This window comes from Pinus tabuliformis, chromosome 2_2, assembly GCF_031772625.1.
Source record: "Pinus tabuliformis cultivar Carrire ecotype Pingquan chromosome 2_2, CPIR1, whole genome shotgun sequence".
Classification (NCBI taxonomy): domain Eukaryota; kingdom Viridiplantae; phylum Streptophyta; class Pinopsida; order Pinales; family Pinaceae; genus Pinus; species Pinus tabuliformis.
This window is the reverse complement of record NC_142300.1, coordinates 931128819-931200907: the sequence shown is the minus strand read 5'-3', so window position 1 is coordinate 931200907 and position 72089 is coordinate 931128819. Positions and strand designations below refer to the sequence as shown.

General features: G+C 38.1%; 2 protein-coding genes across 2 annotated transcripts; both read right to left on the bottom strand.

The window, feature by feature from the left end:
* Positions 1–3161: 3161 nt before the first annotated feature.
* On the bottom strand, positions 3162–3650 carry LOC149196186 (uncharacterized). The gene has a single exon (XM_089408211.1). The coding sequence runs from the start codon at positions 3648–3650 to the stop codon at positions 3162–3164; it is 489 nt and encodes a 162-aa protein (XP_089264337.1).
* A 35350-nt stretch (positions 3651–39000) lies between these two features.
* On the bottom strand, positions 39001–40494 carry LOC149196185 (methyltransferase FGSG_00040-like). The gene has a single exon (XM_089408210.1). It carries the CDS (start codon positions 40492–40494, stop codon positions 39001–39003), a length of 1494 nt encoding a protein of 497 aa, XP_089264336.1.
* Positions 40495–72089: the final 31595 nt, after the last annotated feature.

The following is a 72089-nucleotide window of genomic DNA, read 5'->3' as shown; positions in this document are numbered from 1 at the left end:
TTCTGCTCTTCTCTTGCATCGTTGAGAAGTCTTCTCAACCAGATAGCTTCACATGTGGCTGCACACAATGCTTGGTACTCAGCTTCACATGAAGATAGAGCTACAGTGCTCTGCTTTTTGCTGCTCCATGCTATGACCCCGGATCCAATGTTGAATGCATAACCTGTGATAGATCTTCGATCATCCAAGTTACCTGCCCAATCGGAATCTAAAAAACCTGCTAGAATAACATCAGAAGTGTCAATGTACAAAATGCTATAATTACTAGTACCACTAAGATACCTCAACACACTTTTTGCTACGACCCAGTGACTTTCGAGTGGTTTTGACATGAATTGGCTCAACACACTAACAGAATATGCCAAATCTGGTTTGGTTGTAGTCAGATATATCAAACTGCCAACTAGCTGTCTGTACATGGTAGCATCCACCTGTTTAGTACCATCATCACTGCTTAACTTTAAGTTCTGCTGTAATGGTGTTGCTGCTGATCTGCACTGCTCCATTCTGAACCTTTCCAACAAGCTTCTGGCATACTTCCCTTGAGTAAGAAAAGTTTGTCCAGAGTCTCCCCACACCTCCAATCCCAAGCAATAATGAAGGTTTCCGAGATCTTTCATCTCAAACACTTGTGACATCTGTTGTTTGATTTCTTTGATCAGATTGTTAGCATTCCCTGTTATGATCATATCATCTACATACAAAGAAATCAAAATAATTTGCCTCTGTTTATTAAACTTGGTATACAGATTTGGATCATTCAAGCTTCTATGAAAGCCATGCTGAACAAAAAATGAGTCAATTTTCTCATACCACGACCTAGGTGCCTGTTTTAAACCATAAAGTGCCTTTTTCAATTTACACACAAGATGTTCCTGCCCCTTTTTCACAAAACCTTCAGGCTGTACTAAATAAATTTCTTCCTTCAAGTCTCCATTCAGAAATGCAGACTTAACATCTAGCTGGTGTAGCTGCCATTTGTGTTTTTTTGCTAAGGAAATTAGCATTCTAATGGTGTTTAATTTGGCTACAGGAGCAAAGGTGTCATCGAAATCTATTCCCTCTTTCTGTGAGTAACCCTTTGCTACCAGTCTAGCTTTAAGTTTCTCTATACTCCCATCTGCATTTATTTTTGGTTTATACAGCCATTTACATCCTATGGGGGTTTTACCTTCAGGCAATTCAACCAAATCCCAAGTATGGTTTCTGTTTATTGACTCTATTTCCTCATACATTGCAGCCCTCCATGCATCGGATTTATTAGCTTCCTCATAATTTGCAGGTTCTACAATGTTTAAGATCTTTGACATTAATGCATAGCCTTTCAATTTAGATGATAATTGAGTCTTCCTACCTGATCTCCTTGGTAGGGGAATTACCTCAATTCTATCTATTTCAGCCTTTTTTGGGCTTGCATCTTCATTGATTACATTGTCTGTTACTTCTTCTTCTTGTTTCTCCTCCTGCTCTTCATCTTCCTCACTGTTTTCTTCCAATAGCAATGGAATGTGCCAATCACTGTTAGAGTCATTCTTTCCTTCTTCAACCTGTTCATGAAATATGACATCTCTGCTTGCAAAAACCTTGTGAGTCACAGGATTAAATAACTTATATTCCTTGAACTCAGTGCCATATCCAAGAAATATACATTTCAGGGCTTTAGGATCTAACTTCTTCCTATCTACCTTAGGTATATGAGCATAAGCTTTTGACCCAAATATTCTTAAATGACTCACTGCTGGTTTGAATCCAAACAATGCTTCAAAAGGGGTTTTGAAGCCTAGACATCTAGTAGGACTCCTATTCTTTAAATATACAGCAGTGTTAATAGCTTCTGCCCAAAGACCATTTGATAGACCCTTACCTTGAAGCATGCTCCTTGCGCACTCCACAAGGGTTCTGTTCTTTCGTTTTGCCACTCCATTCTGTTGTGGAGTGTGAGGCACTGTAAACTATTGCACAATCCCATGATGCTTGCAGAAATCCATGAACTCTCCCAACTTGTATTCTCCCCCTTGATCTGAGCGGAGAATTTTTATCCTTTTTCTTGTCTGGTTTTCTACCATGGATTTAAACTCTTTAAAATACTGAAAAGCTTGACTCTTTTTACTCAGAAAGTATACCCATGAAAATCTAGTGCAATCATCTGTAAATAAGAGAAAGTAATATGCTCCTCCTAATGACCTGGTTTGCATGGGTCCACAGATGTCTGTATGCACCAGTTCTAAAATATCTCTTTCCTTTCTTTTAACATGCAAAGGGAACTCTTCTCTATGCATTTTCCCTAATGCACATCCATCACAATCTAGCTTAACATTATGGAAAACAGGGAGTCCATCGACCATACCTTTTCTCTGAAGTAGGATGAGGTCTTGCAGATTAAGATGGCCGAATCTCTGATGCCAGAGATTTTCGGCTGTCGATCCAGCTGCAACCATTGCCTGCTGTGGCATACTCTTCACATCTAGTCTGTACAGGTTCCCCACATGCACTCCTGTTGCAACTGTTTCCATCTGGCTATCCTTAATGACACAATTAGTCTTAAAGAATTGAACTTGCATGTCTTGATCAGTAATCATTGAGACAAAGACCAAATTTTTCTTAATTCCTAGAACATACAATACATTTTTAAGATGTCTAATGTCACCGCTAGGTAATTTTACAGGAATGTCACCATGTCCTTTGATCTCATGTCCACTATCATCTCCTAAATAGATTTTCGACCCACATGAAGTTTCTTCAAGAAATTCAAACCAATCCTTCTTACCAGTCATATGTGAGGATGCGCCCGAGTCAACATACCATATGTCGTCCTCATCTCCATTTAAAGCTGAAAGAGCACAATCGACTATAAACAGTCGAAGTTCGTGGCTATGATCCTCCTCTTCATTAACGAAGTAACTCTTATGTTTTCTCTGTTTGTTTCTTCCTTCATCTGCCTGCCTCTTATAACAATCTCTAATCTCATGTCCAGGTTTCCCACAGTAAAAACATTTCTTGATGGGAAAATTATTAGCAGACATACCTTTAAACAGTCTCTTTTGAAATGTGTTGGCTCCTTTCTGCTGTTGCTGTTGCGGTTGCTGATGCTACTTCCCTTTAAACTGTCTCCTTTTTTCCATCAGAGCAAGGTCATTGCTCTGTGATTTCAAATTTTGTCGTCACTCTTCTTCCTGTATCAGAATCCCTGTCAACTCTTCAAATGAAGGGGCTTTCTCCCTTGCTGACAGCCCTGTGATGAATGTCTGATAATCATCAGTCATTCCGTTCAACGTGATCGTGACCAGATCTGAATCGGAAACTTTCTCTTCGATATCTCCCAATCTGTCCTTCAGGTCTTTGACTCTAGCAATGAATCCAGCAGCGGATTCATTCTCCTCCATCTTCAATGCAAACAGCTTGCCTTTGAGTGACAAGACACGGTTTGTATTCTGCGTCTGGTATAGGTTTTTGATCGTCGTCCAAATGTCAGTGGCCGATTTACAGTCTCTAATATGTGGGATAACATTGTCCTTGACAGACATCTTCAATATGACCTTTGCTTTTGTCTCCCTTTTATCCCAATCTTGTTCTTGTGTGGCTGATCCTGATCTCAGCTCACTTCCTGTAACGATCGACCACGCATTTGCACTTTCAAGTAAAGTCTGCATCTTGAATTTCCAGTTGTTGAAATTCGATCCATCGAGTTTGCCAGACTCGTGGAGATACGATTCTAGACTGTTATTCATATTAGATTGATAAAATTTCTGATCCTCTGATGAATAAGTCTATCGAACTGAACACTTTCAGGATACTAAAAAAAAATCACCACATACCAGATCCGAACCTCTGTTTTGCTGAAAAAAAAAATTATCTTCAATGAGCCACCACCGGGCAAGTCCGATCTGCTGCCACCGAACAGATCCGGAACTCCAATGCGCCACCACCGGGCAAATCCAATCTGCTGCCACCGAACAGATCCGAAACTCCAATACGCCACCACCGGGCAAGTCCGATCTGCTGCCACTGAACAGATCCGGAACTCCAATGTGCCACCACCGGGCAAGTCCGATCTGCTGCCACCGAGTAGATCAGGAACTCCAATACGCCACCACCAGGCTACTCCGCTCTGCTGCCACCGAACAGAGCCGGAAATTCAAAGTGCCACCACCGGGCAACTCCGATCTGCAAAAATTGCAGATTTTTCAAAGAGAAAGAGGTTGGCGCTCCTTCGACAGCGAAATGTCCGTGCCAGAAACAAAATCGACGCGTCTCACGAAATTGGCGCGATTAATCCTTGATTTTCCGTGCCAATTGTACTTTCTGGCGCGCTGGCATGCTTATCACCCTCAAAACCGCGCCAACTGGCGCGTCTGTTCCTTAAAAAATCGCGCCAGCTCTTCCTTCCGCACAAAAATGGTGCGACTGTTCGCGACGAAACTGCGCCAACACTTTCTTGCGCTCAGAGATGATCAGTCATCTGAGACCTGTCTTCAGGTGTTACTATAGTCCACCTGATTCTACAAATGCTGCCACTACAATTCTGTAATCAATGATGCATCCTAAAAAAAATAATTAAGGTTATCCCTACTCTGTGCTCTGATATCAGATTTGAATTAAAAAGGAGTTACAGCTCACATGTGAGTACTGCACCTAGAGACTGTACTCAAACAAAAAGAAATCTCTCTGTACACTCTACTTCACATCAAATGAGCAATTACATCATTAAGTACATTACTAGAACTCAGGAAGTTGCAACCAAACTCCTAAACTCTAGGAACAAATCCTAAACTAAGGAGATACACGACAACTTATGTAACCATCTCTCCATTAATACAAAATAATATTAATTGTTTTCAACTTGATGTTGGTCCAATAATAGTCCAGAAAGGAGACAAATGATGGCTTTCTAAACACCCTCGGGTGGAGGGCAAGTCCTGGACAACCCTGGACCAACCTGCCCGGCGTTGTCAAGGGGGAAAGAATAAGAGATATTAACAAGTAATTTTTTTTTTTAAATGAAATACTCTAATTGCTATACCAGCAAAGACAACCAATACATCTATTCAAGAAATCTCATGAGAAATGAATTTTACTTCTTGTTGCTACCATTACCTTTTTAACCGAGAAGAATAGTAGGAAAAATAATTATTTTCTCTCTAAGACTATGTCTATAAGCATCACATGTCGAACTACAAGACTAAAAACTATTGTATATAACCTTAGTCGGCACTCTAGGTTGAGAAAAGGAATACTCTGAAAGATTGTGCACTTGTCTTAACCGATATAAGTCGAGAGAAGCCCCTTCAAATCATTCCAGTAATCCTTCGAGAAAATTGTAATTGGATATTGCTTTGCTTCAACAATTCCAACAATACAAGCACTAAGAAATGCATACATCTACGGAGCACTTCTTTTCTTATAATAGATAGAGTGGTGATGAATAATAGGTACAAGAAATATTTAATGACAATTTGAAATGCTCAGCCAAGAAACCTTGCTCTTATTCCTCCACGTTACAATCCTACATGGAGTGTGGAGTAATATAGCATAAAAAATCATATTTAACGACATGGTGATGAACAACAATAAATATATAATGACAATTTGAAATGCTCAGCCAATAAACCTTGCTCTTATTCCTTGACGTTGCCATATATTCCTCCATGTTTTAGCATGCAAAACGTTGCAAACGAACCATAACATGCACAATAAATATTAGTATTGAAAACAGGTACAATAAAAGAACCATTACTCATACTAAAAAGCAATATATGGAACACAAAATATGTATATTAATATTAAATTAATCTTAGTATTGAAAACATTAGTATTATATTCCAAATTTAAATATAGAATTAAAAGTCATAAAATAAATTTAAATATTAAAAGCTAAAAATAACACCTTAATTAATCTCAACAAATAATTATAAATACAAAAATTAAAATAAAAAACTATATACTATCAATATAATTTATATTTAAATACATGATCAATTTTCATGAATTTAGTTGTGAAATGGAAATGTTGTATAAGTAATAAAAATCAAATTAAGAAGCATAACTACATTATATAAATTTCAAAATTCAAAATTATAATTAGTCCAATAAAAATTAGAATATTACATTTTTTTCACATTTATTACAATGTTTTACAAATTTTGCATAGTACTGCACTTGTAGTTTTAACGTTATAAATACTGAATGAAAAAATGAATTTATTTGGATAAAAAATTGCTTTGTTCGGGATATCTCTCTACAAATGATTATTAGGAACATGAAAGGTTGAAATTGATGGAACACCTGTTATTTGGAATTGGAGACATGTTATCAATGTTTTGAAATTGATAATAATCTTTTTCCGAAATACACCTTTCCACTACTATGACAAGTGTAACGTTTTGTAGTCTTCCCATTCTCATTAATCTTGATAGGTGTCAATTAACAAATGGCATGGTAAATTTTTAATCAAGCTTTGTAAAAAATTAATTTAAACAAGGTTGAATCATGTGATTTAGATATGCAGGGAAGTTAGTGGTGTGAATGTCGTCCATTGATATTGTGGAAACGATGAGAATATAATGGCATCTTTAAATTTAAACCGTCAGATCAATTTTTTTAATTAGTAAAATGATTAAAGTGCCCAATTCAAATAGGAGGGACGTCTATCGGTGTAATAAGTGACATTTTTCAGTAGAAACATTAAAACTGTAAGCCGGAAATTTCCTATAAATTTTTTCAAATAATGTTCTTATAAAATTTTGATATAAATTTTTGAATGGGAGGAATTATATCGGTTTTAAGGGAATTTTATAGGAACTCCTCGTGATGGTATCATCCTGAAACAATCGACTAAGCCCATGAGAGAATAAATAACATGAAAGTAAAGAAGACGTAAATGAATAGGAATGTTTTTTAAGAGTTACAATGAGAACTATTTAAAGATTTGAGATGAAAATCTTGTTTATATACAATATTTTTATTGAGTCTAGAGGCTTATTTTACACCTTGGTGTGAACGCGATGTGTAAGTATGTCTGTCTTTCTTAAAATAAAAATAAAATATTTTATAAATAGAAAAACAATGTCGACTATAACAAAAAAGGAGGAAAATATGTTATGCATATTTAATTAGTTGTCGATATGACCTAATATAATTTCATGTAAAGTAATTAGAAGTTTAAAAGAAATATGTGAGTAAAATTTTTAAAACATGATATCAACATCATATATATCTATATATAGAAAAGAAATGTTAAAAGAAAATATTTAATGTTGTATAGAATAAAATATCTAATGTGGGTTATGAATGAAATATTTTAATATCAATTAATATTGACGTATACATAGAAATATATTAATAACAAAAACAAAACTAGTTTAATGTGTGCTAATAAAATGACCCAATGCATATGTTATATAATCTCTATAACATTCAAAAATACAATTTAAAAAATAAAAAAATACACATTTTTTTTTTGCACTCTAAAATAAGTTTGCACCTAAACAAATTTGATTTCTCTTGGCTCATGTTAGATCTGTGATTAAGATGGGTCTATGCTGGTAATAGAGCAATCCACACTTCTACTAAGAAGGCTTCATTTGAAACTTGTTTTGGACATATTTCACCTTCACCATTGGATATTGCATATTGACAACATGAATGAGAAAGGTAAGAACATACAAAAGATACTTAAAGGGCAGAAAAATTTGTTGAAAGGGTAATGTAGATATGTTTATCACTACAGGAGACACTATAGAAATCACATGAAAAAAATAGAGCTAGGCATGATCAATACAAAACAAAGAAGTTGTTCAAGGTGGAAGATAATGTGATTACAATTGAACAAGGAGAGGCTATAGGGTCCTAGTAACAAAATCAATGCTCTACAATATGGTTCCTTTGAAATACTAGAGAAGGTGTGACATAAAACCTATAAACTGTCTAACCCCATACATGCACATTTAATCAATGATAAATTTAAAAAATATGAAACTCTATTAGTTTTCCACGCTAGATGAAAAAGAAAAACAAGTCATACCTCCTATAGAGGATTTAACACCTGATGCTCAGGTAGAGTTAACAGAGGATACAATTTTTTATAATATGTCTTGAAAAATAATATGGATAGCATCACCTTTGGCAAATTAGTTTAAAAGGATAACCTCTTAGCAAGGCTAAATGGTACATCTCATTCAATAGAATCTTTTTGGGACCAAAAGCCTCCAAAAATGGACAACTACGATCTAGATTGGATCACTTTATTATTTTTCATCCGTATTGATGCTTTCAAAGTGGAAAAAGTGTAGGAACCAGTGCACATGACCATTTTTTCGTACTGGTCACAGTTTAGCAATTTGGGATCTAAAAGCTTTTGGAAGTAGTTTGAGGCGTCAAATGGTTTTTTTATCTATAAATTTTCTATTGACGCATACACCCTCTATCACTATTTACACAAAGATGTATTTCCAATAATGTAACAATCGTCTCAATTGGAGTCCACATGCAAAAATTATACAACCCAAAAGTTGATCTTCGTAGTTTTATTACCACGATTCAAGAGGATGCCACATCAATGCTTATTATTCATGGAAAAATGGTTAGTGACATGATCATGATGAAATAAACTCTAAAAGTGTTGATATTGTAACTCTAGTTAATGGTTGAAAGAATTAAATTTAACCACTAGTAGGTTATTTGCCTATGATATAACCAAGTCAATAGGAGGAAAAAGGGTTCCTATAGATGAATATTTTAGTCGAGACTAGATAGAGAGAGGGAGAGCACAAATAGAGAGAGTTTATACCACTTCTTTGTACTTGCATCAATTTTCATTCAAAGAAAAAAAATTACAGAAAAGCCTCACTTTCAAGCTATATTTCTTCCATAAAGTTTTCTCAGGTCATATCTTTTGTTATTATGGTTGTGACTGATTGTATTTTTATCATTTATCTATTTTTTGTGAATTTTGCGTATTACGTGTATAAAAATAGTAACTTAATTAGCCCTAAAGTTTAAGGAAAATAACTCTCATAAATATCATATTTCAGTATAAATTTATCATATTGTTATAACAAATTATCGAATAAAATATCTACAATAATTTACATTCTTACAAAATTGAGATTTATTTTCAGTTATAATATTAAAAAAAAATATGATTAATCTTTTAAAAAATTGAGATGTATTTTCCATCCTTTATGATAACAATAAAAATTATGATTAATGGAAAATTGAGACGTATTTTCCATCCTTTATGATAACAATAAAAATAATGGTTAATCTTTTAAAATTTTCAGATATATTTTTCATCATAACCATAAAAATTATGGTTAATGGAAAATGAGGACCATGCATATCAAAGTGCATCAACTCTAACATTTAAATTGTAGGAATTTACAGGGTAAGTTCCTCAGAAAGAATACCAAAAGGACACCGCTCACAACCAGATCACAGATCAATACACCAGTATTTTTGACGTGGTTAAAACCCTCAAAGAGGGAAACAGTCCACGGTCTGTCCCAACGTGGGTACTACAGGCAATTTATTAATCAAAGAATGAAAATTTACATAAGCTTCTCTCATGCACGGATTACCCGAACAATGACCCTCCATGCGCTTTAAATAGAACTCATGGACCAATCGGGTGTCAAGCCACGGATCAAGTGTCGGTAATACCGAGGAGAGAATGAACCGTCGGATCACTACATATCGTGACCGTCGGATTGTAAGTTACAAAATGTACAACGGTAAAGAAACACACTTTACCTAACTCTATACTAGACCAAGTTGAACTTAACTATTTCCTATGTGTCGGAATATCCTAACATCCCCCCTTAAGAACAACTTGGGATAGGATTGAAGGATTTACAAATATGACACAATAGGAGAAGGAAGGAGGCACTAGAGCCTATCCCCCCTTAGTGACAACTTCCTGAACTCCAAGCATATATCGAAGTTTAGTGAACTTCGCCTCTGTGAGAGCCTTTGTGAAGATGTCTGCAACCTGATCATCTGTTGAACAATATTGCACTTCAAGAACATGGTCATGAATGAGCTTTCTGATGAAGTGCATGTGTAGTTCAATGTGTTTGCTACGCTGATGCTGGACTGGATCTTTGCATAGCTGAATGGCACTTTGATTATCACACCAAAGTGTGGTTGGATGCTGCTGCTCAAAGCCAAACTCTGATAGGATCTGACGAAGCCACAAGGCTTCCTTACTAGCTTCCACGGCACCACGATACTCTGCTTCTGCTGACGAAAGAGAAATGGCAGCCTGTTTCTTACAAGCCCATGTAATAGGTCCTGAACCAAGAGTGAAGACATAACCGGCAGTAGACTTCCGATCATCAGGGTCACCAGCCCAATCAGAATCAGTGAAACCAACTAACAGAGGAGCTGCTTTGGCACTGTAATGAATCCCAAACTGTACTGTACCTCGAACATAACGAAGTATTCTTTTAGCTGCTTTCCAATGACTTTCACGGGGGTTTTGCATAAAACGAGCAACAAGGCCAACAGCAAAGGAAAGATCAGGACGAGTATGGGTTAAATACAAGAGTTTTCCTACAAGTTGACGGTATAAGGTAGCATCAACTTCAGGAGAAGTACAAGAGACTGAAAGTTTGACTCCAGACTGAAAGGGAGAAGGGGCTGGCTTACAGTCTTCCATGTGAAAATGACGAAGAATATCACAAGCATACTTGGACTGGGAAAGGAAAATACCCTCCTTGGATTGCAAGACTTGAAGACCGAGAAAATAGTGTAAGTGTCCTAAGTCTGTCATTTCAAATTTCTTTTTAAGGCTGGACTTCACATGGTTTATAAGGTTGGGATCACTACCAGTAAGAATAAGATCATCAACATAAAGAACAAGGATGATAAGAGAGTTGCCCACTTTCTTGGTGTAGACAGTATTGTCAGAATGACACCTAGAAAAGCCAGATTCTAAAAGAAAGCTATCCATTTTGGCATACCAAGCCCGAGGAGCTTGCTTGAGGCCATAAAGGGATTTCTTAAGTCGACAAACAAGGCTGGAGTCTGTTTGTATGAAGCCAATGGGTTGTTCCATATAGATTTCTTCCTGCAAGTCCCCATGCAAGAAGGCAGATTTAACATCCATCTGATGGACTTCCCATTTTAAAGAGGCAGCAAGGGAAAGAACAAGGCGGATAGAGTTCATTTTGGCAACAGGGGAGAAGGTTTCAGTGTAGTCAATGCCTTCAACCTGTGAAAAGCCCTTAGCAACGAGACGAGCTTTATGTTTATCAACTTTCCCATCTGGTCCATACTTGGTTCTGTAAACCCATTTACATCTAACAAGTTTGCGTCCCTTTGGTAGAGGAACAAGATCCCATGTATCATTTGTCATCAATGAATGATATTCTTCATTCATAGCTGCTTCCCAATGTGGATGGCCTGAAGCTTCTGCAAAAGTGTCAGGATCATGATTTACTGGAGCTTGAGCCAGTAAAGAAGAGGCTCTTTCAAACTGAGAACGTGTACGTCGCTGATCTGTAGGATCACCGGCAAGATCACCTGCTGCATCCCGAGTAGCACGGACCCATCTTGGAAGTTGAGGATCCTGAGAAGGTGGGGGAGGATTATCATCCTCGCTTTCATCATCTGAAGAAGAAATGTTTTCAAAAGTAGAAGAGATAGGAAGAGGTGGCACATCCGCCGGACTAGGCTCGCAGGCCGATTTATTTTCATCAAATTTTACATCTCTTCTAATGATAACATTTTTGGACTTAAATGGAATAAGTCTATAACCTTTTACATCTTCAGAATATCCAACAAAAGTACATTTCTCACTCTTAGGTTCTAAAGCTTTATGCTTTTCATCTGGAATATGGGCCCATGCTTCACTTCCAAACACACGAAAGTGACTTACATCTGGTTTAATGGAACTCCAAGCTTCTTCTGGAGTGATATTCTCTAGAACCTTAGTAGGAGTGCGATTGATTATATAATTTGCACAATTAATTGCTTCGGCCCAAAAACTAAGACTGAGTCCTTTAGATTGCAGCATACAATTAGCCATTTCCTTTAAGGTGCGATTTTTCCTTTCAGCTACACCATTTTGTTGTGGAGTGTATGGAACAGTATGTTGCATTTGAATTCCATTTTCGGTGCAAAAGTTGATGAATGTGTTTTTAACATATTCTCCACCATTATCAGTTCTTAGCTTAAGAATTTGATGTCCAGATTGTTTTTCAACAAAGGCTTTGAAGGCCAAAAATGTGTTAAATACTTCGCTCTTGAGTTTTAAGAAGTATACCCAAGTGCGTCTGGAGAAATCATCAATGAAAGTTAAGAAGTACTTGCAGCCAGAGAATGAAGCAACAGGAAGAGGACCACATAAATCACTGTGCACAAGCTGTAAAGGGGCTGAGGCGTGCCAAGAGGCACGTTTGTCAAAACTGTCCCGATGATGTTTTCCGAGTACACATCCGGAACAAACACCATCTCTGCAAGATACCATAGGAAGACCTGTCACCATATTTTCTTTACATAGATGCTGAAGGGAGCGATAGTTTAAGTGACCAAATCGCTCATGCCAAAGTTTGCTCACTTCATCATTATGAGCAACAAATACTGAGGGAAGATGTGATGACCCAAAGTTGTGAAACTTATACAACCTTGTGGAATCATCAGCAAGACCAGTAGCTAGAATCTGTTTAGGATCTTTTAGATCCTTGATTACAACATCATGAGGTGAAAATTCAACAATTTTACCTTCACCTGAATGAGTTATCTGATAGACAGATAGAAGGTTGCAGGATAAGGTTGGAACACATAATACATCATTAAACTGACCATTGTCTAGATGAACAGTTCCAGTCCCTACAACATTAAGAGATCTATCATCACCAACATATATATTTTTGGTGTTACAATCATTTAAAGAAGAAAACATGGCTTGGTTTTTGGCCATGTGATAAGAGGCTCCAGAATCAATGAGCCACTCATGAGAATGAGAAGAAGAAGAAGATACATTTAATGCATAACCAGACTGAGATGATTGACAACGACATGCAGAAAGTGCCATTCCGGAAGTTGAAGTTGAAGTAGGCTCCACATGGATGTTATGTTTCTTCATTGCGGCTTCCAAGGCTTCCATCTTCTTAAAGCATTTAGATTCTAAGTGGCCATCTCGATTACAAAAGTTACAATGTCTATCAGTTTTCTTCCATTTGTTTTTATTGGTCTTATCATTTTGCTGAAATGATCTTTCATTTTGAGGCTGAGTTGGTTTAGGACCATTCTTTTGAGGATATGACTTCTTAGGATTCTTTGAATTTGGTTGCTGCTGGGCGGCTAACGCTTTCGTGGAAGAGTTTCCAAGATTAAGAAGACCAAGGTGTAAGAGTTTTTCTTGTTCTCTTATTAAGGAATCACAAAAGGAGTCAAAGGAAGGGGCCTTGTAGTCTTTTCCTTGACAAATGAAAGCTTCCCTTGTAGAATGGAAAGTGGAAACAAATACAGAGTAGGCTGGTCCCAACTTAGTAAGGATGGAATAAATAAGGTTACCATCTTCTTTCTTAACTTTAACACCTTCCAAGAGATATCTAAGGGTCTTGAATTTGGACAAGAAATCTTCAATGCAAGAAAAATTATTAGGATCCAAAGTAAGCAACTCATTTTCAAGTTGATGGGCTCTAATTTCATTTTTAATCCCAAAAACTTTAGCGAGTTTTTCTAATGCTTCATGAGGAGTCTCAAGTTCTGCAATGTGGAATCTAAGATCAGGAGAAATAGACATCCCTATCAAACCACGTGCTTGATCTTGTCTATTTTCCCATTTTGCAGCCTTGTCTTCATCTTTTGGTTTCTTCTCTTGGTCTGTGGCTATTCTGAAGAGACCTTTACTTCTAAGTAAATCTTCCATGTAGGCTACCCATTGGAAGTAGTTAGTGCTGTCAAGAATGACTTGGCATGGACTTTCCATTTTTTTAAAAAAACTGAAGCTGAAGATGCTGAAAGTAAGTGTTCCAATGGATAGATCTCGAAAAAATAGGCGGTTTTAAAAAAAACGGCTCTGAAAAAGGCTTCCGGATGAAGAAGTTATGGCTTTTTGAAAAACAATTGTTGACGTTGCCGGCAAAGTGCGCGAATGTGCGGGAATGAAAAAATCCGCCCCCACAAAATGGAGACTTGAACCCAAGACCTCTACTCTCTTAAAATAGCTTTGAACCAATTGATCTATACAAAAAATTTGAGAGAGAGAGAGAGAGAGAGAGAGAGGGGGGGGCCTTGGTTTGCGTGCTTGCCTTGAGAAAGCTCTTTTTCCCTACAAAACACAAAACACAAAACCCAACACGAATATGCAAAGAAAAACGAACCTTGCGGCTCGAAGTTAGCTTTAGCCAAAAAAACTAGAAATTTAAAAAAAAAATCTCAAAGTTAGCTTTAGCCGAAAAACTAAATATTTTTCTCAATGTTTCTGATTTTCCGAGATCACACTAAGGTGCAGGGAAAAGAGCATACGCATGAGAAAAATCCTTCCTTTCTGTTTCTGATTTGCCCAGATCGCACAGAGTCGCAGGGCAAAGAGCATACGCAGAAATGAAAGGTATAGATCCGGTTAAAAAAAAAGGCTAAATAAACCGAAACCGAAATAAGCAGAGAGAAAATAACAGTAAACTGCAAAAAACACTGTATACCTCCCGATCTGAAAAATGACGCAGCTAAGGCTACCGGAAACCTTTTCGCGTGAAACAAAAGGGGTTCCTCACTGGAACAGATGCTCCGAACGTAACAGAGCAGTCCTCTCGGCCCGAAAGCAGTCAGAAACAGCAGATCTAGGAAACGACAGCCGCATGCAGTTCTACCGGCTTCAGATTTGGATCACCAACGGACGCGGCCCTCAAATAGCTCTGATACCATGTAGGAATTTACAAGGTAAGTTCCTCAGAAAGAATACCAAAAGGACACCGCTCACAACCAGATCACAGATCAATACACCAGTATTTTTGACGTGGTTAAAACCCTCAAAGAGGGAAACAGTCCACGGCCTGTCCCAACGTGGGTACTACAGGCAATTTATTAATCAAAGAATGAAAATTTACATAAGCTTCTCTCATGCACGGATTACCCAAACAATGACCCTCCATGCGCTTTAAATAGAACTCATGGACCAATCGGGTGTCAAGCCACGGATCAAGTGTCGGTAATACCGAGGAGAGAATGAACCGTCGGATCACTACATATCGTGACCGTCGGATTGTAAGTTACAAAATGTACAACGGTAAAGAAACACACTTTACCTAACTCTATACTAGACCAAGTTGAACTTAACTATTTCCTATGTGTCGGAATATCCTAACATAAATGAAATCCATATGACACCACACATATAAAACTACATCAACTCTAAGGCTCCTTCCTCTATTTAACTATAAATAGAATCATGAAAAGGATGCTTCCTCTGTTTACCTTGATGCTGCAAAGCTTAAATTGATGTATGGAGTCTTTTTATTAGTCCTCGCCGCAAGCACGGCGGGGACTATGGTAATCGAAATAGCCGCATTAACATTAGTTTGAGCTGGTTACCGTTCGGAATAAGCTGGTCACTCATTATTCATTGCTAAAGTTTTTAGGCTCATATCGCTTTCACCGTCTTATTTGGCCTCTTCCCGAGGCCAGGAAGCTATAACCATAGGTTATATTCATCTTTTTAGACTTGTGTCCTTCATATTTCAGAAGACATATTTCAAATCTTAACTAATGCTAACATTAGTTTAAAGTTATTAAGTACTACGAAATGTTATTCCTAATCCTTCATCTTGATTTCCACTGCCACCAGGTTGTTTCCACGGCCACCGCCTTATAACTGCCACCTACACCTTGTAACTTCCATCTACACCTTTCATGATGGTGACACAAACACTACAACTACAGCTTGCATGGTGGTGCCATGAACACTGAAATGGAAATAGGAATTATAGTTTATAAAAAGCACTACCTTTGCTTTTGTCCACTGTGTGTTGTGTGCTCTGTCTATTGTGTGCTCCTTTGCACGGAGAAAAATTGCAACTCAAATTGCTGGTTCTGCCATTTATGTTGATGGCATTACTGGCTCTGCCATGTCCGTTGATGGTGATGTTGATGTTTGCAGTTCTTGTTGTTTTAGCGGCATGCTCTTGATGAGTACGATGTTGATGTTTGTCGTTGCTGTTGCATTAGGAGCCTCTAATACTTTGTAGGCTCAGCCTCTTACCTGCAACCTCTATAGGCTCAACGTCTTACACACACTTTCAACATTTCACCTCTTACCTGCAACCTCTATAGGCTCAGTGTCTTACATGCACTTTCAACATTTCACTGTTAAGAATATAAATTATCCAATGTAAATATTTGTTGTAAAAATTACAGTTACAGTTTCTTAGGGACACAATTCAAATTGGTTAGGCATATTGATCCCATATTTAGGGTTGGGGTTTAATTTTATAGAGCTCCAAGCAAAGCAGATGATTACATTTTAGTTTTGTTTTCTTTCCATGCCCTTGTTGTAAAAATTGTTGTAAACATTACTGTTTTCTTTTCTTTCAATGCACATATTCTTTCAATGTTTTCTTTTCTTTCCAATGTTTTCAATGTTTTCTTTTCTTTCCATGCACATATTCTTTCAATCCACATATTCTTGTTGTAATTTTTACTTTTACTTTTTACAGGGAAGCGGTCAACGCTCATAATTTGGACATTATCCAATGTCTAAATATTCTTAATTACAGGGAAGTGGAAGCGCTCATGATTTGGACACTTCAATGTTATTTTCATTTCTTTCCAAGAATACAAATTATCTATTGCAAATATTTTTGTTGTAATTAATTACATGAAAGATTTCATTGTTATTTCTATCACTCTGCTTCTAAAAATAATTCTAAAAATAAAAATAGAAAGGCAGATTGCTCGTTCAATACCTGGAACATTGATGTCCTTCTAGGACATCTTCTCCAACCAATTTCTGTGTCCTGAAATAAGCTCCCCTGCATTCATGGTATGCCCCATTTTATCCAGTAAGGAATCATTATTTTGAGGCCTTCATTTTGTATAGAAACCTCATAAAATTGTCTATATATGCCTTTGTTAGTTGTTTTCTGAACACATTTTTTTTTTTAATATTATTATTATTATTTATTTATTATTTTTATTTTTTATTTTTTATTTTTTATTTTTTATTTTTTATTTTTATTTTTATTTTTATTTTTATTTTTTATTTTTATTTATTTATTTATTATTTTATTTTATTTTTTTATTTTATTTTTTTATTTTTTATTATTTATTATTATTATTATTATTATTTTTCCTGCAAATTACGGTTTTGATTCTCTATCCTTTATTTCTAGTAATTGAACTTTATAAATACCATAGATGTGTGTTACAACCCCAAGTCACCCAATTCGCCCTCAAATCTGTTACAGCCCAACTCGCCCTCAAGCGCGATATATCTTGACAGCAGATTAAGTGTAGAAAGTGTTGATGCCCTGATATATCCTGACAATAGATTAAGTGTAGAAAGTGTTGATATATCTTGAAAACAGATTAAGTGTAGAAAGAGAGATATATTAGCTCCAACGCACAGCCAGAGAGTCAACCCCTTGACCAGGAAAACATTATCAAACTCAACCCCTTTTAAAGTATGCTCAACCAGAAAAATCTAAAAAAAATTAATACACAGAGCAAAGGTAATCGTTGGGCAATTAAAACCCCCACCAAGCAAATTTGCAGAGAAACACTCACACAATGGGCACGGGCTCTCCATGCCCTTTCCTGTGGTACTAAGTCGTCCTACCCTTTCTTTGAATTGGTTCTTTGTTTCCTCAACGCATGCCTCCCAGAGCGAAGAAACATCCTCCCTTGTTACAGAGATCCTAAGTTCGCAACATCCTCCCTTATTACAGAGATCCTAAGAAGGGGAGGTTTTGAAATGATGTTTCCACCAACTCATTCAACAGCCAATGCAACCATGTCACTGTAAGATTTTCGGCAATATGAAATACAGGAACAAGCCAGCTTCAAGCTCTTTGTTAGAAAATTGTAGAAGCAATAGCTGAAAGTAACTCCATCGTTCATAAAGAATCCACAAGTGGCGACCATGCATTGTGTCCGACTGCATTCTCTTGATGGCGAGGAAGAAATGAATGTCAAGTGGCCACCATGCATTGTGTCCAACTGTCTTTTCTGGATGGAAATGAAAAAACGAATGTTAATCAATACCATTTTCTATAGGCAAGGAACTCCGTCGAGGCAGGTCTTACTTATTACGAAGGGTGGGGTCCATTCTCGGACAGGGTCTCGCTGGGTCTACAATACTGAAATGCTGAGAGGATAGGTTTAAGGTAAGTGGCAGGTCTTACTTATTATGAAGGGTGGAGTCCATTCTTGGATGGGGTCTCGCCAGGTCTACAATACTGAAATGTTGAGAGGATAGGTTTAAGGTAAGTAATATATATAAAATATAAAAGCATCATGCTAACAGGTTCTCTATATACTCAATAAAAGCGAATATTGGTCTGTCGTCTTGTTAACATGCTAATTAATCTATTTTATTCCCATCCCATACCACTTGGTGGGCAACTATCGACTATCAACTATGATCGGAAGTTGTCATTTAGAGCTAGCTCCATTTCCAATGGATTATTCCCCATTAGTTAGTTCTTATAGTCTATGCCCCTATAATAGATTGATTATTTCTTATAGTGCAGTTAAGTTTTAGTCCATGGGTTGAAACTCTATTGTGGCCACCAGTGGTTGCCGCTCTCTTGTTGTTGTATACTATATTATTCTATTTTCCTTACCTCACCCTTGATTGATTTCTTCCCCTCAAAGAGCTATGCGAAGGCAAGGTTGATAAGCCTACTCCATAAAAATGATCCTACTCGGTGAAATCAATCACCTCGATCTCCCCTTTCAATGGATGGAAGAATGTGATTTTTTGACTGAGGGGGGTCGACCCCTTTCTTCCAACGAGCGAGTGGATACCCTGCTCCCGATGCTACACATAGCTGGTTCGAGCTCTCTTGTTTATGTATTAAGACCCCTCCCTCCCTTTGCTTCTCTCGAAAGTGTGTAAGAGACCGTTGGTAGAGTTCCAGGCCAGACTATAGTAGGCAGGGCAGTCAGAGAGGCTTAACTGCACTTTATTGGGGCACGAAAATGTGCTTAGGTGCCACTTTCAACGCTTCGAAGGTTGGACCGGGGGCATCTGAACTTGATTTCTTTGTGACAGTGCATCTGAAGGGGATGTCACAACAACTCTTCGGATACATAGAACCCTCGCATCAGCTCAATAGAAAACAACTAACTGGGGCAATAGACAGCTTTACAGGACTACTTCAACCCATAATATTGTGTACTAGTTGTCTGCAGATCCAGTGTCAAAAATGCTTTGTCTAACCACGTGGGGCTCCCATTGCCACAACTCAGCTTCTTGTAATAGAAAGTCTTCAAACTCCCAAACTCACCAAACTTCTACTTTATGTTCCCAATTGCAGACATCGCCAGGGACTTGCTGCTTAGCAACCCTTCTTATTTATATAATAAACGACTATTTTGTAAAACAATATAAAATATATTTTATTTACATAACTATTTTTTGGGGCCTAAATTTAGAATATTCTTAATAAACTATTTGATTATCAAAATCTAGATATTACATAAATATACATACTTTAGTCATTGACTTAGAACCAGTAAAATTATGATGTCTTTTGATTACCCTTAAAAGCGATCTTTAATATGCGAAAGTGGTTTATTTATTTATCTATATTTTTTCATGAAGTGAAGACATTGAAGTTATTAAAACGATCTCTCTATGAGTGGTTTATTTTTATTTATCTATTTTTCTCTCAAGATTATTTAGTGCCCACTTTGATTAGTGATGTTTCACAAGAAGTGCTTATAAGGTTGATAATTTAGTGCCAACTTTGATCAGTGATGTTTCACAATAAGTGCTTATAAGGTTGATTCGAGTAGAGTGATTTATTATTGTTACATATAGTTAATTACTTTCGGATAGAAAGTGATTTAAAATTAGAGATTTAATTTAACTGAGTCAAAGTTGAGTTAATTTTTATTTTGGGTAAAACTATATTTAGTGTGTAGTTGCATTTTTGAGTTATTTTGGGTGAGTTGTTAGTAAGAAAAAAAATTAAATATTCCTCACAAGGTTTATTGTAATTATCAAGTTTGTGTGATGAATTGAAAAATGCCAACTTATATTATTGTATATTAAATTTCGTGCCTTCCTTCCTTCACTTTTCTAACAAATTGGTATCAAAACTAAATTAAAAAAGCCAAAAAAGTCAGATTAACAATATTCCGTGAGAAAAGAACAAAAAAAAATTGTTAATTCCTTTGCATTGGTATCCAAGGCATTATAACGTATAACGCAGGAGGCACATGTGAAGAGGCGCAAACGTTTCATTGGTATTGAAGGCATTATAATGCAGGAGGCACCTGTGAAGAGGCGCGAACTCCACGGTCTTATCGTAGAAGACATTAGCAAAGTCAAAGGTTTAAACAAGTTCATGTGGACTTCATTTTTTTCCGAAGCAATATTAGAGTTGTACGTGACATCTTTTAATACGAAGCTTTTTAAAAGGCCTTTATAAACATGTCTATAAAGTGAGCAAGCACTCTAAGATTTTCCGAACATGGATCTTAAAGCAATGAACAAATCGAAATTCTCCTAACAGTCAATCCAGTGATGAATCTGGCAATGGTAAGAGAAAAATGAGAAGTGTGAAAGATATTTATGATGATTTGGATGTTATTTCAAACGTTGCATTATTGTCATTCCAACTTGCTTCATTCAATTAGAGATGATAATTGGGAGCAAGCCATGGATGAAGAAATTGAAGCTATTAAAAATAATGATACATGGGATTTGGTTGATTTGCTAAAGGATAAAATCCTCATTGGTGTAAAATGGGCTTAAAATGATGCAGGAGCATCTAGCTGATAGGACGAGATAAAAGGAAGGCTGTCTAGTCTCTAAAGGGGGCGGAGGAGTAAATTTACTGAACGGATAATGTGTTTGTTTCTTTTACTTTTATTTCATTAAACTGTCTAAGTTAAATAAATTAACAGTAATTAGGAACAGTAGGACTTATAATTAGTTAGGATCAATGTGTTAAAACAATTAATTTTACCTTTGTAATAATGTTGAACGACAATGAAAAGTTCTGTAACAAAACTGATGTAACTAATCAGGCATAACCAACAGCGGTTGGAAAAACTAATAGTTTTCTAACAGTCGTTTTAAAAGAGGGATAGAACACATTGTGGGGTTCGACTTTTCTGGGTAATGAAAAATTTATTTTTACAAAATTCTGTGCACTCTAGCCCCTCCAGCGTTCCTAAATTACTCGAATTGTTTATACAATATAGTATCCATGTTTATGTACAGTGTAGGTCTGTGTGTGACATAATTTATAGGTGTATGGTTATATGTGAATTAAACTACGCTGGTCCAATGAGAGAATAAAGTCTGGACAGGACACGAAGGAGCTCCCGGGACGTGTGACGAAAGACAACTTACAGTTTACAAGAAATTTACAGGCGGAATTATCAAGACCCGACCCAAACTAAATGACAAGCGAATAATTAATCACAGGCATTGCCAGGTATGCACAACAAACAAATATTCATAGCTTCATGCGTTTAAATTAAGACAGAAGAGAAAATAGAATTTCCTGTGCATTCATTCACATATATTGTTCAAAGCCAAAACCGTTCAACAGTTACAAAATCCGTGCCAAATTCCTTGACAAGTTGGGGCAAGATACCACACGGGTTTAGAAACCCTCGACTCAATTACAGACACCAGACAGAGAAATAGAAATTGTAAAGACTATAGCCGAGACTGTAACTGTCAGCGGCCCAATAAGCCATAGACACACAGACTTGACAAACCCCGACCAGACATTGAACAAAAAAGCAACCAAAGCATAGAAACGTTGCTACCCGTGATAAGCTGGAGCCACAAAACCGCCAGGCCCCGAATCCTTTCGAGGAACCATACCTGCAATCAAAAGTAGTGATACAAGTATAAGAAACAGATAGCGAAAAGGGACGAGGCGTATAACAGAGCAACGACAAATAACCATAAGTATTTACCTGATATTGGCAAGCCGTGGCCGAAGCAGTTCCACCAGAACACCCTACTCACAAAGGAGCCGATACATTAGCCAACTGAGAGAAAGAAATGCAAATGCTGATAGCATGGAACCAGAAAAACATACCTTGTGAGTGACGAAGGCGCCAGGGGAAGTTGATACCATATTCTGCCCGAAAACGAGGAGGGATGAACAGAACCCTGAAGACTGTCACCTGAAGCAGCTCCAACCAGTAACCGAACACAGGGGCAGAGAGAGGAAATCACAGGCATTAATATCACTTGTTACAAAAAGCGCAAAGACGTAATCGCGAACCACAGACATCCAGCTAACAGTCAGAAACAAGAACAGACCAAGGGAAAACAGGACCTTACCGAGACGACATTGTTATCACTAGACAAGGAGGAGCAACGTTCGGGTAACATCCTGAGCCGGAGAACGAGCAACAGAACCCCAGGTCGAAACCACCAAGAACGCAGAGCATACAGGACCCAAACGAGATGTGCAAACCAAATGACCAAGTGAGGGTTTGATCGCCCATACCTAGGCGGGACGAGAAATCCGAGGGAGGACAGTTGGAAATCAACTGAGGGCAGAGGTACCAATGATCTGTGTGGGTACAAAGGACAATTATAGTATCCATAAATTCAACCGCCAGCGAATCGACTTACATCCAGGAAAAAATCTGTTGTTCATTATTAACTGCCACGTTATTCCCACATTGGTATTCGTGGGAGAAGGTTTACATGGGCTGGACCCATCAAGTGGTATCAGAGTAGGAAGTTGAAAGAATCGGGATATGGAGGTTCAGAGACGCAGACGTGGAAGAGTTGTGCGCAGCAGTGGAGGCAGGAAGGAGAAGAGACCCAGAACTTGGGGATGACAGTGAGGAGGAGGCAATAGCTGCTATAGACGGAATAGATGAAGAAGCCCCAGAGATAAGACTGTTGAGATCGGTATTGCTAGCCAGCAGCAAACCCAAACCGGAGATTCCTAACTATGATGGCAGTCTGTCCGCAGATGTTCTGCTGGACTGGATAAGTGAGTTAGATAAGTATTTTGAGAACGAAGAGATCAGTGAGGACAAAAGAGTCAGATTTGCTGCAACCAAATTAAAGGGACACGCCGCTTTATGGTGGGATAGTGTCCAGGCAGATAGAAGGAGAATGAATAAGCTACCGATAAGGAAGTGGCCAAGGATGGTGGCAAAGCTGAAAGGCAGATTTCTGCCTAAAGATTATCAGGTTGAGCTTTATCGATAGGTACAGAATTTAAGACAGAAAGGTATGATCGTAAAGGAATACACAGAAGAATTTTATCGTGTAAACCTGAGGGCTGGTTATACTGATGATACTCCAGAGAAGACAGTGCGATACGTGAACGGTTTGAGGATGGAAATCCTGGATGAGATTAGTATTCTTTCTCCACGGAACATAGAAGAAGCCTTTCAAAGTGTTGTAAAGGTTGAAGAAAAGATTAACAGAAAACAGAATAATAGGAGAGGACGGGGAAATGGTAGAGGACAAGGACAGTGTTATGCTCTTAACCTGCAAAATGATACCCAAATACAGAACATGCGAAGAAAAGATACCCAGAACGCAAAATAGCAATGATTTTATTATTCAGAGAGTAATGTTCACTTGCCTCTTCGAGGGGGCAACCTCCAATAGAGCAGAGCTCGAATACAAAATAAGACACAATGCCCCTCGCAGGGAGTCTCTATCCTTTATATATGACTCATACATGCAATACCACGGGCCAATACCGTGGGTTTTATTAATACCATCTATCTAATACTACGACCCATTTGCAACTAACTGTGGTCCCGTCATTAATTGCGGGTTAACCACTTACAAATATTAATATGGGCTTTATTGACTCTTGACTATGACGTGATCCCATGACATAAATAAGGGGGTTAGGGTGGGACCCTAACATGCCCTCCCCCTTAAGACTAGCCTTGTCCTCAAGGCTGAAGCTGTGGAAACTGCTGAAGAATAGTGGCTGGTTCCCAAGTTGCATCTTCCAGAGAGGTGTCTTTCCATTTGACGAGGACTTCCTTAATCATGCGGCCGCGCAGGTGCTTGTCTCGTGTGTCTAGAACCTGTTCGGGTTGAAGCCAGATTGACCCTTCTTCGTCCAATTCAGGTAGACTGGTTTAAACTCGGCAATTGTTCCCAGTCACTTTCTTGATGCACGATACATGGAAAACTAGATGGATTTTTGCCGTGGGTGGCAAAGCCAACTTGTAAGCCATTTCTCCAATGCGCTGAAGTACTTGGTATGGTCCGTAGAATTTTGGAGAGAGCTTTTGACAACCCTTGTCTTTGAGTGATGTTTGCTTATATGGTTGTAGCCTCAAAAAGACCCGATCCCCTTCTTGAAATTGGCGCTCTGAGTGATGCTGGTCGACCTGTTGCTTCATGCGGTTCGGAGCTTGATGAAGATTCTCTCTAAGATGGGTGAGCATGGTTGCGCGGTGTTGTAGGAGTTGATCCACTGCTTGTACTTTGGAGCACCCCTTGAGATAAGAAGTAGGGGAAGGCGGAAGTTGACCATATACTGCTTCATAGGGAGTCAATTTGGTGGTGGCATGATAGTTGGTGTTATACCACCATTCAGCCAGAGGTAACCACTGTACCCAAAGGTGTTGCTTTTCTGAAGTGAAACACCTAAAGTAGGTTTCTAGACATTTGTTGACGGCTTCGGTTTGACCATCTGTTTGCGGATGATATGAAGTACTGAGTTTGAGTTGAGTGCCTTGTATTCTGAAGAGTTCCTGCCAAAAATTACTGGTGAAGATCGGGTCGCGGTCGGACACAATAGAAGTGGGCATGCCATGCAATTTGAAGATCTGATCCATGAAAGATTGAGCAACCAAAGTTGGTGTAAACGGGTGGGGTAGGGCGCAGAAATGAGCATACTTCGATAGTCGGTCCACAACCACCATGATGACTGATTTTTTCCCTGACTTTGGAAGACCTGTAATGAAATCCATAGAAACCTCCGTCCAAATTGATGCCGGAATGGGCAATGGTTGTAATGTGCCTGGTGTGTTGACGGTTTCCCCTTTGTGGCGTTGACAGACCTCACATTCTGCTACGAAGGTAAGGATGTCCTTTTTCATGCCTATCCAAAAAAATGATCTTCTGGTGCGAGCATACGTCTTCTGAAAGCCCGAATGTCCTACGATGGGAGATGAGTGCAATTCTGCCAAAATGCGACTTTTGAGGGTGGAAGTCGGTGAGATTACGACTCTGTCCTTGTAGCGAAGAATATCATTCTGCCATGAGTAGCCCTTGGTGGAATTAGGATCTACCTGCAATTGAGAAATGAGTTCGGAGAGCCCGGGGTGTGAAAACCATTCCCTGCGAGCCTCTTCAATCCAGTTTGGAATGGGGAGGGAAATTGCGAGCAGAGTACTTTCCTCCTCAAATTGGCGAGATAATGCATCTGCTACACTATTGTCTTTCCCTTTCTTGTAAATGATCTCATAATCATATCCCAGAATTTTGGCTAACCATTTATTTTGTTGTGGGGAGGATAGGCGTTGCTCCAAAAAATATTTAAGACTGTGATGATCTGTGCGGATTTGGAAATGTCGCCCCAATAAGTAAGGTCGCCAGGTCTCGACTGCATGTAAGATGGCCATCATTTCCTTCTCAGAGGTAGATTGGCCCAGATTCCTCCCACTGAGTTTTTGGCTTGTGAAGGCGAACGGTCGCCCTTCCTGCATTAAGACCGCCCCAATACCTGTACCTGAAGCATCACATTCAATGACAAAGGATTTGGTGAAGTCAGGTAGTGCTAAGACTAGAGTGGAACACAAGGCGTTTTTGAGAGCGGTAAATGCCTGTTGTGCTTCCTCGTTCCAGAAGAAGGAATTTTTCTTTAGGAGTTGAGTGAGGGGTTTCGCTATGCGGCCATAGTTGCGGACAAATTTACGATAATAGCCTGTGAGACCCAAAAATCCTCTCAAGCTCTTCAAGGTCTTAGGTTGAGGCCATTCTTGCATTGCCTGGATCTTTTTGGGGTCCACCTTGACACCTTCACGCCCCACAATGTGGCCCAAATACTCAACTTCTTCCATGCCAAACGAACACTTGGACATCTTGACAAATAATTTATGCTTGCGGAGCAGCTGCAAGAGTAGATCTACATGCTGAAGATGTGCAGCCCAAGTGCCACTATAGATGAGGATGTCATCGAAGAAGACAAGGACAAATTTTCTGAGATATGGTTTGAGAATGTGATTCATAAGGCTCTGAAAAGTAGAGGGGGCATTACAAAGACCAAATGGCATGAACAAGAACTCATAATGGCCTTCATGAGTTCTGAAAGCCGTCTTGGGAATGTCGACTTCCTTCATGCGAATTTGGTGGTAGCCTGAGCGAAGATCCAACTTAGTGAAGAATTGAGCCCCATTGAGTTCGTCCAGCAAATCGTCAACCACCGAGATGGGAAATTTATCTTTGACTATCAACTTATTAAGGGCCCTGAAGTCGGGACACATCCGCCACTCCCCATCTTTCTTGAGCACCATGACCACTGGGGATGAATAAGGACTAATGCTGGGACGAATGACACCTGCTTCCAACAGTTCCTTGATGATTTTTTCTATTTCATTCTTTTGGGTGAACGGATATCTGTATGGCCACACATTTGGGGGTTGGGCCCCTGGAACCAAGGTGATGCTATGATCATGTTCCCCTCGCGAGGGTGGAAGCTCATTAAGCTTGTCAAAGACCGTCCGATGGTTATTTAAAATCTGTTGCATCTCATGATGAATTGGCAGAGACATGGTTTCGACTACCTGGATGGCATTAAATTGAGCTACTACTCCACGATGGCCCTTTTTTAACAATTTTTCCATCCTATGCGAGCTGATGATAGAGGGGGCTCCCGCCTGGAGTCCACGGAGGGTATGAGTGGAGTTGTTATGCTTAAAACTCATATATAACTCCTGGAAATCCATTGTGATTGGCCCAAGAGTGCGGAGCCATTCAGCGCCGAGGACAATGTCGCAACCCCCCATGTGTATGGCAAACATGTGGGTTTTCAACTGATAATCCCCCATTTGAAGTTTGACATTTTCACAGCGGCCTTCACATTTCATTGTGCCCCCATCCGCAATTTGGACTTGGAAGTTAGAAATTGCTCGTACAAAACAATGCGCTGCTTCTGCGATTTTTTGATGGATGAAATTATGGGTACTTCCACTATCAATCAAGACTACTACTGGGCGATGTTTAAGAAAACCCCGGATTTTGAGAGTTTGAGGGGAAGAAATCCCCGCCAACGCATGCAGCGAAATAACTGGTTCGTCAGAGACATTCTCCTTTGGGTTGTCTTCTTCTAGCGCCTCATGTTCCTCAAGTGGTGGATCTTCCTCTGTTGAGCCGTAGTCAGTGGCATCTATTTGAAAAAAATTGGGCTCCTTGCATTTATGACCTGGGGAGTATTTTTCATCACAGTAGTAACATAGTCCTTGCTTCCTTCTTTTAGCCATTTCCACAGGTGACACCTTTTGGACCTTAAGTGTTTGAGTCGTGTTGTGAGCCTGTGGGGGACGACCTTTAGCGGGGAAATTTGGGCGACTGTATTGGGATGCTAATGCACGTTCCACCTTACGAGCTACCTGGCAAGCCTCCGTCCACGTGGGAGGGTGGTGAAGTAGAACTTGAGCTTTGATGGCTTCTTTAAGACCGCTGATAAAACATTCTGTGTAGAACTCATCTGTGAGACCCCTAGTGCGAAAGGCTAAGGCTTCAAAAGCGGTAATATATTCATCCACTGTACTAGTCTGTCGGAGCTTAGTGAGACGACCCAAAAAAGAGTCTTCCTGTTCAAAGCGATCTCTAAGAGCTTTGGTAAATTGGGTCCAAGTCCTAAAAGGTCCATTGCAACGCTGATGCCATTCCCACCATTGCCACCGTTCATTGTCCAAGTACATGCTCTCAATCATAAGCTTATTCGCATCATCTGGGATATGATTCAATTTGAAATACTGCTCCAATTGTGCTAGCCATGCGGACGGGTGAGAACCGTCAAATTTATGCACATCCAACTTGGGAGGTCGCTGACTGGGTGGTGGATGGGTGTGCCAGACGTGAGGAGAGTGGCTAGACTCACCCTCATTATATTCATGGCCATTATACGCCTCCTCGTGGGCTTGCTCCTTGCCCTTCGGGAGGAATTGCTGTATCTGGAGACTTAGTCCTTGGAACTCACGTTGGAGGGATTGCACGGAGTCTTCCAGTTTGTCCATCCTTTCATTTGCCATCGCTTGAGCTCTAGTCTCTACCATACACCAACCTGATGAAAAATTGGGACCGCCGAAAAAATTAGACTAATAAATTGAATGGTACCACCTTGCTCAGCTCGTCGTCTTGATTCTGATGGGCTAGATCACCAATAAGCGCCCCGGAAGATCTCAGATTTTTTTTATTTTTTTTTGAAAACTCCTGTTTTACTCCTTCTTGATCAATACTGCAGACACAAAATCCTCAAAATGTCAATGCTGCCAAAAGTCCTGCGAAAAGTATACCCCGGTATAGGAACCCTTCACAACAACTCCGATCTGGTGGGTCTGAGAGATCTGAATGGCGGAACAACTGCTACGGCGGATCTGATGGATCTGATGTCTGCTGCTGCTGCACCTCTTTGCACCTGTGGATCGGGAATAGATGATGTGTGATCCCCCGATAGAAAAGGAAACTATGGTCGTGAGGAGTGTCAGGTGCTACAGATCGCAATATACATAAGGGTCTGGCAGTAGTACTCGGCCCAATGTTTCAGGGCTCTAACTAAGGAGGATCGACCGTACCCTTAGCCGTACAACCTGACTTCCCTATCGTACGGGCGAGTAATCTCTCCATTCTCGGTGTACTATAGCCACAAGACGGCCGACGGTTTATCTATGGCGAGGTTTCAAGGGAGCCTACGGGGCTTCCGACATACCCAGAGGGTACGTGGAAGACAGTCCGTGCGCGGTTCTGTCTAATGCGCTACTACTCGAAGGGGTACCCACAGGGGTTACAAGGGAGTCCAACAGACGTGACCACCTCTTGTATTTCCTGCGTGCATGCCTCCCCAAATCCGCAGGTTTATGCGCTCAACGACAGATCCCGTGGTTTAAAGACGCCGGAACACGTCTCTAGCCAAAAAAAAAATTTGCTAAGAATTGGAGATCCCACCAGCCCTGGAAAGTGCTCTGATACCACTTGTTATGCTCTTAACCTGCAAAATGATACCCAAATACAGAACATGCGAAGAAAAGATACCCAGAACACAGAATAGCAATGATTTTATTATTCAGCGAGTAATGTTCACTTGCCTCTTCGAGGGGGCAACCTCCAATAGAGCAGAGCTCGAATACAAAATAAGACACAATGCCCCTCGCAGGGAGTCTCTATCCTTTATATATGACTCATACATGCAATACCACGGGCCAATACCGTGGGTTTTATTAATACCATCTATCTAATACTACGGCCCATTTGCAACTAACTGCGGTCCCGTCATTAATTGCGGGTTAACCACTTACAAATATTAATATGGGCTTTATTGACTCTTGACTATGACGTGATCCCATGACATAAATAAGGGGGTTAGGGTGGGACCCTAACAGACAGTCTTATGGCAGAGGAAGAACTGCCAGTAACAGCGAAGAAAGCAGCAGCTCCAGGGCCTCAGGAACAGCAGAGAAGGGAGATAGCATGAGAGGAGGTCGGCCATATCAGTGAGGAAGAGGGAATGGCCGAGGAAGGGGAGCTAATGTCCAATGCTACAGGTGCCACAAGTGGGGGCACAGATCCTTCGAATGCCCGGAAGCAGAGCACGCTGGCCAGAGGGGAACATTTGTTGCACAGCCTGAGGAAGCTGAGGCACCACCCCAGGAGGTGGAAAATGTGGCTAAAACAGGAGAGGCTTTGGTTCTAAATAAAGTACTGTTGAAGCTAGCCAAGGAGATGGCTGAGCAGACCCAACGGAAGGCACTGTTCCGAATAGTTTGCAAATCACATGGAAAGTGTTGTAAATTGATCATAGACAGTGGGAGTACAGACAATTTGGTTGCCACCGAGATGGTGGAGAAGCTGGGATTGAGGCGACTTAAGCACCCTACACCTTACAAGGTGTCATGGTTGCAGAAAGGCCACCAGCTATTAGTTGATGAACAGTGCGAGGTTGAATTTCACATTGGCAAGTACCAGGACAGGGTTGTCTGTGATATCATGCCAATGGACGTGTGCCATATACTGCTGGGAAGACCGTGGCAGTATGATCGGAAGGTGATGCACGATGGGAAGACGAATTGTTACAAATTTGTGAAAGATGGAGTCAAGCATACGCTTGTACCCATCAAAGAAGAGGATACAACAGAAGCAAGTGGAACAAAAGCATTATTGGTAGGAGGAAAACAGTTTATTAAACAGATTGAGGAAAACGAAGTGAATTATGGGGTCATGAGGAGAACTAAGACTGTGTTGCTGAACACAGAAATGTCTGAATTGCCTGCAGAGATTCAGGAGATGTTAGAAGAATTCAAGGACATTATAGTTGATGACTTACCAGACAAGTTTCCTCCCAAGAGGAGCATCAGCCATCATATCGATTTCATACCCGGAGCAAGCCTACCAAATAAAGCAGCGTATCGAATGAGCCCGAAAGATAATGAAGAGATTCGCAAACAGGTGCAAGAGCTGCTGGACAAGGGGCTGATCAGAGAAAGCTTGAGCCCTTGTGCGGTACCAACAGTACTCGCGCCTAAGAAGGGTGGAGAATGGCGGATGTGTACGGATTCGCGAGCTATCAATAAAATCACTATTCGATACAGGTTTCCCTTACCCAGAATGGACGATATGATGGATTGTCTCAGTGGGGCAGCTTATTTCATGAAGATCGATCTGAAGAGTGGCTATCATCAGATCAAGATCAGAGAAGGAGACGAGTGGAAGACAGCCTTCAAGACCAATGAAGGGCTGTACGAGTGGCTAGTCATGCTATTCGGTTTGAGTAACGCTCCTAGTACTTTTATGAGGTTGATGAATGAAATGTTGAAAGAGTTTATCGGTAAGTTTGTGATAGTATATCTTGATGATATTTTGATTTTCAGCAGAACAAAAGAAGAGCACCTTCAACATGTTCGAAGAGTGCTAGAGAAATTACAGCAGAATAAACTGCTGATAAACTTGAAGAAATGTACTTTCCTGCAGAAAGAACTAGTTTACTTGGGCTTTGTAATTGCAGAAAATGAATTGAAGATGGATCTAGAAAAGATCGCAGCGATCGTCAATTGGCCGTCACCGAAGAGCTTATTTGAGGTACGTAGCTTTCACGGGCTGGTGAGTTTTTACCGCAAGTTTATAAGAAATTTTAGTGAAATCTGCGCGCCGATGTTAGACACCATCAAAAAGGCCAGTCAGCCTTTTTGTTGGACCAAGGCAGCAGAGAATAGTTTCCAGCTCTTGAAGCGAAAGATTACAGAGAGGCCGATTCTAAGGCTACCAGATTTTAATAAGCTTTTCCAGGTTCGATGCGATGCAAGTGGGACAGCCATTGGCGCTGTGCTCAGTCAAGAAGATAAACCGGTTGCATTCTTTAGTGAGAAATTGAACGAGAGCAGGCAGAAATATTCCTCATATGACAAGGAATTTTATGCTGTTGTCCAAGCTTTAAAGCATTGGAGACACTACCTGCTGGGAAATGAGTTTGTGCTATTTTCTGATAATTCAGCACTGCAATATGTAATGCAACAGCATAAATTGAACCACAAGCATGCCAAATGGGTAGAGTATCTGCAGAGTTTCACCTTTGTGCTAAAACACATCAGTGGGCAAGCCAATAAGGTGGCAGACGCATTGAGCAGAAGAGCTTTGCTCTTACAAGAAAGTACAATACAGGTGATGGGATTCGAACACTTAAAAGATTTGTACCAGACCGACACAGACTTCAAGGAAGCCTTTGAAGCCTGTCAGAATCCCGTGCTGAGGAATACAAGTCCATGGTTGGACTACAACTTGCAGGAAGGATTATTGTTTAGAGGAGGACAGTTATGTATCCCGGACTATTCGATGAGAGAAAATATTGTACGGGAGAAACATAGCAGGGGTCTAGCCGGTCATTTCGGCATAGACAAAACTTTGGAGCAGCTCAGACACTTCTATTACTGGCCCAAAATGCGCAGGGATGTACAACGGTATGTGAATAGGTGTAAAGTGTGCCAACTAGCGAAGGGACATAGTCAAAACACTGGACTTTACACCCCACTACCTGTTCCAAGTAGGCCATGGGACTCAGTCAGCATTGACTTTGTCTTGGGACTGCCTAGAACGCAGCGAGGATATGACTCAGTGATGGTGGTGGTAGATAGATTTTCAAAAATGGCACATTTCATCCCTTGTCGGAAAACTAGTGATGCCACTCATGTAGCTCACCTGTTTTTCACAGAGATTGTTAGATTACACGGCCTACCCAGATCTATTATTTCTGACAGGGACGTAAAATTCACAGGACACTTTTGGCGCACCCTGTGGAAAAAGTTGGACACACAGTTGAACTTCAGTTCTGCATATCATCCGCAGACTGATGGACAAACGGAAGTGGTGAACAGGAGTTTGGGAAATTTGTTACGAAGTTTGACTGGGGAAAATTCATGGTTATGGGATCGTGCTCTCGCTCAGGCAGAATTCGCTTATAACGATTTGCCAAATCGTAGCACCGGACACAGTCCATTTCAAATCTTGTACGGCATGCATCCTCGGGGGATACATGAACTACGAGATTTGGGAAAGTTGGAGAGAAGGATTGTTGATGGAGAAGATTTTGCTGAAGCGATGAGTGAACTACACGAATGGGTGAAGTTAAAGTTGCAGGACAGCGTGCAAAAATACAAACAACAAGCAGATTTAAAGCGACGGGAAATCCAATTTAACGTAGGTGATGAGGTCCTTGCACACTTGCACAAAGAACGGTTTCCTAAGGGCATGTATAATAAGCTAAAATTTAAAAAGATTGGTCCCTGTAAAATTTTGCGCAAGTTCTCAGCCAACGCTTATGAAATTCAGCTACCACCTGATATAGGCATATCACCTATTTTCAATGTGGCAGACCTGTTCCCATATACTGCCAACTCAGAGGAAGACAGTGTGGTACGGCCAGAACGGGACACCCAAATTGGAGACAGTTCTTGGATGAGGCACATGCCTTCGGTTCAGCCCCATGAGATCGAGAAGATTCTCGATACCCAGGTAGCCAAGAAGACTCGCAGGAAGGAGTATCTATGATACCTCGTCAAGTGGAAGAACCGTCCAATTGAGGACAGTTCGTGGCTCGACGCGGCGCAGATACAGAAGGCTGGTTATTCTGTGGAGGAGCTCATGGAACAGAGCCATGACTTTTTTCTTACCCCGGGAGCCTGATGCAGGAGCATCTAGCTGACAGGACGAGATAAAAGGAAGGTTGTCTAGTCTCTGAAGGGGACGGAGGAGTAAATTTGCTGAATGGATAATGTGTTTGTTTCTTTTACTTTTATTTCATTAAGCTGTCTAAGTTAAATAAATGAACAGTAATTAGGAACAGTAGGAATTATAATTAGTTAGGATCAATGTTTTAAACAGTTAATTTTACCTTTGTAATAATGTTGAACGACAATGAAAAGTTCTGTAACAAAACTGATGTAACTAATCAGACATAACCAACAGCGGTTGGAAAAACTAACAGTTTTCTAACAGTTGTTTTAAAAGAGGAACAGAACACAGTGTGGGGTTCGACTTTTCTGGGTAATGAAAAATAGATTATTACAAAATTCTGTGCACTCTAGCCTCTCCAGCGTTCCTAAATTGTTCGAATTGTTTATACAATATAGCATCCATTTTTATGTACAGTGCAGGTCTGTGTATGACATAATTTATAGGTGTATGGTTATATGTGAATTGAACTACGCTGGTCCAACGAGAGAATAAAGTCTGGACAGAACACAAAGGAGCTCCCAGGACGTGTGGCGAAAGACAACTTACAGTTTACAAGAAATTTACAGGTGGAATTATCAAGACCCAACCCAAACTAAATGACAAGCGAGTAATTAATCTCAGGCATTGCCAGGTATGCACAACAAACAAATATTCATAGCTTCATGCGTTTAAATTAAGACAGAAGAGAAAATAGAATTTCCTGTGCATTCATTCACATATATTGTTCAAAGCCAAAACCGTTCAACAGTTACAAAATCCGTGCCAAATTCTTTGACAAGTTGGGGCAAGATACCACACGGGTTTAGAAACCCTCGACTCAATTACAGACACCAGACAAAGAAAGAGCAACTGTAAAGTCTACAGCCGAGACTGTAACCGTCAGCGGCCCAACAAGCCATTGACACACAGACTTGACAAACCCCAACCAAACGTTGAACGAAAAGCAACCAAAGCATAGAAACGTTGCTACCCGTGACAAGATGGAGCCACCAAACCACCAGGCCCCAAATCCTTTCGAGGAACCATACCTGTAGTCACAAACAGTGTCACAAATATAAGAAACAGATAGCGAAGAGGGACGAGGCGTATAACAGAGCAACGTCAAATAACCGTAAGTATTTACCTGATATTGGCAAGCCGTGGCCGAAGCAGTTCCACCAGAACACCCTGCTCACAAAGGAGTCGATACATTAGCCAACTGAGAGAAAGAAATGCAAATGCTGATAGCATTGAACCGGAAAAACATACCTTGTGAGTGACAAAGGCGCCAGGGAAAGTTGATACCATATTCTACCCGAGAACGAGGAGGAATGAATAGAACCCTAAACACTATCAACTGAAGCAGCTCCAACCAGTAACCGAACACAGTGGCAGGGAGAGGAAATCACAGGCATCAATATCGCTTGTTACAGGAAGCACAGAGACGCAATCGCAGACCACAGACATACAGATAACAGTCAGAAACAAGAACGGACCAGGGGAAAACAGGACCTTACCGAGTCGACATTGTTATCACCAGACAAGGAGGAGCAACGTTCGGGTAACATCCTGAGCCAGAGAACGAACAACAGAACCCCAGATCGAAACCTCCAGAAACCACCGAGAACGCAGAGCATACAGGAACCAAAAGAAATGTGCAAACCGAATGACCAAGTGAGGGTTTGATCGCCCATACCAAGGCGGGTCGAGAAATCCGAGGGAGGACAATTGGCAAGCAACTAAGGGCAGAGGTACCAATCATCTGTGTGGGTACAAAGGACAACTACAGTATCCATAAATTCAACCGCCGGCAAATCGACTTACATCCAGGAAAAAATCTGTTGTTCATTATTAACTGCCACGTTATTCCTGCATTGGTATTCGTGGGAGAAGGTTTACGTGGGCTGGACCCATCATACAATACAAAGTTGAATGAGAAAAGTGAAATTGACATATTTAAAGCAAGACTTGTAGCAAAAAATGATTTTTTATTTGTCAAAATAAATACCTTAGAGATTTGCTGAAAACATTCAAGATGGAAAATTGTAAATATTTGCCTACACTTGTTGCAACATGTACAAAATTACATAAGGATGATGAAGGATCAGATGTTAATCCAACTCTATGCAAAAAATTGGTTGGCAACGTCTTGTATCTCACAGTGACAAGACTAGATATTATGCAAGGAATTAGTTTGATTTCAAGGTTTATGGAGACTCCAAAAGACTCACATTGGAGAACAGGCAAAATAATTCTGAAATATATAGTAAGAACTACCGATTATGGCATAATGTATGCAAGCACAAAGAAGAAAGATTTGATTGGGTACACCGAGTGTGATTTTGCAGGCTGTTTGGATGAAAGAAGAGCACTTTTAGTTATGTGTTCCAACATGGTTCAGGTGTGATGTCATGGACATCTAAAAAGCAACCTATTGTGACATTATCATCAGTAGAAGCATAATATGTAGCAGCGACATCAACAACATGCCAAGAAAAATGGTTAAGAAGAATATTGGATGGATTCAAGCACAAACAAGTATCAATAGCAATATATTGTGACAACACCTCAACCATTGCACTATCCAAGAATAGTATGTTTCACCAAAAGAGCAAACATATATTGATACTAGCTATCATTGTATTATAAAACTTGTGAACAATTGAGAATTCTACTTGAAGCCTTGATAATCGAGTGATCAATTCACTGATATATTTACTAAGCCATTGGCAAAAAATGTGTTTGAGTTTCATAGAAAACACTTGGGTGTTGTAAGCCTAGCTGAGACTTGGACTAGCAGACATGTTTGAATTGTCATGAGTCATGTTTTAATTTAGTGGTTGTAATTGAAGGGGAGTGTTAAAGATAGCTAATTACTCCCCATGGAGAATTATCTAAAAATTAGAGAGTCCATTAAGTGAGTCAAATTGAGTCAAGTCTTATTTTAGGTAAAGTTGAATTTAGTGTATGGTTACATGTTAAGTTATTTTGGGTGAATCAATAATCAGAAAAATTTTAAATACCCCTCATGGGGTTTATTGTAATCATCAAGTTTTTATGATGAATTGAAAATCCGTAGTGCATATTAATGTGTGTTAAATTTCATGCCTTTCCTCCTCGGCCTTTCCAGGAATTACCACTTAACATGGATTTTGGGAGGTAGAATTAATTCTATAGCTTCTAAGATCGATTTCAATCATCCTAAGACAATTTTATAATATCAAGGGCTAGATAATATCAAGGGTTAGTTCTAGGCCTACGGCTGCACAATTGATATTTATAATATGAAGGGCTAGTTCTAGGCCTCCGGCTGCACCTGCAAAAGCACAACGAATATTACAAGCTCGGTCCTCATCACTCACAATCCACTTAACTCGGGAAAAAAGCAAGCACGAAAAGATTTCCAAAACAAAATAAAAGAAGGAAAATGCGTGAATTCAAACACCTCATCACTCGCAGTCCACTTAAATAAAAGAAGGAAATTGTGTGAATTAAAACACCTCATCACTCGCAATCCACTTAACTCGGGCAAACAACAAGCACGAAAAGCTTTCCGAAACAAAATAAAAGAAGGAAACTGCATGAATTCAAACAACCGGGTATCAAATAACATCAATGTATACAAAGAAAACTGCATGTGACATCTATCTCTTAGATGGAACATTAACAGTAAATGAAATGGAGCTGACAACCTAAAACTAATAAGAGGTTCAAATCACAGTGATCAAAGGGTAGTATTTTGGCAAAGTGACGATGGAACACGTCACGTGCACGGGATACAGGGACAGAGCTCGCAATAGCCATGGGTTAGAGAAAAGCATGGAAACTAAACCCTAATGCGATATCAGGAACTCTGAACTATCGATGGCATTGTATGAGTAAAACCAAAATATCTTTCTCACCTTATGATACATTAACATGCATATGCCAATACATGAACATGTGAATGCCGAAAATGCCCGGACTATATATTATAGGGGTGAAACTTCGTATACAGAATTTGGATATCGTAAATTGCAAAACTAAGCAGTAAGCGATCAAAATTTGAGATGGAACCATCGTGAGTGACAGTATGGCCAAATCTTTGAAACCCTAAATAGGTTCGAGATTCGGAAATGAATAATCTTAAATCTAGATTTAAACATGAGTGACTTTAACCCTAGATGGAAACATTATGGATGATTTGTTAACGCACTAATATATATGGGTCATCAATTGAAACTATGGGTCATAAATTGAAATGAAAGGGTTTATCCCTTTAATTTATTTCTTTAGAAATTTTAGAGTGCAATTTAAAAAAGAAAATTCACACGAGTAGGGAGAGGAGAATCGGAAAATCAACATTATCCTAGTTTGGACTGAAATCAAAAGTAACAAGAAGTCACGAGTCGTTTGAGACTCGATGCAGTCTACTATTCATAAAGCAAACAGATATCTCACCACCCATGTCCACTCTTAGTCCGTATAATTGATCAAAATCCTTATAAAAATCCTTTGAGACAACACTTGAAAATAAAGTAATTTATAAAAGTGATTGATAAATGTTAACCGAATGATAATTCATTGATGATAAGGATATGCCATGAAAAACAAAGAAAAACATACTCCAAAAAGGGACGAAGTAAAAAAGCAGCCCACAAAAATACTGTGGAAATATCAGTACTAGCACCTTTCATATCGCTCAAAAAGAACACAAATTTCATCTGAGGACATTGTTGAGGCATTTTTCTTCAAGATTCATATCATAATAACACAGTAAAGAAAAACAATGCAGGGTGGAAAATATCAGTTACTATAACCTTTTATATTTGCTCAAAATTAAAAAAATTAAAAATTTCATCTGAGAAGACATTGTTGAGGTATTAATCTTCGAGATCCATATCAAAATAACACAGTACAGCAGAGAAATGCAGGCCAGATAAACAATCCTCCTGGTTTGGATTCAAATATTCTCTTAAACTCATACAAGCAAAGCATAACAACATCTAATTTGTTTCTAACAACTACATAGAAATTAACCCTCCAAAATGGCATGCTGCCCTACATCTTAAAAGAAAAACATAACAAAATTTGACTAACTATTTTCTACTTCAAAGAAATTAACCCTCCAAAATGGCACCCTGCCCTATGTCTTAAAAGAAAAGCATAACAAAATATGACTAACTATTTCCTACTTCAAAGAAATTAACCCTCCAAAATGGCACCCTGCCCTATGTCTTCCACATTGAATAATATCAGATCATGTAAATGTCTGTTGAACTGTTACTAGAACATCTGGCAGTTTGAAGCCTGACACACAAGTTCCTTGAAAACATGTTCACTATGTCGACCAAACACTCTGATGCATGCCTCCCTCGCTTGTTCTGATAGATATCTTGTACTAGATGCTTGATTTTCATCCCTCATCCAACGGTTAACATCTTTTAAATGTTTGGCTGCCATGATCAGAGTTCGAATGTCCCTCCGGGCACAGTGCTTTGAATGGTTTCCATGATTTCCATTCCAGAATGAAAGTAGTCCTCCAACGTTGTGGAGAGGAACACATTCGACGACATTCCTACAAAATATGCAAACACAAAAGATGCACGAACCCAATGCCTTTCTTCGGTTTTCAACTCAGAACTCCTAATAATCTCTTCCACCTCTAGGAAAAGCTCTGCACTTTTATCGCATGCTCGAAGATCAGCGTCGAAACAATGATGCAATTGAAGAGAAATTGCAGCATTGATTTCCTCCATTGCTTTGTCAAGCAATTTTCCAAATTCTCTGGTTATGGGCTCCAGAAGTGGCCTCAGAGATTGCTCCAATCTGCATCTGTTGCACTTGCATTTGAAACCCCAACACTCGCACTTAACTTGGCGCTGCAGCAAGGGGACAAGAGTATCGAAGTAAGAAATGGTTATCTCTTCTCCTTTATGGATGGGCTTGGACGCGTGAATAAACATTGCACTTCCCATTTCCAGACGGGTTGAATTCGGCAAACAGGAATGGTTAATGAAAGACTGCAGTAACCAGAGACCCCTAAAACAACTATGGTCTGAGCGGCGCAGTCCCGGTTCGTAAGCGCCACAGAATGAGTTTCGACTTATCACATCCCGGATACGATTAACGTCCACTTCAAAATTTTCTTTTCCCTTTCCACGGGACATTTCGTCGTCCGGTCTAAATAGATCAATAGCCGGAGCATGCAAGCTGTCCCTCGGAGAAGAAACATCTAAACTATAAAGTTGCTGGAGCAATCTATGGGATTTTCTGGCAGCGCAGACGACTACCGAGACAAGTTCTTCTTGAGAGGCCGTAAGAATTTTGCCGAACATAGGTAAAGCACTTTGCTCATCCTCATAAACAACTGCGACGGCGTTGCTTACCAGCAAAAGCTGCCCGGTTGCAATTTCTTGTGTGGCATAAAGTCCTCGGCCGCGGCCGTCTTTGGTCGTGTGGATCTCCACAGGGCCGACGAAATCAGCGACCTCCGGAGGAGAAGAGCACCGTCCAAGCAGGTAAGCGGAGATGTCATACTTACCATTCCGGCTCTGGGCATACAAAGTCTTCGCCTGACATAAAATATCTTTGATTTGCCTGTTCCCGGCGCTTACTCTGTCCGCTTTCTCCAAAAAATCACATGACGCCGCATAGTGCCTCAACCTGAGCAGGGTGCAGCCTTTCTGATAGAGCCATTTCAGATGGTTGGGATCGATCCCAAGGGCTTCATCGGAATCCTCAAGGGCCCACTTGAATTCTTTCAGCTGCAGCCACGTCTCTGCCCGGTTGGAATATGCGTGCAGAAGATTGGTACTGATATTCTTATTGTCATTCCACAAAACCCTCTCCTTGAGCTGAAGGTGAGTGGCGTCGATGCATTTTGTATAGTTCTCAGCGGCTGCGTCCCATCTTTTTTCTCTGAAGCACATGTTGCCCCTCTTCCTCGCCTCCTCCATGTTCACACCCAACGGCTTCTCCTCAGTCACTAGCTTGTGAACGTTGGTGTTGGAAAGGTGGAGGCGACAAAGTTTGAATTCACACATAAAACACGAGCTGTTGCTCTTCTATTGATCACACAAAACATGATGATTACAATGAACCCGGTGAAGGGTATTTAACCTTTTCCAACTAGCTAATTGCCTAAAATATCTTGACATGCAACCACATGCAATCACACACTCAAAGTTGTCTATCACTTAAATCGACTTAACTCAACACTCAAACACTCAACCACTCAATCACTCAGTTAACTGACTCTCTATGTTTAGCCAACTCCTCATGCAGGAGTAATTATCATATTTTAACACTACCCCTTAATTATGACTGCTAAACTAAAACATGACTCATGGCAACTCAAACATGTTTGTTGGTCTATGTCTCAGCTAGGCTTACAACACCCAAGTTTCTTCTATGAAACTAGATTTACAAGGCTTCAAGTGAACTTCTCCATTGCTCACAAGTTCTCTAATAAAGTGATATCTAGTATTAATATGCTTGCTCTTCTGATGAAACACGCTATTCTTGGATAGTGCAATCGTTGAGTTGTTGTCACAATATATTGTTGTTGATCCTTGTTGTTTCTTCTTGAGTCCATCAAATAATCTTCTTAACCACACTGCTTGACATGATGCTGATGTTGCTGCTACATATTCTGCTTCTGCTGAAGAAAGTGTCACAATGGGTTGCTTCTTAGATGCCCATGAAATCACACCTAAACCAAGGTGGAACACAAAACTAGAAGTGCTCTTCCTATCATCCAAACTGCCTACAAAATCTCTATCTGTGTATCCAATCAAATACTTCTTTTCCGTGCTTGCATACATAATGCCACAATCTCTAGTTCCTGCTATGTATCTCATAATTCTTTTTCGTAGACTCCAATGTGTGTCTTTTGGAGTCTCCATAAATTTGGAAATCAAACTCACTCCTTGCATGATATCCGGCCTTGTAGCTGTGAGATACATGAGGCTACCAACCAATCTTTTGAATAAAGTTGGATTGACATCTGATCCTTCATCATCCTTGCTTAAATTTGTACCTGTTGCAACTGGTGTAGGGACAGGTTTGCAATTTTCCATCCTGAATCTTTTCAATAAATCTTTCGAATATTTATTTTGACAAATAAAAATTCCTTTTCGAGATTGCTTAACTTCTATGCTAAGAAAATATTTCATGAGACCAAAATCTGTCATCTCAAATTCTTTCATCATGGCTGATTTAAAATCATCTATGTCAAAATCACCTATAAAAGTCATGTCATCAACATATAAGCAAACAATCAAAATCTGCCGATGCTCATTTACCTTTGTGTATAAGTTAGGCTCAATGTTGTTTCTGCAAAATTCATTTTTAATCATGTAGTTGTCGATTATGCTATACCAAGCTCTAGGCGCTTGCTTCAGTCCATAGAGTGCTTTCTTCAACCTGTAAACTTTCTCTTCATTACTCTCAACTTCATATCCTGGAGGTTGTTGCACATAAATTTCTTCTTCTAGAATTCCATTCAAGAATGCCGATTTCACATCCATCGGATATACTTTCCACTTGTTTTGAGCTGTTGTGGCTAGAACTGCTCTTACAGTATCCAATCTGGCAACCAAAACAAACGTTTCTCCAAAGTCTATTCACGGTTGCTGCAAGAACCCTTTTGCTACAAGTCTTGCTTTAAATCTGTCAATTTCACCTTTTTCATTCAACTTTGTCTTGTACACCCACTTCACACCAATTAGATTTTTGTCCTTTGGAAAATCAAGCAAATCCCATGTATCATTCTTTTCAATAGCTTCAATTTATTCATCCATGGCTTGCACCCAATTTTCATCTTTGATTGCTTCTTCAAATGAAGAAGGTTGGAATGAAAAAAATGCGAAATTTGAACTAACATCCAAATCATCATAAATATATTTCAAACTTCTCATCTTTCTCTTACCATTACTTGCTTCATCACCTGATTGATTGCTGGGAGAATCTTGATCTGTTGATCTGCTTCAGGATCCATGCTACTCTGAAAATCTTAGAGTCCTTGTTGGTGCATCTCTGTTTGGTGTCTTTACCTGTGATTCTTGCTGCTCCTTTTCTGCTACGTCATCTTCTTCCATTAGTGGCACTTGTGCATCAATTGTTTTGTCTACAGTTCCATTCCATGACTCTTGTTCCTTAAACACAACATCTCTACTAATTATGGTCTTCTTTGTGACAGGATTATACAATTTGTAAGCTTTTGATTGCTCACTATAACCAGTGAATATGCATTTTTCACTTTTATCATCCAATTTGCCTCTTCGTTCCTTAGGCACATGTGCATAAGCTACACATCCAAATACTCTGAGATGAGATACACTGCAATACATACCTGACCATGCTTGTTCTGGTACTCTGTTCATTACACTCTTTGTAGGAGATCTATTGATCACATAAATAGCACATGCAACTGCTTCTGCCCAATACTCATTAGACAAGTTTCTGCCTTTCAACATGCTTCTTACCATGTTCATAATTGTCCTGTTCTTTCTCTCCACTACACCATTCAGCTGCGGTGTGTACCTGGTTGTAAATTGTCTTCTGATCCCATGTTTCTTGCAGTAATTGTTATCTCTGCTACATGTTGCTGATTTTCAAAGAATGGAAGTAAGCTCGGTCCTTGGTTTCCTGCTCAGAAGAGGTCTACACTGGTTATCCTCCTCCTTCTCCTTCACCTCGCTTACTCCCTTTAACCCCATTGCCTCCGTTTTTTCCCTTGCGATGCGATCTGATCGCAATCGCACATTAACCCCGCTGCCTATTTTTGCCCCTTGTCTTCTGCTGCTGCAATATTGCGATGCGATCTGATTGCTATCGCATATAGCATCCATGTGTTTTAAGGTTTCGCCCCTCTGCTTCTGCCGCTGCGATATTGCAATGTGATCTGATCGCTATCGCAAATCGCACCCATGTGTGTTAAGGCTTTGCCCTTTGCCTTCTGCCGATGTGATATTGTGATGCGATGTGACCGCTATCGCAAATCGCACCCATGTGTGTTAAGGCTTCGCCCTTTGTCTTCCGCCGATGCAATATTGCAATGCGATCTTATCGCAATCGCACATCGCCTCTCCTGCAAACCAATCTCCACCTTCCATCCGTTTAATCCAACGACATTCGCTCCTCCCGCTCTCGCAAACCAACCGCGCGTTAACTCGTGATCAAAGTGGTTTGATTCCGCCCCGTCCGCCACGCATTGCACAATGATTGTGATTGCTGGCCTTTGTACATTTACCACCCATCTCCGAAGGTGCGAGCAATACTGCTTACCGCCCGTCCTTCGTCCCCGCCCGTTAAACTCCCCACATCTCTTCCACCCGGTGACCGTTGGATCTATCTGCCCACGATCCAATAGCCTGAATCCACTCCACTACTGTATTTCCCGATACCTTCGTTGACCAGATCTTCCACCCGCCATAAAGTACGCCACCTTTGATTATTCTGTGCTCCTGAAGGATGAAGCGGTCATCTACCAGTACCAGGTGCATTTCCTCCTCAACAATTGCATTTAAGAAATAGGATAGCCGAGAATGAGAAGGACGTGCCTCGAGCAGATCAGAGCATTTATCAGTTATGGAGCTCCTTCCATATAACACTCCACCTGTTTAGGAAGGACAATAGAGCACGAGAGAACGTCAAATTCATTTACTGAAGCAGGCAGATTGTAGCAGAGACTCCATCAGAGAGTTAAAGCGGTTGGTGGTCCATTATGACCCCTTCCCGCATAGAACAGCAGAATATATTTGTAATCAAACTCTATATATACCCAGAAAACAGATGTAATCTGGGGGATGGATGGATGGTTTTGGTTTTGATGTAAGGTTCAACTTCTGGAGACTGTAACTACTGTGATACCTGCAGCGTCTAGTCTTCATTTTCAACTAATACAAGCTTCTTTTGCTGTTAATTGCTCACTTTCCACTTCTATTCTATTCTAGGTTGTGCCTGTTATGCATTTGTCTTGAATTCTTGATGTTTGGCATTAGAGGGGTTGTCATCCCACCTCTGTGTTAAAGTCTTGTTTATTTCAGTGAATGTATTATTCAGGTTTCTGTTTGCTTAGTGACAAAGAGTTGTCATCCTGTCTGTGCATTAAGAAACAGATTTGCAGACCTCTAACTGGTTGCAGCCGGCCATCACAGGGCCCTGTGCATCTGCTGGTGTGGTTAGTATTCTCCATATCCACTTAATCCTCAAACTATGAGTAATTGGTGGTTAAACGCCTTGTAGTCTGAGGGTGTTCACCCATGTCTGGGGTCAAGCATAGTAGGAGTGGTTTTCTGGCTTGAATAAGCATCATTCCTCCCATTCACCCATTTCCCACATTATGTTGAATTTCTAATGTTCCCGAGCATCTCCAAGATACAACCTAGGAGAGTTTCTTGGGGTGATAATAGTAATCATGGAATTCCTTTGAGTCATATTCTCCACCATGATCTGAACCTTAATACCTTGATCTTTCGATCACTTTGGTTCTCTACTAAGGCTTTGAATTCTTTGAATTTTGCAAAAGTTTCAGACTTCTACTTCAAGAAGTAAACCCAAGTCTTTCTGTTGTAGTCATCAATGAAAGTGAGGAAGTAGCAACTTCCACCAATCGACTGTGTCCTCATAGGTCCACACAAGTTTGTATGCACTAGCTCAAGAGGTTGCTTTGCTCTGTATGCAACTCCCTTTGGAAAACTTTCGCGGTGTTGTTTTCCTAAGATGAAACACTCACAAGTACTAGCAGGCTCTTTGATGGGAGGTAACACTCTGACCATCTGTTTCTGTTGCAACAATCTTAAACCAGAGAAGTGCAAGTGTCCAAATCGAAAGTGCCATAACCAATAATCATCAGAACATGCAACTGTAAAAGAAATCACTTGACCATTGTAATTAAAAATTAGAGCAAAGAGTTTGTTCCTCGTCATCTGCACCTTTTCTATAAGTTGCTTGCTTGGGGGCTTGTCATATATAACACCTTCTTGACCTTGAAAGATAACTTTGTATCCTTTCTGTGTCAATTGACCAACACTTAACAAATTATGTTTGAGAATAGGAACATAATATACCTTTGAGATTGTCTTCGGCTCCCCCTTCTTGGTCAGAATGTTGACCACTCCTTTGCCATCTACTTCCACAGTCTTGTTAGTCCCCAAATTTACCTCTGTTTTCACAGATTGATCGAAATTTGCAACCAAATCCTTGTTGCCTGTCATGTGGTTACTGCAACCACTGTCTAACAGCCACACACTAGTAGAAGGTTCATGCATGGTATGGCAAGCTAGGAACATGGAGTTAGTACTCTCTGTAGTGACATTAGCTCTCTGGTTCCCTTGATCAGCTATCTTCTTCCTGCAATCACAAGCATAGTGACCAAATTTATTGCAATAATAACATCTCACCTTTGATTTGTCAACTCTTTGATTATTTTTGAAGCTTTTGTAGTTGCTTCCACTTGCATGTTCATGCTCTTCTTGGCCATATTTCTGACCACCATATCTTCCACTTCATCCTCTTCCTCTCGATCTACTTCTGTCTCGACCTTTGACTCTTGAAATAGAAACCTGACTTTTGAAAACGGTCTCTAAAGTGGAATCCTTATTTTTGTCTATCCTTGCCTCATGTGATAGAAGTGATCCCATGAGCTCATTAACTGTTAATGATGCCAAATCCTTGGCTTCTTCTATGGCTACTACCACAACATCAAATTTGGTAGACAAAGATCGAAGGACCTTCTCAACCACTCTTTGATCTTTTATATCTTCACCATAAATCTTTAACTGATTTACGACAGTTATGACCCGATTCATGAAAGAATCGATGTCCTTTGTCTCCTTCATCTGTAGACTTTCAAAATCTCTCCTAGTATTCTACAACTTAACAATATTGACTTTGGCCATACCTGTATAGTTTGTTGCCAAAGTATCCCATGCTACTTTTGTTGAAGACGTGATCATAATCTTCTGGAACACTGCTCAGTTCACTCCCTGCTAAATAAGCTACAACGCATGTGCATTCTTCTTCTTGTCTTTCTTCTATTTCTCCCTCTCTGTATTACTGAGAGCTTCTTCTTCTTCTTCATTCTTAGGTTCTGAAAACCCAAACTTGACATAATCCCAAACATCATGTGCCTGCAACGTGATCGCCATCTTAATGGCCCACACATCATAATCTTTCCCTGTAAACGGTGGGAACTGGGGCTGGAAATTTGAGAAAGCCATCTTTCTCTAAAAAAATATCTCTTCAAAAAAAACCTTAAGTTTTCTCCTTTAATAAGCTTTGCAAAGCTCCTTTAAAAAAAAATACCCCTTTTAATAAAAACCCTAAGTTTTTTATTTAAAAAAAACATTTTCAAAAACCTTTTAAAAAAGTCCTTGAAAAAACTTTAAAAAAAATTTTCACCACACCTTTAAAAAAAAAACAAACCTATAAACCTCACGTATTTAAAAAGGACCACGTGAATTTGATCTTTTAATAAACAATGTGACCTTTCATAAATGTTTCGTTCTCCAAAAAATGTCCCACGTAATTTTCCAAACCTCTATTGACTTTAAACCTTTTACATGTTTGTCGTGAACTTCTCATGCGATTAACGCACTGCACGATGACCAGCGTCGACATTAGTCTGTTAATGCCACAGAAACAAGCTTGAACCGCGTGCTTGGAAAAGCGCTTTAAGTCAAGGCCTGTTAATCCACAAGAAAAATTATATTTCTCCTCTCATATAGGTTGTTGCTAATCTGTTCTCTGTATCTATTTGTAACCTCGCTTTGATACCCATTTGTTGGAAAGGCGGAGGAGACAAAGTTTGAATTCACACATAAAACACGAGCTGCTTCTCTTCTATTGATCACACAAAACATGATGATTACAATGAACCTGGTGAAGGGTATTTAAACTTTTCCAACTAGCTAATTGCCTAAAATATCTTGACATGCAACCACATGCAATCACACACTCAAAGTCATCTATCACTTAACTCGACTTGACTCAACACTCAAACACTCAACCACTCAATCACTCAGTTAACTGACTCTCTATGTTTATCCAACTCCTCATGCAAGAGTAATTATCTTATTTTAACAGTTGGTAGGGCTGTCCACAAAAGCAAGAATGCTACCGTCAGCGGCTTGTATAAAGTAGGGCTCCTTGACGGCCACTCTAGCTCCCCTTGGATAAAGTTTCTTTACATCCGCAATCTGAGAGGGAGGCGTGTAGTGGATTTCCAGCTTGACCGCGCGACCTTTATCGTCCTCAAGCAAGGTCACTATCATGCTCCTTCTAAGCGCCTCCACGCACAACGTTCCATACACCACCCGGCCATGGTGGACTTCTCCAACCTGCAACTCCATGAAGGAAATTGAACTCAATTGTTGCAGGGGAATAGTATAAGCTGAGCCCCCGCTGCTGCTGATGTCTATGAAATGGAAGCGTAATGTGCCTCCTGCTTCGTCGGCCTCTACCACGTGGGCGAAATGGTCTAAATTGTGGAGTTGGAGGAGACCTCTTTTTTCAAATCTCTCCAAGGCTAACCTTTCAAGTGAGACCGTCGGGTCACCCATTGTTTCCACCATCAATTTCTCCGCCACCAGGTTCTCTACCATCAGGTGATTCTTGAACCTTGGCTGCTTCAGTCATCTTCTTCGGATACTTATCCGCGCCATTGGTACCAAGCTTCCCTTCACCACCACCCCCTTTTTTTCTTTAAGAAGAAAACACGTAAACAGCCTAGGAAGGGCCGGAGTTTGATAACAGGATTTTTCTCAACGCAAGTTACAGGTAAAGGCAAGGATTATGGATCCACTTTCATCTTATGCTGATCGGATTCATATAACTCCTAATTTTATAATGAAGATAAGGCAGTGGTAGTCAAACAGTCATATGGAATTTGAGCATTGCATACTTGCGTGCGATAACAATTTTCCACGTATCTGCCACATTAATTACGGGAGGCACACCAATGGTTGAACGGGTCCACGTCAACCAGCCCTCTTGCCATGTTGGAATCTCACTCTTTTTATGATAGGTGGGGGCTGCATGCAGTGACCTGTTGACAACATATGAGTACCGGTTCGGCAGGTGGAGGCAGGGTTTAGGGTTTGTTTAGCATGAATATCGTGTGCCTTGTTCATTGCTCCATTCATTTCTGTTTGGGACCTGTTCTTGTCCGTTCTCTTTGCCGGGTAGTTGAGCGCCGCTGCTCCAATGGCAGTCACTGCCATTACGGTCATCGGTGATGTGGGTAGTGGCTTCGGTGATGCGGGTGGTGGTTTATGGACTAGTAGAGATGGTCGTGCTGGAGGTTGTTCGGTTGTTTTCATGTGTTTCGTCTTGTTTTTTTGCCTAGTTTTTCTTCCTCGTTTGGTGGTATGGGCTCGTTATTCGTCTGTGTTTATCCCTGTGGTGAATTTAGCTCAGCTCGGTGTTGGACATGGTCATTTCATGCTCTGAACGGATTTTTCAGGTTTGTAGTTCAATTTATGAGCTTCAATTTCACATTTTATCTGCATTTTTTGGGATATCTAACCATTTTGATGTTGTCTTGCAGGTTGTTGCAGTCTGAGCTATTGTTTTTGGAGCATCTAGGGTTCTTGTGGCTTTCTGGCATGGAGAAAAAACATCAACTAGACATAGAAGGTAGGACATTGTCCTACCAGCCTGAATACTGTTTTTTTTAACACATTTAGCCTCCATTGGAATATTGTGCCTTTGTTATGCTTTGTTATGCTTGTGTATTATTGTGTATGTGTTTTTAAACACTTTCACCTATGTGGGTTTTGTGGGTTTTGGCTAATTTATGGGTTTTCAGTTTGTTGAGTTTTTCACCTGTGTGGGTTTTGTCTAATTTATTGGTTTTGGGTTTGTTGGGTTTTGGGTTTTGGGTTGTGGGTTGTAGGTTTTGGGTTTTGGGTTGTGGGTTTTACAGTCAGGTTCAGGTTTTGGGAGGGTAATGAAAACAAAGTATATGAGACTGCTCATGTAATGTTGGGTTTCCTTCTGAGGTTGTCAAAATAGACCTGAGAGCTTGGCATAGGACATCACTGACTCATCCTGGGCACATGCAATTCAGTTTTTCTCTATTATCCCAGGGAGGCCAAAACTTTTTTGTGTGAGGCAATGCTTCATGGATTGTCATAGGAGGCAGAGGCAGGACTCGAGACCACCCATCTATAGGAAGGTTGTGAACATAGCCTCTTGGCCTCATACAAACTGAAAAATATTTCGAGTCAACAAACTCTGGCCCTATGCCACCAAAATGACGAGTTATTGTCTCCCAAACATCTTTTGGTGCCATGGCCACATGTTCGTAGTAGAAGAATGGAGGCCCATGCATAGATGCCTTGATCTCCTTTGGATGTTGTTCCACAGGCCCAGGGTATCCAGGAACTCCAAACCCAATAAGTTCCTCCAGGGATGGATACGGAAGCATTAAATGTTCATCATTCAATTCAACTTGTTCAGATTGTACTGTTTCTATGATATTTTTGTTCTTCAATATTTTCTTCTCTTGCGCTCTAGGCATTTTCTTCTTTATTGAAGATGATCCAGCTTTCAAGACAATATCTTCTTGCTTTCTTTTCCGATATTCTCTTAAACATGAGTTTTCATCTTCTGCCTCCAGTCCCTGCACATCAGTAAACATAATTTATACTTGGTAATTTCAATGCAAAGAACTCTGTCTACCAGTATAATTCTTACCTTTAAACATGGCACATTGTATCTAATCTCATAGAACTTAGAAAATTCATATATCAAAATCTTAGAAAAAGGGCCATCTGGTCTCGAACAATAAATCCATCTCCAACAATTTGATTGCAGTCAAATTTCAAGTAAAATATAAACATCCTTTAAGATATTCAAACTTAATTCTTACCTTTAAACATGGCACATTGTATCTAATCTCATAGAACTTAGAAAATTCATATATCAAAATCTTAGAAAAAGGGCCATCTGGTCTTGAACAATAAATCCGTCTCCAACAATTTGATTGCAGTTGAACAATAAATCCATCTCCAACAATTTGATTGTAGTCAAATTTCAAGTAAAATATAAACATCCTTTAACCGGTAAATATACTTCGTCTTAACATTTTTATTTGTTAAAAAAAGTAAAACGATAACAAGGATGGAGCAAAGGCTCCATCTTTGCAAAGCATTCTTTGAATATCTTACTCTGAGGTCTTTCTATTGCTTTCCTCGTACAAATAAGAGGTCTTATTTTGCCTACAACTCTTAAAAATGTCACCACTGTGATTGGAATAGAAGTGAACTCAACTTTTTAAAATACTTTTAATCTCCTTGTAACTAAGCTTTCCAATCAAGGGAATTCATCAGGAAAGGAAGATCTCAAGCTTGGCTCAATCATTATGTATCAGTTACAATTAGACCAGTGGAAGTGTTGTATATCTCATGACTTAGTGGAAGTGTTGTATATCAGTGTTCAGGTTGGAGCTTGTCCAATTGAAAAAGGATATCTTTTTGGCTTCTGTTTGTTTATATTATGATTTTCTGTTTGTTTATATTATGACTTAGTGGAAGTGTTGTATATCTCATGACTTAGTGGAAGTGTTGTATATCAGTGTTCAGGTTGGAGCTTGTCCAATTGAAAAAGGATATCTTTTTGGCTTCTGTTTGTTTATATTATGATTTTCTGTTTGTTTATATTACGATAATGGTTGGGTCATAATCTTTCATTGCATTGTGGATTTTGTAAAGAATCTCTGCACTGTTTAGCCCCACTCTCATGGCTTTACTGTACATTAGATGTACATCAGATTTTCAAGTCTGTTAAGATGCACATTTCAGATGCACATTTCAGGTTCATTCGTCATTGCATTGTGGCTTTACTGTACATCATATTTTCAAGTCTGTTAAGATGCACATTTCAGGTTCATTCATCATTGCATTGTGGATTTTTTCAGGGGACTCTGCACTGTTTAGCCCCACTCTCATGGCTTTACTGTACATTAGATGTACATCAGATTTTCAAGTCTGTTAAGATGCACATTTCAGGTTCATTCATCATTGCATTGTGGCTTTACTGTACATTAGATGTACATCACATTTTCAAGTCTATTAAGATGCACATTTCAGGTTCATTCATCATTGCATTGTGGATTTTGTTAGGGGACTCTGCACTGTTTAGCCCCACTCTCATGGCTTTACTGTACATTAGATGTACATCAAATCCTAATTACAGTGAATATGTTTGTAATGATCCTAATTACAGTGATAATTTTTTATCTTTATATGTGCAATATATAACCTCTCTTGAGATAGGAACTGTCAATATATAACCTCTCTTGAAATATTAAAACAAATATCTTCCACTTGATAGATATTACAGATAGATATTATAGATCTCTTTGTCTCTTGTTGAATCCCCTCATGCTCAGTTTCTCAATGGTTATTAGTATCTTCTATTGGTAACTACTTGTGATTTATGTTCACTTCTTTTCCTTCTTTATTATGTTGCCTTTCATCAAGTAATTACCAAATTAAGTAATTACTACTTCTTTTCCTTTGCAATGTTGTTTCAAACTGGATTCAATTGATCTTTACTTTCTATTATTTTCTCTTGAATTTCCTTTAGTGAGAACAAATGGATTCTTTTGTTTACTGCCTCTGTGAGCAGACAAAGGGTTGGTTTCTATTGCACTTCTCAAGCACATGCTCCTGGGAAGATCTTTCCTTTGAAAATGAAAATGGTCCATAAAGCTGAGGGGGTCCCCATGGTGGAAAGAGCTACAGTGAAGCTTCTAGGAATTATTCAACAGTGAATATGTTTGTAATGATCCTAATTACAGTGATAATTTTTTATCTTTATATGTGCAATATATAACCTCTCTTGAAATAGGAATTGTCAATATATAACCTCTCTTGAAATATTAAAACAAATCTCTTCCACTGGATAGATATTATAGATCTCTTTGTCTCTTGCTGAATCCCCTCATGCTCAGTTTCTCGATGGTTATTAGTATCTTCTATTGGTAACTACTTTTGATTCATGTTCACTTCTTTTCCTTCTTTATTATGTTGACTTTCATCATAATTCCAATTCAAATTCAATATAGTTTATAGTTTAGCTTCTACTATGAAACCAATCAACATATTGCATCCTTACAAAATTCACATTGCGATTATTATGTTGACTTTCATCATAATTCCATATCATAATTCCAATTCAAATTCAATATAGTTTATAGTTTAGCTTCTACTATGAAACCAATCAACATATTTCATCCTTACAAAATTCACATTGCAATGTGGTTACAAAAATTAATTCATGCCACCCTTATGCTTGATGGCCTCCATTTCTTGCATTTCCCAGAATTGTTGAGTCTCCTGCTTGACCCAAGTATGGTGGACTACCCAAGATTGGTTGATTAGGATGTGCTTGAATGTTACCATATCCTTGACTCTAATTTTCTCCTTGTAGCCATGGAGGGACTGAGTAACCCAAGTGTCCACTTGTGTTACTAACCCTAGCACTGGGTGCAGGTGTCATATAAACACAATTAGGATTTAAACCTACACTGGTAGGGGTATATGAGGTGGGCACAACCCCTAGCTGATAGCGGGGGACTTGGATGTTAATTAGCTCTTGGTATGATGGTGTGTGCTCTGCAATGTGGTCCAGCATATTGGACATCATCCTATTTGCCTCAAACTGGATTGGACCATAGACTTCCCTGCTTGTCACCCCTCCTCCTCTTTCCAACACTTCTTGAACCTTTCTTGCCTCCCTCTCTTGCCTTGCCAATTGTTTTTGATGTTCCTTATCTTCCCTTTCTTTTTGTCTTTCCATCCTTTCCTTTGTTCGAGCTTCTACTGCTGCAATCCTTGCAGCTCTCTTGTCCTTGGCCAACTCCTTCTTTCTCTTTTTAGTTTCCTGAATTTTATTTTTTTTACATTCAGAATCAAACAATAAATTCATATAATCTTCAGATGTGAGCAACTGTGAACTCCTCCCCAAACGAAGACAATCTGCAATTGAGTGCCTTGATGAGGCCTTCACTCTCTCTATTGGTAGCTTTAGGAATGCACCAAGTAATCTTTGATTTGCCCCATTCTCCCTAGGATCTGACACTTGGATTTTAGCCTCTAGTACAACTAATTGGCCCCCATTATTGTCTTCTTCAGGTACTTCATGCTGAACAGGCTCCTCTTCCAGTGAACCATTGTCCACAAAATAATGAACAAGTTCGGTGTTCAACTCTGATGGTTGTGAAGGCATGTCCATGCTTTCCTCATTGGTGGTAGACACATTATGTGGGTTGATATTCATCATGGCCTTTGCCAACCATGATGGTGGGCTTACCTGGGTTGGCATGCTCAATTGTTCATTGTTTAATCCTGTTGCATTATCATTTGAAATCAAGTTTTCATTTTCATTCGCTTCATCAACTGCCTCATATGGAATATCACATGCAGAATTGGCATTGTTTAATCCTGTTGCATTATCATTTGAAATCAAGTTTTCATTTTCATTCACTTCATCAACTGTCTCATATGGAATATCACATGCAGAATTGGCATGTGGTTCAGTGGGTGTGATAGCCTCCATGACATTGACAGTTGGTTCATGACTGAACTGTGTCTCACTCACATGTTCATCATCATCACCACATAAGTGCCCTTCATAAAGGGACATTATACCTTCAGCAGCATCAAAATCTTCTTGGGCATTAACATGGTCTTGTAAGTTCTTTGCTTCTTGACCTTCCACATAAAATTCTTGGCTACAATAAGTATCATGCACGGGAGCATCAACATTAAGTGGCCATATACCAGTCCTCCTAAATCCAGCCTTGATATTAGAAGGTGTGAGAGCCCTTTTTAATGCTTTACCTGCAAGCTCAACTAGCTCAAACCTCTTTACTTCCACCCCTAGATTTTTTGCCATCCACAAAGCTCGCTCGATCCTGAAATAATTCTTGAAAGGCGCAAACACACTGACATCAAGGGGTTGCAATCTGTGAGTGGTATGAGTCGATAAGGTTAACAGATCAATGCCAAAATTGTTGGCCTCCTCAATTGTCTGCAAATCCATGTGGCTTCCATGGCCATCTAAAATTAGTAGGTGTCTGTTTTCAGGAGAGACACCACCTGGTACAGATGTAGCAAAATGACAAAGCCAATTCAGAATAGTTCCTTTGTCATCCATGCATGGGGATGTGTTGCCATGCATGCACCTGGTTCACAGTTATGTATATAGTTTTTTAGTTGTGTTTTACCTTTGAATAGGTAAAATCTTAGGATTGAAGAACCAATTGCATTGACACAAGAAAGTATAGTGATCCACTCCCTGCTCTTAGGCAAAATCTTAGGCACATTTATGCTCCCTCTTTTGGCAATTACCCGCATACCACAATTCCTTCCTGCCTATAAGCGAGTTTCATCACAGTTCCATATATGGTTTGGGGCATATGAGTGTTGCTCATATGAAGCAGAAGAGTGTTATAGAACTTGGACACAATTGCAAGGCGTAGATTTAAAGCCCTGTTTCTGTCAAGGCCCTCAGTTGTACGTAGCATAAGGTCTAGATGCCTTTTTTTAAATCCACTCCACCATGATTTACCAGGAAACCCATCTTTGAAGGGGCTTGGCCTCCCCTGACAGATTTGAGCTACTGTGGATTTAAGTTGTATAATATCTAACCCATGTCCCAATTGGGCCATCTACTTACACCACTCAACCACCTCAGCCTCCTCCTCTTCAGTCATAATTATAACAAGCCCTCTATGCTTCGTATTAGTCAACCCATTTATCCAATAATGTATGTTAGAGGCAGCAATACCATGTTTTTTTGCAGAGGCATGGTTTGATGTCCCTTAAACTCGATTCATCAATTGCAGTTAGCATGTCTTGCTTTGTCCAGCCTCTGATGTCATTGATTTTCTTTGTTGAACTTTCACCTTGCACTGTGGTTGAAGGTAGCTCTGTGGTTGATGGTGGGATAGCATGATCTGCCACCACAGTGTCCTTTTCAACAACATTACTGGGTGCATTGGGAGCATTCACATCACCCCCACCATCCTCATCTAATGAAGTGGGTCACAGTTGGGCCCTCCTCTCTCTTGCCTCCTCTTGTTCCTTGTATGATCTGCAATAGAAACTCTTGGCATGGCTGCAACAACCTACAAAGTAACCACCAAATTCTGATTTTAAAAAACTGTATTAGAAAACAAGGAAATTCATTGGCCTTTGCAATCAATGAGCAACAACAATCAGTGCTTTATCTATATATTGTAGTTGAATACATCTCGGATCTGAAAATCATTATTGGAAGGGTTTAAACTTCTTTATTTGATTCTTAGATGATTTTTATGAGTTATCAGGAAGAGCTATTCCTTTTTAATTTTGTAACAGGTTTGACATAACACAATTTCTTTAACCCAACTATTTTTCTGTGTCCTCAAATGATTGTTCTTGGCATTCATTTTATTCATAGTTGGTGAAAATATGGGTTTTCAGGAAGAGCTATTCCTATTTCTTTTGGTAACAGCTTTGACATAACATAGTTTCTTCAACCCAACTAGCTTTCTGTGTCCTCAAATCATTGTTCTTGGCATTCATTTTATTCCTAGTTGGTAAAAATATGAGTTATCAGGAAGAGCTATTCCTTTTTCTTTTTTGTAACAACTTTGACATAACTGAGTTTCTTCAACCCAACTAACTTTTTGTGTCCTCAAATCATTGTTTTTGGCACTCATTTTGTTCTTGACATTTTTTTTATTCCTAGTAAGGGTTAGCATGTTTTTATGTAAGGGTTCTTAGTTGTAGTATCTTTATGTAGTTATGTAGTTATTTTGATTTCAGATTCACCTTAGGCACATATATTTTCAGTTTTTTCATTCTTCACTCATTGTTATACTGTTGGAGGCATCTAATCTCAACGAGCATTAATATAGGTAAGAAATTATCCTTGTTGTTGACTGCTTAGGGGCAACAACTCACACTGAGTTTTCTGTGTGCCAATCAACTTTGATTCTTTACATATTTATGGGTTTGTTGGCAACATACAACACCTAGGGGACCCCCTTGAGACTGGAAAAGAGAATTTCTGATTCTTTACAGATTTATGGGTTTGTTGGCAGCATACAACACCTATGGGACCCCCTTGAGACTGGAAAAGAGAATTTCTAAACCAGTGGGTCTGTTATTCATTTAGAAATGCATAGGTGACTAGCCACCCCAACATAGTCTTCATTCTTTGGACAATAGTGTCTTGTTAAAGTCTTAAGAAACTAGCGCTTATCAGTGTTGTTAGTCCCGCCTGGAGCGACAACACTAGCTTGACTTCTTGATCCATAGAAACAAGCTTTCAAAGAGTCTTCTCCAACGTATTTCTTGATTTCACTGAAGAATGATTCTTACACAACCAAATGAACTAAAGCACTATAAATGCAGAGCAGCCAGCAGCTAGAGCGTACCTAACCGGGGTAAGATTGCCCAGCTTGTCAAAACCCCACAGGAGATTTATGTGCATATCAATTTGGATCTGTGAGTTTCTCCCGAAAACTATATGTGGTTGCATTGTATAATGAGGAATATACACACAAAAAGACATACCGAGAATGCCCCTCATAAACCCATATCACATAATATTACACTTCAGATCAGAAAGCCATCAGACATCATCAATCATACAGAATCCATCAGATCAGAATCACAGAACAAATCTCATATACAACACATACATAATTTAGTTTTATATCAATCAATTACATGCATTATTGAGCCATTGTTTGTTAGACCACTGAGTCTAATAAGATTTCGTGCTTTTATCCTCATCATGTCATGTCGAGGAAGAATCGATTGAAACGAATCTACGTGATATCACCACCCTAACTCACTCTACTAACTGTTGTTAGATGTGTTGCAATGTTTGGTTTGCTTGATACTTATTTTGATTTCAGATTCACGTCAGGCACATATCTTTTCAGTTTTGTCATTATTCACTCGTTGTTATCCAAATGATTTCAGATTCACCTCAGGCACATATCTTTTCAGTTTTGTCATTATTCACTCATTGTTATACTGTTGGAGGCATCTGATCTCAACGAGCATTAATATAGGTAAGAAATTATCCTTGTTGTTGACTGCTTAGGGGAAATAGCTCACACTGAGTTTTCTGTGTGCCAATCAACTTTGATTCTTTACAGATTTATGGGTTTGTTGGCAACATACAACACCTAGGGGACCCCCTTGAGACTGGAAAAGAGAATTTCTAAACTAGTGGGTTTGTTATTCATTTAGAAATGCTTCTCTAACCAAACAATGAATCTACCTGACATCAGAATTTTCTCTTTGAAAGGATATTCTTTGCTATTATAGTAGTCTGATATTGAGTTGCAAGGGTCAAATTTGAGGTTATAGTGGCAATGAAATTGGTTTCTAAATTAGTAAATCAATAATGAAATTGGTTGTAATGGCTTTAATTTAGCCTTGTTTCTCAACAGAAATAACATTATTCATTATTCAACAAAAATGGTAACATTATTCAACAAAAACATATTTGTATGTCTCCAGCAACTAATGAATACAATGAATGTAACATTGTGCACACACTCAGTTTGTATGTTTCCAACAACTTCTGAATAGAATGAATGTAACAATGTCTGAACACTTTGATTACATGTCTCCAATAGCTGATCAGTAAAATGAATGTTTGAAATGAAAATGAGTAAGAGTTGATGTTTTATAGTTTTTTGATATAAAATTTAATTGGTAGGGAAGATTGACATAGATTGTCATCTCCCAAATTCAAATGTGTGGCCTGGATTGATTTGTACATGATCAAATGATTGATAATCTTTGATGCTTGATCCATGTGCTTTCCTGTTTTTAATTCCTAAATTGAAAAGGTTGGTGTGTTTAATACTTGAATTTAAAGGGTTGGTGTCATTTATTGTATCCTCTGAACTAATTCCTGAATTGAATGTTTTCATTTATGGTCTTTAATCTTGAATGGAATGTTGTCATTTATTGTCTTCAATATGTTGAATGGTTAAATACACATGTACATATGTGTGACACACATTTCACCTATTCTTGTGCAAGTATCACTGAGCAATGGGATGTGTTGCTCAAGTGGAAATCTGTAGGTGACTATTTGATGGGATAGGTGTACTCCTAAATAGAATTCAATGGAATGTTTTGCAGTGCATTTTGACTTATTTGGTAATTCAAAGTTGGAGATATTTGGGACATTATGTCTTGTCAATATGTGATGTTAAGGTTTGGTATTTGACACTTGTTGGCCCAATCAATATGTGGGCCCATTTTGGACTAAATTATATAACTTATATAACTTAATGTAAACTATTTATGTGCATATTTTTGTTGATTTATGAATTTTTTTAATAGATGTGTAGGACTAGTACTATAACTAATATTGATCCCTACCCAACAATAAAAAGCTATTTCCTAAATATGTCCACTCCATACATAACATTTGAAAGATCACAAAAACAGATGTAATGATTGAAGTTTTAATTTTGGACGGCCATTCTATTAATTACAAATTTCATTTAATTCGTCTTATCTCTTCCAAAACGTTTGCTTTCGCAAAATATAAATACGATCCAATGTTTTTTATTTTTATTAAAATTATTTTATAAACAAATATTATCGTAAAGAATTAAGTTTTTCAAAATTCATCACGAATTGTTGAATTAAAAAAATAAAAATAAAAAAAATGAAGACATGATCAAACGATGTGAGGTGATGCGCTGATATGGAATTTGACATTGCATGAGTCGGTGCGATAATAATTTTCCATATGTTTGCATCTACATTATTTAGGGGAGTTGTCTTTAAAGAGATTTTTTGGAAGTTTTTTGGTGGGTTTTTCCGGTCAAAATCTAGCAGCAATTTATTGAAATCCCAAGTTTGATATCTAATTTCTACACAATCAAAGCGTCTCAGGGTTTTTCAGGGTGCTGAATCCAAATATGCAGTTAAAAAACTATTTTAAATAATACAAATCAAGATTTAACCTCAATTTTTTCCGCCGGATTCCGTCACTGCCATCTCCAAAAAATCACACTAATGACAACTCCTTATTTAGGTACATGCACGGATTGCATCTACATTAATTAGATAAGTGCACGGATTGGCATTCTACTTTCATTACATTAATGTTAATTACCGATTTCATTAAATTGGTTTCTATCTTCCAAAATGTAATGTTTTTGTTATTATTGTTATTGCAAAATACAAAAATATAATTGTTCTTTAATTTTTTAATCATTTTATAAATTAATTTTATAATGGAAAAAGCTTTTTTAATTATAAAAAAACATTTGAATTAATAAAAGAAATTAGGATATGATTAACTTTTGAGATTTAATTTAGCTATATTAATTTTTTATTTCTAAATTTAATAATAATTTTAAATTTATTCCTTATATTATTATAATTATAATTTATTATATTAATATCAATTTTTAATTCATTATAAAGAAATAAATAGAAAATATAAATTAAAATATACATAATAAAGAAATATGTGAAATAGTAAAAAGTGTTTATACCACTTTTTAGAATATTAATTATGTATAATTTAAGTTAGTTTTCTTAATTATTATTTAAATTTTTAAATATTGATAAATTTTAGTTATGGATGTTATTTTAAAAGTTCAAAAAAACATATAATTTAAAATTTTAAAGTTAAAATAAGTAATTATAAAATATTTTAAAGTTAGTTTAGGTAGAGGAGATTGTGATAATTTTTTTTAGGCATTTTTTCGTGTAAAGGTTATTGATTTGATTTTTTTTTGGTAAAAACCTAACCATGCTAAGGGCTAGTGTGGCGTAGGGCCAGATGAACATTTGGTGATAAAAGTAAATATTAATTTTTTATTGTTTGGTAAACATATGCAAAAATTTTCTTTAATAAAGATAAGACGAATATTACATTAAGTATATATAGTCATCAACATTCCAGAAAAATTGACCTGAGAAGCCTGCAAGAGTGCAAGCCTAAATGTTAATTGAAATCTTTATAAAGTGCAAGCCTAAATTTTAATTGAAATCTTCACAACTTTTTAAAATTAAATTGACAAACAAAACTTATGGTCTTAAAATATTAGTCATATTCATATCACTTCAAAGTATAACAAAATTAAAACATAAAAATTTTAACTATTTTTTTTAAACTATTTCATTTCATTTAATTAATTTTAATCTTAATAATAAAAATAGCAATATCATACATTTATAATTATAACCATTTCTTAATAATTATGCAAATTATACTTTGATATAATAAGATATTGAAAATTAGACTAAAAATCCTAAATTAAGTTATGACTAGAACTTGAATTATAAATAAATCTATCACAATAAATCTTAAACCTACATAATTACTAATAAAGAGAGTTTAAGCAAATATATACTAACTTTGACCTTGTTTGCCATCATCCCTATTGAGTTTAAGCAAACAAGGTATACTTTAGAAATGTATATATAAAGACATATCATAGTGATATAAATTAATCATCATGTCTTCTTTTCATTTATATTAAAGTAATTAATGGATAATGAAGGACTTAAATTATTTGCCCACGGGGCTTCGTATTGACAGTGAATGGGTGCACTGTTAAGGCACTCTTTGCAATAGGTCACTGGTTCAAATCCCCATGGGTGCTTACCTATCAAAAAAGACTTAAATTATCTTCTATTTTTACTCTGGCCTTTGTAAAAAAAAGTTTTGGTATATTAAAATCTTTAAAAACAAAGTATATAAATATATTATTTTTAGTATTCCCTTTGTAAAAGAGTTTTGGTTATTAAAATCTTTAGAAACAAAGTATGTAAATATATTATTAAAAGTTTATGGTTAGTTCACTCGATAGCTCCTTATTGTCTATGTTGATGAAGCATAAATAGCTCAAATATCTTAATGATGGAATGATAATTATTTAGTGAGAAAGGAGAAGTCGAATGACTCCAAGTTTTATTATAAAAACCAACAAAATTTAGTTTACTAATTCTTTGGAATAAATTTATCTTAATGCTTTAAGATAAAGAGAAATTCGGAAGCTTCATTTTACCTGGGATCTTTTAGTTTTACCACTTCATTTTTCTTCTATAAAAGGTCTTGTTCTTTACACGAGGGAATAGCAACTAGCAATTTGTTCTTCGCACAAGAGATAATAGTAATTTGTAGTGAGTAACTAGGGCGTAAAGCCACTTAGACTGGTACAACATAGATTCACCAAATCCAAATATAGTTGACTCCACGACACAAGTTAATTACATTCTTTAAAGCTATAGCATTAGTCCCGTCCACAAAGTACAATCATCAGTGCTAAGTAAAGTTATGAAATAATTTTATTGTTAAGTGGAATTATGAAATAATTTTAAGGTTTTATATTTTTAATTGATTGATAAAAATTGTTACATAATATTTAAAAATATTTCAAAAAATTTAGAAAATAATAATTTATTTTTTAAAAATTAAATTTAATATCAAACAAATAAATAAAAATATATTAAAAAAATGGTAATGAGATAACTAATACAAAATCAAACGACTTTGACTCTTAACCAATTACAATATAATTTACATGCGGATACATTAACATTATTAATATGCCACTAATTAGTGTAAGTGTAAAGATATCATCAAATGATAAAAATTCTTATATTTATATGAACAAAATTTATACATAAATTTAATTATTAATGAATAAAGTTATATTAATGTTAAAAAAATTATTACTAATATAACAATTTTACTATACATGATTATATGGTTAGATTATAGTTGACAAAATTTAATTATGATTAGGTCATATTCAGCGATGGTTGAAAACGTTTGAGCATGGTTGATTAAAGTTTGATAAATATTAACAATCATATTGAGAATCGTTTAATTATTGTTAATTTTAGTTGAACATTTTCAATATAGTTGACTTTGGATTATCATAATTTGCTTTCATTGACCATGTTTGAAAATGGTTAGTTATAATTAACCATTCTCAACTATGGTTGAGCATATAATTAACATTCATCAACTTTTAAATTTCACTAGCTATGTTTCAATGTAGTTGGAATGAACAACTAAATTTCAGTGGCTATGTTTCACTGTAATTGGATTTGGTTTAACTTGGTTAACTTTGGTTGATTATAATTGATAGGTTTTACAATGATTGAATGTGTTTTACCATGTTTAACCATGGTTGACTATGGTTGACCGTTGATTGTGGTTGAGAATATTTTACAATGATTCACTATGGTTTAGATGTTTGAACAAGGCTGATTATGGTTATAAATAATTGAGCATGGTTTGATTGGGCACATGTGGTTACCTACCTTTGACTTTGGTTAATCATGTTTGATTACGGTTGACCATGTTTAACCATGGGTTAATGTGGTTGACTTTTATTTACCATAGTTGACCATGATTGAATATGTTTGAGAGTAGTTCACTATGGTTAAGATCGCTCAACCAAGGTTAGTTATATTTAACCATTGTTAGACATGGTTGGCCATGTTTGATTATGGTTGATTATGATTCATCATGTTTAACATTTTTTTACTTATGGTTGACTTTTCTTAGTCATTTCTAGTTGTAATTATTGATATATGATTGTGGTTAACTATGTTTAACTATGATTGGACATAGATGACCATAAATAACCATGTTTGATTATACTTGAGAATGTTAAACCCTCGATGACTATGGTTGGACATGATAGATGCAAGAGCATTAGAGTTTCTAAACCATCAAGCCTTTGGAGGACAAAGTTCCAAAGAGAGGTCTTGACATTTTGAGAAGAATTCATATTCTTCTATGTAAATATTATATTGAGTTGATTTATTCTAGGAAATCTAAATAAGTTATGAGTCTAGAAGTTGTTTGGATAGGTAAGATTCCATTGATAAATTAAAAGAAAACCTTCCTTATAAAGCATGAGAGATTCTAGGGATAGATTAAGTGATTTTAGGATTGAGAAAAATATGATTTATGGAGTGATTTTAGGATCTAGGAAAATATGTGATGTTTCTAAATTATATTTATTGTAAGCCTACGAGCAATAAAAAAAAGGTAAGTGTGAGGAAATGAGGATGGCCAAATGAATGTGAAAGTAGGTCATAGTTACAGAGAAGAAGAGAAAATTCTAAATTAGATTGTATGTATAGAGTTTTGATGAATCAAAGTAAATAGAAGCATCTTTAAGCTTACAATTGGTTCTGTGTGTATGTGTGAATGAAGAATTCAACATCTATGTGTAATCAGGAATTAAGAAGGGTTTCAGTTTTGTGTCAATACTGAAGGTAATGATATATTTATGTGTAAACTTTTCATATGAATGATATTATTCCTATGCTAAGGGTGAGATATAATATAAATTAGTCACATGAATGATATTATTTTTGTGTTAAGGGCAAGTTATAATATCAAAAGCAATGATTAGAGAAAAACTTTGTGCTGGAATAATTACTCTCTTTTGCGAGAGAAGGAAAAAGACACGGGTGAGATTTCGCTACGGAAAAAATTAAAATAATATACAATGATATGATTCTTCATATTCTGGTAGCAGAAGTTTGAAGGTACTGGAAGATGCCTCTAGAAGTTTGTGTAAACTTAGAGTGATTCCGTTAAATCACTGTGTGATGAGAAGATGAAAGGTTGAAACCCTCATGGAATTTGTGAAAAGATCGTAGATGTATGAAAATCATGGGAAAACAAGCCATCACTCAATTTGAGTGTTCAATGTCATGTTAAGCATCAAACATTGGTGTTCATCAATGGGATTGGTAAGTGTTTGAGAAATATTTGAACTATTAAAGAAAATATGGTTCAAAACTTAACTTAGTGTCTAAAAAGGGGAATGGTGATTTAAAGTGATGCAATGTTTCATTTGTTGACAATGGGAAAGGCTTCTAGCCAATAAAAACTACATCCAAAAATTGCATGAACATCCCTTGGAGTTATGCATTGGAATTATTATTAAACTCAACAATAATTTCAAGTACATAGATGTGTATAAGGTAATCACCGAATTGGAGAGGATTAATGGAAGAGATAGCTACAATTGCCACAACTGAGTTTCCTTATTAGATGTGTATACATGAAGAGGGAGACAAAGTTCTTTGAGATCTGTTGTAGGTGTAAGCTACAAGGAAGTCATGCATTGTGAATTGAAGCTAAGGACAAAGGATGATTTAGGGACTTGTACAATAGCATTAAATAGTGTGAGACTCATGAATATCTATTGATAAGAAGAAGTGAATAGTTAAGCCATATGATCGTGTGAAAGGAGAAGTTGAAGACATGGGAAGATTAGGATTTTCTTGCATTAAGTGGTATCAAAGCAGGTTAAGCTCTTGGAGAAAGAACATTGATGTTCTTTAAAGTTACAGAAACAAGTTATTTCTACTTTAGGAGTAAAGGCATAATTATTTAGTAGTTTAAGGACAATGACTTCTGCGAAACAAAATCACAGAAAGAGAAAGAAAAATTACAACAAGAGAAGTTGGGTAGAACTGTAGTGAAGTAAAGTAGTGAAGATCAAATATATTCTAATAATGAATATCTATGTGTTTAATTCACATTGTTAAGTGTTAATTTGTAGGTAGAAACTAGTGACAGGATATTTGTGGTAGAAGAACCTTACAACGTAAAGTTGTAATGGTTGAAAATCAATGTAGAAAGTTTGTTTCATGGTTGTGTGTGTGTCCTAGATTAGAGTTAGTTCCTATTTTCTAGGAGATGGTTTTTATCTCCCTAAATTGAATGTAAACTTATATATTTTTTATTTAATGATTAATGAGATAGAGCCTACTACTTGGGCAGACTCTAGGTGTAGCTTGCTAGCTTTCAATGTATAAGTTTCATTCTAGTTTGGTCTATCCATTTTTAACATGGTATCAGAGCTCAGTGAGTTGGGTCTATGATGAGAGAGCCTTGGTGGCTATATTAAGATCATTGGTGGCTGAGTTGGGTCTGTGGAGAGCCTTGTGGCTAAGTTGAGCCTTGGTGGCTGAGAGCCCTTATGGGTGATATTAGAGATTTTGTAAGCCTTGGTGGCTGAGAACCTTAGTGGAAGGTTTAATTGCATTTGTGACAAAGCGCTGAAATTTTGAGGAAGCCTGATCAACACTGGTTTTAGGGATCAAGCCTCTGCTGATCTAAGAAACTTATGAAAAAAATTGTCAACGGGACCTACAATATGGTGAAAGGGCACTGGTGTTTTTTTCCTATTGGAGGTAGCCTAATACCAGAAGTGCCTGAGTTGGTGGTCCTCTCCACTGTTTTTTGAAGACCATCTGTCTAGAGTTGGATCTGTAGCACCCATATCTAGAACTATTGAAGGATCTGGAGTTCGATCCGCAAGTCGACTATTGGAGGATCAGGGGTTCGATCCATAGATAGGCTATTGGAGGATCAGGAGTTCGATCCACAGATAGGCTATTGGAGGATCGGGAGTTCGATCCGCATATCGACTGTTGAGGGATCTAGATTTAGATCCGTAGATCAACTGTTGGAGGATCTGGTGTTGGATTTGTAGATCAGGTGTCGGATTACTAGATCTATAGATTGGACTAGTGGATCTATCAGTGGACTCGTGGCTTTGTTACAATGAATAACCACATTGCAAAGATATACCTTAATGAGAGCAATAAGCTTGATGGGGCAAATTACTCCAACTAGAAGTTCAAGTTGCAGAAATTGCTCGAGGGTTCCAGTGCATGGACAATTCCAAACAAAGATGAAGTAAAGCCCATTGTAGTCGATGGTGCCACAGCCACGTCAGTTTAGGATTGGGAGGAGAGGGAAAATAAAGCGAAGGTGTTTCTCAAGATGTCGGTAAAATACAACATAATCCCTCACATCCGAGAATGTAAAACTGCTAATGACATTTGGGTGACGCTCAAGGATTTGTATGAAACCAAAAATAAAAATCACCTATTGTTTTTGAAGAGAAAGTGATGCAGGAGCATTTAGACCTAGTCAGCAATGTGATGGTATGATCACATGTTGTGGCTAACAAAGGGTTGGAAGACAAGGGATTAGTTAATTTTATTAATTTAAATGTATGAGAGTGTTTTATTTGTTGTCAAAATCTGAGCAGAAAAGGGTATAAGTAGCTGATTGATCCTCCCTGCGTGGAGATCAGGCCAAGCAGTTAGATTATCTGGTTTGAATAGGATATGAGGGATTTGAAAGCTTAAATTAGCATTTGTTTGAGAAAAGAGTGGAGTAAAGAGATTCTTTAGGGAAGAATGAGAGATTTCTGGATCTGAACTAAATGGGTTCATGAATCCACATTTTGTATAAATTGTAATCTTTTGGAATGAGTGAAGGGGTTAGATTCAGATGGAAAGATAGGATGGATGAGTGAGGGCAGAACTGAAACAGTCGAGTGTGACTGTTTCTTCTGTAAATATTTATCAATATGAATACAGTGTGGATTGTGTATTTCTTTGTGTAATTTAGTATTGAGTGTGTTTATAACTTTTAGTCTCTAGATTGAGGATCTGAGAATTACTGTGTTTGTTGATACTCAAAATATAGGATAAGAGTGTGTGTTCTGTATATAACATAGAAAACTGGTTGATGTGGATTATCCCTACCAGATTAGCAAACAGAGATTGAATGAAGGAATGAATCATCATTGATCACAGGTTTGATCAATGATGATCTGTTTGTGAGAAGATCGTAAGTGTTCTATAATGAATGTGCATGCGGTTTAATACAGGAAACAGACTCGAAACATCAAAAGACTGAGTTGATTGATAATTTGTGAAGAAACCCCAAAATAAGTCAGGACTGTCTATTGGCTTGCAGATCCGATGACAAACAACAACTGCGGGGGTAGGAGAGTACGGATTTCTTGATCGTGGTTGAAGCCCTACACTCACTCCTAGCCGTCAATCTCATATTCAAACTCTTAGATCACAGTCGATTGTGGGGGTTAAGCCCGTTTTTAAACCGTGTGCTATTTGAAGTCCCGCAAATCGTAGATTTGATGGCCTGTTATATCCAACGGATATTGCGTCATAAAGTGATCGAACTTTAATTTCAGAAACGGCCCGAAAATCTATACATCAAGGATTTATATTCCTTATCGGCTCCGTAAGAGTGGTCAAAGTCAGTGGAAAATTCGGACCCAATATGTTATCAATGCAAGTTAAATATATTTGAGATCCGGTCGGATGCGGTCGAAGTGGGACCGGGCTCATTGACAGGTTATATCTTTGTTTTTCGTTGATCGGGTGTATAGTCGAGTTTTCTATTGTTTTGGGTTCCGATAATTTGATGGGATTTTGTTAAGTTAAGTGAATAGGGATTTAATTAGTTTTAATTTTGAATTTATGAAAGGGTGTAACCTTGCTTCACTTTGGAGGTTATGTGGGCATAACTCATAGGTCCACATGGGATTTTTAAAGGATGTCAGTTACGTGGCATCATTTTTGGTATCAGAGCAGAAAAGGATTCTGCATAGAAGTACAGTAATGTTAAATATTGGAGATATCTGCATGTTAGAATAATCAAAGTAAAATCAGAGCTCAAAAGAATTTAATGCAAAGGACACTGAGATCAGAACAGGGAAAAGGTGAATCCTCTGTCAGCAAAGAGATTTGTTTGGATGTTTGGAGAACAACAAGGGAGTGAAAATTTCCTTTCAGACAAATGAAATTTCCATGTAAATTGATTGAATGATTGGTTTGATTTGAAAGCAAAATTGAAGTAGAAGGTTTTGAATTTAAAGTCAAATAGAAGAGTGGATTGCTATGACTAAAATCATTTAAATGATTTGAAGAATTTTAATGATTAAGGATTTCTTAAAGTATTGTTGAAGACAATGATATTGATGGTTGAAAGAACAGAGATTGGGTTTAATAGGACTGAAAGAAGAACCACTACAAGGAATGAATTTTGGAATTTGTAGAAGCAAGACAGGATTTGCTTACAACATATTATCAGAAGGAATTTGTAGTGTGTCATGAATTTGTAAATATAGGTGAATTTCAAATTGAATCTTAATCGTAAGATGAAGAATAGTTGCTGACTGTATGGAGTCTTTTGAATGGAGAAGTTTAAATGAAATAGTGAACAGATGAATCATTTGGAAAAGATTTAACTGATGGAATGGGAATTAGTTTTAAGACATCTTTGAAGGAAAATTTGTAGGTTTGAAAGGTGCTTTGATGTATCTTGAGATAAGATTGTACAAGTCAATGGAAGCAGTGAAATTGCTGGAAGGAAGAATGAATTGTATCAGCATCATAGCACATGAGCTATGTTAAAGAAGATGAAGCAAGAAGAACTCTCAGATGAGTAAAGGTGACAGTACCCAACAGTAAATGAAATTACTGAATGAAAGAAGGAAGTGAGCAATTGAAGATGCAGCAGCCTAGAGCAAGGAGTGTTCAAGAGAAGCTGAGAACAACTTCCAACTGCGGTTGGGTAGAAGTTGTTGAGGCAACTCCACAATTGTGATTGTGGGTAGAGTTGTCTTAAAGATAACAATTCCAGCAAGAGGAGTGTTGGGTAGAATTGCTAGTCAGTGAAAGGTTCGAGGAAAGAACCAATAGATGCCAAAAGGATAAACTCAGAAAAGTTTGGTGAGGCATGAAGGAGACTTGTTACAGATGAAAGAAAGGGCTAGTTGCAGCTCACTAGTGAACAAGGAAATTTCACCAGAGGAAGAAATGGAATTGACTATTGATAGTCATAATAGGGGTACAAAGGAAAGTCACAGACAGAGGAAAAAGAGTGCCAAAGCAGTTGGACTCAAAAGAATGAGTAAAGAAGAAATGGACATAGAGTTGGCTGAGATGAAGGCAGAACTCAGTCATTTGAAGAAGTTGGTACAGAAAGGAATCAGAGAAGATTTGGAACAAGGAATTTATGTGGGGAAAAGAGTTAAGTGGCCTGTCAGAGAATTGTTTGCTGAGAAATTAATGCTTTGAAAAGTTGAGGATGAAGGAGTAGAATACATTTGTGAACCAGAGAAAGGATCTCTCCTTGGGGAAGGAGACAGTGATGACAGTGATGATAATGACAAAGAGATGATCTATACAGATCAACATGAGAGAAAGGTGCTAGTAGCATCTTCACAGGCAAGAGAATCTCATAATTTTGGGATTAATTATTTGTGTGAATGTAAGGTTGTAGGTATGTAGCCAAATGAAATTGACTTTGTGAAAGAGGTAGAGACAAGAAAAACAGAAAAGGAGGTGCAGGAAGACTTTCAAGACTTCGATTGGTGGAGAAAATTAAAAGGTATGAGTAAATGGTTGTGTCTTCTCTTAGTGAAAACTTATTGGATCATGTTAGAAGGAATATTAACATGGATAGAAAACCAATGGAAAATGGACAGAGGGAGAGAAGCTAATGCATTGCAGGGTTGTGAAGAGAAGAGAAGCGAAGATGACACAGAGAACTCAGCTGAAGAAGTTAAGTCAAGGAAATCTTTGAAAGATCAAAGTCTTATCATAGAAGAGAAGGAGACATTGTTGTCTTATTTGGATAAACTGAGTGCTGGAGAAAATTGTGAAGGACAGGGGGATGTTATGCAGACTTATGATGAAATTGTCAAGCAAAGTCAAGTTTTCTTTGATGAAAAGGAAATCAGAGATGTTGAGGAAGAATTTCTCAATAACTTAGTGAACTATCTAAATAGTTCAAAGGAGCATGAAGGTCTGGTTAATGAGAGTTCAGATGAAGAGCCTTGTATTTTTGAAACTGACATGATGTGTATATTTTCAAGTTTGATAGGTGATGAACAACAATTGGACAATGTGCTCATGCATGTTGATGAAGAAGTGAAACTGTTTGAGGAAATAGTTGAAATAGAAGGATATTTTGAGCATGTATTTAATACTTTTGAGAATGATGGTATTGACAGGGAAATTGTCATGATTAAGGAAGCTGAAGACAAACAAATGGAAATTTGTGATGATAACCAGAATGAAGTATCTTCAGTAGAAAATCCAAATAGTGTGGAAAATGTGAAGGAATGTATGATGATGTTGACAAATACAGAAGTTTCGGAATTCTGTGATTTTAAAGTGGATTATTTTTATGAATCTGTAAACCATGAAGAAGCTTTAGAAAACCAAAATTTTGTTTTTGTTGTAGGTGAAGATGAAACAACATTAATTAGTTGTACAAAAGGTGAAAGGATACTTCACAATGATATATTTAAGGAGATTTTAATTCTTGAATTTTTGAATGACATTTTTGTGTCAAAATAAGGAATATTTTGTAATGAACAGGAAAGTGCTCAAATGAAATTTATTAACAGTTTTATAAATTTTGCAGAGGATCAGTATAAGGGCTTGATGGCAAAGTTATATGTGGAGACAAAAATCAATAGGAACTTTAAATTTGATAATTGTGGCAGAAATTCGGTTTTATACAGGAAAGAGGAGTCATATGCAAATGATATGCTTATTGGAGATGAGGGAAGATTCAAATTACTGGAAAAGTTATTAGATGAACCTGATAAAATAAAGGGAAATATTATCTTTAATGATAATGAAAGGGAAGTTGTAGAGTACAAGCAACAATTTGTAAATGACAGAGGTGGAGAAGAATTGGAAAGAAATTTCATAATTTCTATGCTAAGGGAGAATGTACAGCAGACAGATTTCAATGGAGTTCAGCCAAGAACAAATTGTAAAGAGGAAGTTGAGAAAGTGTGGAAGATGAATTCAATTAATAAGAGGGACAACAAGGAAGAGAAATTAACAAAAGAAATTTGTATCAACAAGGAAAGTGGACAACAACAACATAAGATTTGGAATCCTGGAAGAACATAAGTGACAGTGGCAGAAGAATTGAATCAGCAGCATGATGAAAGTGATGACCAGTTACAAAGTAAAGTTTGGGATACTGGATGATCAGCAGAAGAAACACATGACTAGGAGGTCATGAAAACTTTCAACTTTGGGAGTTTGATGCAGGAGCATTTAGACCTAGTTAGCAATGTGATGGTATGATCACATGTTGTGGCTAACAAAGGGTTGGAAGACAAGAGATTAATTAATTTTATTAATTTAAATGTATGAGAGTGTTTTATTTGTTGTCAAAATCTGAGCAGAAAAGGGTATAAGTAGCTGATTGATCCTCCTTGTGTGGAGATCAGGCCAAGAAGTTAGATTATTTGGTTTGAATAGGATATGAGGGATTTGAGAGCTTAAATTAGAATTTGTTTGAGAAAAGAGTGGAGTAAAGAGATTCTTTAGGGAAGAATGAGAGATTTCTGGATCTGAACTAAATGGGTTCATGAATACGCATTTTGTATAAATTGTAATCTTTTGGAATGAGTGAAGGGCTTAGATTCAGATGGAAAGATAGGATGGATGAGTGAGGGAAGAAATGAAACAGTCGAGTGTGACTATTTCTTCTGTAAATATTTATCAATATGAATACAATGTGGATTGTGTAATTAAGTATTGAGTGTGTTTATAACTTTTATTCTCTGGATTGAGGATCTGAGAATTATTATGTTTGTTGATACTCAAAATATAGGATAAGAGTGTGTGTTCTATATATAACGCATAAAACTGGTTGATGT

What these genes read in the sequence shown, in the direction of transcription:
- LOC149196185 (XM_089408210.1), bottom strand. Translation starts at nt 40,494, where the DNA reads ATGGAGGAGGCGAGGAAGAGGGGCAACATGTGCTTCAGAGAAAAAAGA.
- LOC149196186 (XM_089408211.1), bottom strand. Translation starts at nt 3,650, where the DNA reads ATGCAGACTTTACTTGAAAGTGCAAATGCGTGGTCGATCGTTACAGGA.